General features: G+C 44.6%; 1 protein-coding gene across 4 annotated transcripts; it reads right to left on the bottom strand.

The window, feature by feature from the left end:
• Positions 1-20,616: 20,616 nt before the first annotated feature.
• Positions 20,617-40,218, bottom strand: LOC100383723 (uncharacterized). 4 transcript variants are annotated; one of them, XR_002268640.3, is made up of 16 exons: positions 39,426-40,218; positions 37,886-38,362; positions 37,230-37,440; positions 36,915-37,072; positions 36,768-36,838; positions 36,501-36,603; positions 36,340-36,426; positions 35,334-35,861; positions 35,197-35,260; positions 34,015-34,148; positions 33,880-33,933; positions 33,598-33,694; positions 27,344-27,491; positions 27,102-27,251; positions 21,937-22,010; positions 20,617-21,384 (listed from the first exon to the last, which is right to left on the bottom strand). XR_002268640.3 is itself a non-coding variant. In XM_020551689.2 (16 exons), the coding sequence occupies exons 1-16, from the start codon at positions 39,702-39,704 to the stop codon at positions 21,279-21,281; spliced, it is 2,715 nt and encodes a 904-aa protein (XP_020407278.1). In that variant the 5' UTR covers positions 39,705-40,218; the 3' UTR covers positions 20,617-21,278. The 4 variants fall into 4 exon arrangements, 2 of the variants coding, with proteins under 2 accessions (XP_020407278.1, NP_001308561.1); XM_020551689.2 differs by having other exon boundaries at positions 27,102-27,167; positions 27,344-27,549; NM_001321632.1 differs by having other exon boundaries at positions 20,735-21,384; positions 27,344-27,549; positions 39,426-40,206.
• Positions 40,219-72,089: the final 31,871 nt, after the last annotated feature.

Raw genomic sequence — 72,089 nt, 5'->3', positions numbered from 1 at the left:
GAATGCATTATGCAAGTCAACAACATGAGTTCTTCCCAAACAGAATGTGCTAGACATATACTTGCACTTATTCCACATAATAAACCACATGGGTAACATGATCAAACCACATACTCAACATATGTGATCAGTAAAACATGAATATCTTCCAACGATGGTACTCAATTAAAAGTATGAATATGAACACAGCAGCACAACATAATCAAGTGTAAGACTCTTCATTCGACAGATAGAATAATCCTCGCTGTTTTACTTGCCTTTACCGGAAGTTTGGGCAAATCCCTAAGTACGGTCCGGAAGTCCACCACCTGTTTTTGACACCCAACTTAGTGCATCAATATCACATAATAAGCCCAAAAACAACGCCGCACCTACGCGCAATCTCAAACCCCGCCGCGGGTAATAATTCTCCCCACACCCACCAAACTGCAGCAGCGCTGCTTAACGATTCCATAACTTTAAAATTAAGGCAGCAGTGGTGACAAACAAAAACTCCAGAGACAACTACATAAAATTCCCCACAAGTTTTCTATACAATTTATGATTAAATTCTAACATCTAATTACCCCTAAACGGTCCACAAGATAAACCCAGCAATCTGTTTTTTCCTCTTTTGGGCAGCGACATACCCGGATTCAATCAGCGATAACTTTTAAAATATAATTCCGAATCGAGCGCATAAATACTTGTTGGAAAGGTAAGACAAAGCCCTACATGATTATCATAATGATTAACACTAATTACTCACGAAACATCCCCAGAAACTGCTAACACTGCTGTTGTTCGTCCGCCTGAAAAATCTGTTTTTTTTTTTGGACAGCTACATACCCGGATTCAAATGGCGATATCTTTTAATTTATAACTCCGAATTGAGCGCATAAATGCTCGTTGGAAAGGTATGCCAAAGTTCTACATGATTCCCAAACTGATTCCCATTAACTCCCCACCAAAAAAACCCAAAAACTGCTAGAATTACTGTTGTTCATCCGCCACCTAAAATTCTGGACAGCCCCTCTACCCAATCGCATACGCCACATCTAATCAATTGGATTACAGCACAAATGAACAAGAGATAAACACAAAAATCACCTTGGGTTCTCCCCCTTTCCTTCCTCCCTTCTTCCCTCCACCGAAAACAATCGAAGATTTGTACCACGCGACGTAGATCCGAGCGGCAACGAAAAGCACCTTGGGAGGAGGAGATGGGGGGCGGCTAGGGTTTGGTGTGTGGCTGCAAGAGTTTGGAAAGGAGGAGATGAGAGGGGGGCGGCGGCCAAAGGTGTGGAGAATGAGGGGGGGCGGCTGCACAAGGGGGGGTTAGGGGAAAAGGGGCGGCTAGGGTTTGGGAAGGTTAGTGGGCCGAAACACGAATCGCGGCCCAACTCGCCCACGCGACAGCTCCCGACCCCGTCGCAAGCGCCCAACCAAACAAATTCTACTGCCCTACTGGTGAATGATTTTCCCCAAATTCCAAATTCCCAAAACGCATCAACCGAATGAGAAAAAAACAAAAAGAATAACCTCCAACTTCCCTTCTTTGCAAACCGGGTATCACATAAAATGACCGTTCATGGATCATTAAGAAACCAGGGTTGTCAAGATCATGTAAGTTGAAATGTCTTAAACAAATATTGGGGTATGAAGATAAGCATACATAAAAATACGATAGTATGCAAGACTCTAATGACACGAGTATACTAAAACCAATGGAGTAGAAATTGTTGAAAGATAATGTCCTAACAACGGAATAGGAAAGGGTCTCAGAAGACAGGAAGGTCATGGTCATATAAACTGAAATGTTTAAGTAGGTAGTAAAAATTTAGAGGCAAGTATTTGAAACAAGAGAATTGAAGAATTCAGGGATATGAGTATGTCAATACCGAAAGACTAGAGTTTGCCAAATGGTACAATTTAATGACGAAAGAGGAAAGAATCCCAAAAGACAAGAAGGTTATGGTCAGAGGGCATCTACAAAGATGTCGTAAGCACAAGAGTGAGATCAGTTCTAATAGATTTAGAGAAGTATAGACCATACTAGAATAAAATACTTTTGGCAAGGGGGCATATAGGAGCACAACATAGAATTAGTCGAGGTGACTAATATTTTGAAGCAGAATCAAGGATGGGGTGAAGTAACAGTCAATAAGTCCTTAGAACGGCATATGCTACTCTAGGATAGCGGTCCTACAGTTAGCAAGGCTTTGATACCACTTATGTCACACCCGGTTTTTGAAGGTAAACCGAATGCGAACCATGTACGTGTCAGGATCAGAAATTCACGTACACAGCAATTACATAAATGACTCATCGTAGCACAATGCTTCGAATTACAATAAAGAGTAAGTAACGATATTAAAGACTAGAGTCATTTACAGAATATAAATCAAAGTACACAGAATCGAAACGTAGCCAACATAAATAAACCCACCATAGGCAGCTGACTGGAGGAGGTCGCTAGCCTAATCCTCGAACTCGTCGAAGTCCTGAAACTCCTGGAGATCCGCCTCAATGCCTTCTTCTATTTTACCTGAGCATCGATTGCACCAAAGGCAACCTGGTGTTTTGTGAAAGCAAGGGTGAGTACACATCAACGTACTCAGCAAATGTCCCGTTTGGCTGTAGTGGACTAGCTTTATGTGGGGTTAAGGTCAAGCAGTTGCTTTTAGTTGGTTAGATAATTATTACTAGTAGAGAGCCAGGTTTTAACAATAACCCAAGTTGTTAACCCAAAAGTACTCTTTCCAAACGGAAAGAATACTAGAAACCATAATCATAATCATAATAGAAACCAGCATTATCCTCATCATCATCTGTAAACAAAATAGCCCTGATTCAATGTGTCTCTAATCAATGGAGCTCCCTTGGCCGCTCATAACCGCGAGCACGGGTGATATATCAGTTTCATAACACTCTGCAGAGGTTGCGCACTTTATCCACAAGTCATGATTCCCTCTCTAGCCCGGGCTAGCATGACTGAAAGTCGCCTAGAGGGGGTGGATAGGCGGAAACTGAAATTTATAAACTTAAAGCACAACTACAAGTCGGGGTTAGCGTTAGAAATAAATCCGAGTTCAAAAGAGAGGGCGAAAACAAATCAACCAAGGAAATAGAGCGGATGACACAGTGATTTGTTTTACCGAGGTTCGGTTCCAATGAACCTAGTCCCCGTTGAGGTGGTCACAAAGACCGGGTCTCTTTCAACCCTTTTCCTCTCTCAAACGATCACTTAGACAGAGTGAGCTTTCTCCTTAATCAACGGGTCACTTAGACCCCTCACAAGGACCACCACAACTTGGTGTCTCTTGCTTTGATTACAAGTGTTTGTAGAACAAGAATGAGGAAGAAGAAAGCGATCTAAGAACAAGAGCTCAAAGAACACGAACAAAACTCTCTCTAGTCACTATTTGTTTGGAGTGGTTTTTGGACTTGGAGAGGCTTTGATTCTGTTGAATTGTGTCTTGTATTGATTGCACTAGCTCTTGTATTGAATGAGATGTCTGTCGATGGGCGCACCGGACAGTCCGGTGCGCCACCGGACACTGTCCGGTGCGCCAGCCACGTCACCCATCCGTTAGGGTTCTGACGATTTCGACCGTTGGAGCTCTGACAACTTGGGGCAATGGACAGGCACTGTTCACTGTCCGGTGCGCCTTCTGGCGCTGCTCTGACTCTGCACGAACTGTCTGCACACTGTTCACGGTGCAGGCGACCGTTGGAGTCGACCGTTGCGCTTCTTAGTCGTTGCTCCGCTGGCACACCGGACAGTCCGGTGGTAGCAGAGCGGCTCTCCAGAAACCCAAAGGTGAAGAGTTTGAGTCGATCGCCCTTGGTGCACCGGACACTGTCCGATGCGCCAGACTAGGGTTCTCTTCGGTTTCTTTTGCTCCTTTCTTTTGAACCCTAACTTAGATCTATTTATTGGTTTGTATTGAACCTTTGACACCTGTAGAACATATAATCTAGAGCAAACTAGTCAGTCCAATTATTTGTGTTGGGCATTTCAACCACCAAAATCATTTAGGAAAAGGTTTGACCCTATTTCCTTTTCAATCTCCCCCTTTTTGGTGATTGATGCCAACACAAATCAAAGCAAATATATAAGTGCAGAATTGAACTAGTTTGCATAAGGTAAGTGCAAAGGTTGCTTGGAATTAAACCATTTTATACTTTCACTAGATATGCATGGATTGCTTTCTTTCTTTTAACATTTTGGACCACATTTGCACCACTAGTTTTGTTTTTGCAAATTCTTTTGGAAAATCTTTTCAAAGTCCTTTTGCAAATAGTCAAAGGTATATGAATAAAATTTCGAGAAGCATTTTCAAGATTTGAAATTTTTTCCCCCTGTTTCAAATGCTTTTCCTTTGCCTAAAACAAAACTCCCCCTGGATGAAATTCTCCTCTTAATGTTCAAGATGGTTTTACCAATATGAAGGAGATTTAGATACCAATTGAACACTTCTTTTAAAAACTTTGAAATTGGTGGTGGTGCGGTCCTTTTGCTTTGGGCTTAACATTTCTCACCCTTTGGCATTAATCGCCAAAAATGGAGTCTTTTTAGAGCCCTTTTTACTTTCTCCCCATTGGTACTAGTAATAAGAGTGAATATTATACCAAGGTGGAGAGTGGTACGGAGTGACGATGAAGGGTAAATAATACCGATAGAGTGGAGTGGAAGCCTTGTTTTCGCCGAAGACTCCATTTCCCTTTCAATCTATGACTTAGCATAGGAATATACTTGAAAACACATTAGTCGTAGACATAAAAGAGAGATGATCAAAGGTATATAAATAAGTTATATGTGCAAAGTATCAATCAAAGTTCCAAGAATCAAGAATGTTTAGCTCATTCCTAAGTTTGGTAAAGGTTTTCTCATCTAGTGGTTTGGTAAAGATATCGGCTAATTGTTCTTTGGTGCTAACATAAGCAATCTCGATATCCCCCCTTTGTTGGTGATCCCTCAAGAAGTGATACCGAATGGCTATGTGTTTAGTGCGGCTGTGTTCAACGGGATTATCCGCCATGCGGATTGCACTCTCATTATCACATAGGAGAGGGACTTTGCTCAATTTGTAGCCATAGTCCTTGAGGGTTTGCCTCATCCAAAGCAATTGCACGCAACAATGGTCTGCGACAATATACTCGGCTTCGGCGGTAGAAAGAGCTACTAAATTTTGTTTCTTTGAAGCCCAAGACACCAGGGATCTCCCCAGAAACTGACAAGTCCCCGATGTGCTCTTTCTATCAATTTTACACCCTGCCCAATCGGCATCGGAATAGCCTATTAAATCAAAAGTGGATCCCTTGGGGTACCAAAGACCAAACTTAGGTGTATAAACTAAATATCTCATGATTCTTTTCACGACCCTAAGGTGAACTTCCTTAGGATCGGCTTGGAACCTTGCACACATGCATATGGAAAGCATAATATCCGGTCGAGATGCACATAAATAGAGTAAACAACCTATCATCGACCGGTATACCTTTTGATCTATGGATTTACCTACCGTGTCAAGGTCGAGATGCCCATTAGTTCCCATGGGTGTCTTGATGGGCTTGGCATCCTTCATTCCAAACTTGGTAAGTATGTCTTGTATATACTTGGTTTGGCTGATGAAGGTGCCCTCTTGGAGTTGCTTCACTTGAAATCCTAGGAAATACTTCAACTCCCCCATCATAGACATCTCGAATTTTTGTATCATTATCCTACTAAACTCTTCACAAGTAGATTTGTTAGTAGACCTAAATATGATATCATCAACGTAAATTTGGCATACAAACAAATCATTTGCAATTGTTTTAGTAAAGAGTGTAGGATCGGCTTTGCCGACTTTGAAGCCATTAGTGACAAGGAAATCTCTTAGGCATTCAAACCATGCTCTTGGGGCTTGTTTGAGCCCATAAAGCGCCTTTGAGAGTTTATATACATGGTTAGGGTACTCACTATCTTCAAAGCCGGGAGGTTGCTCAATATAGACCTCTTCCTTGATTGGTCCATTGAGGAAGGCACTTTTCGCGTCCCTTTGGTAAAGCTTAAAGCCATGGTAAGTAGCATAGGCAAGTAATATACAAATTGACTCAAGCCTATCTATGGGTGCATAGGTTTCACTGAAATTCAAACCTTCGACTTGTGAATATCCCTTGGCCATAAGCCGTGCTTTGTTTCTTGTCACCACACCATGCTCGTCTTGCTTGTTGCAGAATACCCACTTGGTTCCTACAACATTTTGGTTAGGACGTGGAACAAGATGCCATACCTCATTTCTAGTGAAGTTGTTGAGCTCCTCTTGCATTGCCAACACCCAATCCGAATCTCTTAATGCGTCTTCCACCCTGTATGGCTCAATAGAAGACACAAAAGAGTAATGTTCACAAAAGTGAGCGACACGAGATCGAGTGGTTACCCCCTTATGAATATCGCCGAGGATGGAGTTCACGGGGTGATCTCTTTGTATCGCTTGGTGGACTCTTGGGTGAGGCGGTCTTTGACCCTGTACTTCTTGATCATCTTCCTTGTCTTGATCATTGTTATCTCCCCCTTGATCATAGTCCTCCTCTTGAGGTGGCTCATCCTCTTGATCTTCTTCTTCATTGTCTTGAGCCTGGTCCTCATTTTGAGTTGGTGGAGATGCTTGATTTGAAGATGATGGTTAATCTTGTGCTTGTGGAGGCTCTTCGGATTCCTTAGGACATACGTCCCCAATGGACATGTTCCTTAGTGCGACGCACGGAGCCTCTTCATCATCTAGTTCATCAAGATCAACTTGCTCTACTTGAGAGCCGTTAGTCTCATCAAACACAATGTCACAAGAAACTTCAACTAATCCAGTGGATTTGTTGAAGACTCTATATGCCCTTGTGTTTGAGTCATAACCAAGTAAAAAGCCTTCTACAGCCTTAGGAGCAAATTTAGATTTTCTACCTCTTTTAACAAGAATAAAGCATTTGCTACTAAAGACTCTAAAATATGAAACATTGGGCTTTTTACCGGTTAGGAGTTCATATGATGTCTTCTTGAGGATTCGGTGAAGGTAGAGCCGGTTGATGGAGTAGCAGGCGGTGTTAATCACCTCAGCCTAAAACCGGTCTGGAGTCTTGTACTCATCAAGCATGGTCCTTGCCATGTCCAGTAGAGTTCTATTCTTCCTCTCCACTACACCATTTTGTTGATGTGTGTAGGGAGAAGAGAATTCATGCTTGATGCCCTCCTCCTCAAGAAAGCCTTCACTTTGAGAGTTCTTGAACTCTGTACCATTGTCGCTTCTTATCTTCTTGATTCTTAATCCGAACTCATTTTGAGCCCGTCTCAAGAATCCCTTTAAGGTCTCTTGGGTTTGTGATTTTTCCTGCAAAAAGAACACCCAAGTGAAGCGAGAATAATCATCCACTATTACAAGACAATACTTACTCCTGCCGATGCTTATGTAAGCGATCGGGCCGAATAAATCCATGTGGAGCAGCTCAAGCGGCCTGTCGGTCATCATGATGTTCTTGTGTGGATGATGGGTACCAACTTGCTTCCCTGCTTGACATGTGCTACAAACTCTATCTTTCTCAAAATGAACATTTGTTAGTCCTAAAATGTGTTCTCCCTTTAGAAGCTTGTGAAGATTCTTCATCCCAACATGGGCTAGTCGGCGATGCCAGAGCCAACCCATATTAGTCTTAGCAATTAAGCAAGTATCGAGTTCAGCTCTATTAAAATCAACTAAGTATAGCTGACCCTCCAATACTCCCTTAAATGCTACTGAATCATCACTTCTTCTAAAGACAGTAACACATGTATCCGTAAAAAGATAGTTGTAGCCCATTTTGCATAACTGAGAAACTGAAAGCAAGTTATAATCTAAAGAATCTACAAGAAAAACATTGGAAATGGAATGGTCAGGAGATATAGCAATTTTACCAAGTCCTTTGACCAAACCTTGATTTCCATCCCCGAATGTGATAGCTCTTTGGGGATCATCATTTTTCTCGTAGGAGGAGAACATCCTTTTCTCCCCTGTCATGTGGTTTGTGCACCCGCTATCAATGATCCAACTTGAGCCCCCAGATGCATAAACCTACAAAACAAGTTTAGGCCTTGTTCTTAGGTACCCAAACGGTCTTGGGTCCTTTCACATTAGAAACAAGCACCTTGGGTACCCAAACACAAGTCTTGGAGCCCTTGTGTTTGCCCCCAACATATTTGGCAACTACTTTGCCTGATTTGTTAGTTAAAATATAAGAAGCATCAAAGGTCTTAAATGAAACATTAAGATCATTTGATGCAACAGGAGATTTCTTTTTAGGCATTTTAACATGGGTAGAATGCCTAGAACTAGATGTCTCATTCTTATACATAAAAGCATGATGAGAACCAGAATGAGACTTCCTAAAATGAATTCTCCTAATTTTATACTCAGGATAACCAACAGGATATAAAATGTAACCCTCGTTATCTTGTGTCATGGGAGCCTTACCCTTAACAAAATTGGACAATCTCTTATGGTCATTAAGCTTGACATTGTCTCCCTGTTGGAAGCCAATGCCATCCTTAATGCCAGGGCGTCTCCCATTATAGAGCATGCTTCTAGCAAATTTAAATTTTTCATTCTCTATCTCATGCTCATTAATTTTAGCAGTTAGTTGAGCTATGTGATCATTTTGTTGTTTAATTAAAGCTAGGTGATCATGGATAGCATCAACATTAATGTCTCTACATCTCATGCAAATCGAAACATGATCAACAGTGGATGTAGAGGGTTTGCAACATTTTAATTCATCTACCTTAGATTTTAGCATGGCATTTTCATCTCTAAGACAAGAAATAGAAACATTGCAAACATTTAAATCCTTAGCCTTAGAAATTAATTTATCATTCTCAATCTTAAGGCTAGAAATTGATTCATTCAATTTGCCAATCTTGGTAATTAAACTAGCATTATCATTTTTAAGATTGGCAATTGAATCATCAAAAACATTTCTCTTTTCAACCTTAGCGATCAAATTAGCATTTTCAATTCTAAGGTTGGAGATAGTGTCATGGCAAATGCTAAGCTCACTAGTTAATTTTTCATATTTCTCTATTTCCTGAGCATAAGCATTTTTCACCTTAACATATTTTTTGTTCTCCTTAATAAGGAATTCCTCTTGGCTATCCAAGAGTTCATCCTTCTCATGAATAGCACCTGTTAGTTCATTTAATTTTTCCTTTTGTTGCATGTTGAGGTTAGCAAAAAGACTAAGCAAGTTATCCTCATCATCACTAGAACTACCCTCATCACTAGATGTAGTATACTTGTGGGTGGTTCTAGTTTGTACCTTCTTTTTCTTGCTGTCCTTTGCCATGAGACACTTGTGGCCGACGTTGGGGAAGAGGAGGCCCTTGTTGATGGCGATGTTGGCGGCGTCCTCGTCGGAGGAGGAGTCGGTGGAGCTCTCATCGGAGTCCCATTCCCGGCATACATGGGCATCGCCGCCCTTCTTCATGTAGTATCTTTTCTTTTCCTTCCTCTTTCCCTTCTTGTCATCGCCCCTGTCACTATCACTAGATAATAGACATTTAGCTATAAAATGACCGGGCTTACCACATTTGTAGCACACTTTCTTGGAGCAGGGTTTGTAATCCTTCCCCCTCCTTTGCTTGAGGGTTTGGCAGAAACTCTTGATGATGAGTGCCATTTCCTCATTGTCGAGCTTGGAGGCGTCGATGGGGAGCCTACTTTATGTAGACTCTTCTTTCTTTTCTTCCGTCGCTTTGAATGCGACGGGTTGCACCTCGGGTGTGGAGGTGCTGCCTTGCTCGACGATTTGTTTGGAGCCTTTGATCATCAACCCAAAGCTCACAAACTTTCCTATAACTTCTTCGGGAGACATTAGCTTATATCTAGGATCACCACGTATTAATTGAACTTGAGTAGGATTACAAAATACGAGTGATCTAAGAATAACCTTAACCATTTCATGGTCATCCCATTTGGTGCTCTCGAGGTTGCGCACTTGGTTGACCAAGGTCTTGAGCCGGTTGTACATTGCTTGTGGCTCCTCTCCTTGGTTGAGGATGAATCGACCGAGCTCCCCCTCGATCGTTTCCCGCTTGGTGATCTTGGTCACCTCATCCCCTTCATGTGTGGTCTTTAGTACGTCCCAAATCTCTTTGGCAATCTTAAGCCCTTGCACCTTATTATACTCCTCTTGACATAGAGAGGCGATGAGTATAGTGGTGGCTTGGGAGTCAAAATGCCGGATTTGGGCGACCTCATCCGAATCATATCCTTCATCCCCCACAGAAGGTACCTGCGCTCCAAACTCAACAATGTCCCAAATGCTAGAGTGGAGTGAGGTTAGATGATGCCTCATTTTATCACTCCACATAAAATAATCTTCACCGTCAAAAACTGGTGGTTTGCCTAATGGGACGGAAAGTAAAGGAGTGTGTTTAGAAATGCGGGGATAGTGTAGGGGAATCTTACTAAACTTCTTGCGCTCATGGCACTTAGAAGTGATGGATGGAGTGTCGGAGCCGGAGGTGGAGGGCGACGAAGAATCGGTCTTGTAGTAGACCACTTTCTTCATCTTCTTCTTGTCGCCACTCAAATGCGACTTGATACGGGGAGGTGATTCCTCCCTTCCTTTGGCGCCGGACTCCCTTGATGGAGCCTTCCCGTGGCTTGTGGCCGTTTCCATCTCCCTCTTGGCGGATCCTCCCGACATCACTTCGAGTTGTTAGACTCTAATGAAGTACCAGGCTCTGATACCAATTGAAAGTCGCCTAGAGGGGGGTGGATAGGCGAAAACTGAAATTTATAAACTTAAAGCACAACTACAAGCCGGGGTTAGCGTTAGAAATAAATCCGAGTTCTAAAGAGAGGGTGAAAACAAATCAACCAAGGAAATAGAGCGGATGACACGGTGATTTGTTTTACCGAGGTTTGGTTCCAATGAACCTAGTCCTCGTTGAGGTGGTCACAAAGACCGGGTCTCTTTCAACCCTTTCCCTCTCTCAAACGGTCACTTAGACCGAGTGAGCTTTCTCCTTAATCAACGGGTCACTTAGACCCCTCACAAGGACCACCACAACTTGGTGTCTCTTGCTTTGATTACAAGTGTTTGAAGAACAAGAATGAGGAAGAAGAAAGCGATCCAAGAACAAGAGCTCAAAGAACACAAGCAAAACTCTCTCTCTCTCTAGTCACTATTTGTTTGGAGTGGATTTTGGACTTGGAGAGGCTTTGATTCTATTGAATTGTGTCTTGTATTGATTGCACTAGCTCTTCTATTGAATGAGATGTCTGAAAAACTTGGATGCTTGGAGTGGTGGTGGTTGGGGGATATTTATAGCCCCAACCACCAAACCAACCGTTGGGGAGACTGTCTGTCGATGGGCGCACCGGACAGTCCGGTGCGCCACTGGACACTGTCCAATGCGCCAGCCATGTCACCCAACCGTTAGGGTTCTGACGGTTTCGACCGTTTGAGCTCTGACAACTTGGGGCACCGGACAGTCCGGTGCCGCACCAGACAGGCACTGTTTACTGTCCGGTGCGCCTTCTGGCGCTGCTCTAACTCTGCGCGAACTGTTCGCGCACTGTTCATGGTGCAGGCGACCGTTCGAGTCGACTGTTGCGCTTCTTAGTCGTTGCTCCGCTGGCACACCGGACAGTCGGGTGGCCCACCGGACAGTCCGATGAATTATAGCGGAGCGGCTCTCCAGAAACCCAAAGGTGAAGAGTTTGAGTCGATCGCCCCTGGTGCACCGGACACTGTCCGGTGCGCCAGACCAGGGTTCTCTTCGATTTATTTTGCTCCTTTCTTTTGAACCCTAACTTAGATCTATTTATTAGTTTGTATTGAACCTTTGGCACCTGTAGAACATATAATCTAGAGCAAACTAGTCAGTCCAATTATTTGTGTTGGGCATTTCAACCACCAAAATCATTTAGGAAAAGGTTTGACCCTATTTTCTTTTCAAAGACCCTTATTCACTCCCAAGGTGAATGGCTAGGGATTTACTACGAAGCCTTTACAAAGATTCCCTGAGGCTGTAACCGCCCGTTAGGTTTCCTAAATGCACCGCACTCCTCGCCAAGGGGCGAACCAACCTTGACAGAGCGAGCCGCATACACCGAGCCCCATTAACGGCACGACGGCGAAGCGAACTACACCCTAGTTCCTCTAATTATTCAGCTAAGGGCGTCCCATTCCACCCTCATGGTTGCACTGTTTTCCCGGACGGTCATCCAACGAACCAGTCCTTACGGAGAGACACTCGAGAAACATCTCGAGTACCCTTAAATGCCACAAGTATATCATCATATCCAGAATAAAACCATAGTACCATCATTGTATCTCATCATGTTCATTGATTAAAGTAAAGCGCTAGCATGAAGCTAACCATAGTAACCTAAAAGGTAATCAAGGTCAAGGTAAATAGAAAGCTAGTCAATCCATATGTTGTTCACAGTATGCGGGACAGTGAATTATACAGTAAATGGGACATAATGGGTCAGAGGACACTTGCCATCACCAAACAGATGCTCAGGGTCTTCGATCTCGTAGAACTCGAAGAGTTCGATCACTTGGTCGCCATGCTTGATCGTCGATTCCTCGAAGCTCAGAAACGAATCGCGATCTAATCGCAACGTGAAGCGAAGACGAACATGCACAAGCAAACAAACATATACATATGCATAAGAACATTACACCATACAATATAAAATGTTATAAAAGCGAGCAATATAAAATAGAGAGCGCATCTACGATTACGCGAGGAAAAGAACCACGATAGTCGAAGCTACGGTCGAGGGGTTAGCGTGTTTACACTAAGCAAATATTAATTAGAATATTTAATCCGACATTTCTATATTAATTGATATTAATCAAATGTAAATTAATACTACTAATTAGTTTTGACTAACTTACTATTTTAATAGTGTATGATTAAATAAATAACTAATTAATTCACATGAGTAATTATAAGCGAACGGTTTAATCTCGCGTACGGACAACGCGCTATACGCGCGAACGACACGCGGCAAGGTACGAGACACACGCGAATGGCGCGTGGCAACGCGAACGGCGCGCGATAACGTGTGCGAACAACACGCGCAACACTCGCGAACGACTCACGACGATGCGCGTGAAACAGCACCGCGGCACGCGCACGGTATGCGCGGACCGACAATGGGAAACTAATAAATAAATGACAACATGATTACACTAAACAATTATTAATAACTAACATTTCAGTTAAGGTTAATCATATTGGTGACTAATTATAAATGCACAAATCGAATTCCAAAATTAGATTTTAAAATTGAATTGTCGCTCTAGTAGCCATTGGTTAAACAAACGTTTAAATAAATTAAATAAAATGTGCAACAGTGGGGATAAATATTTCTAAATTAAGATAATTTTAATACGAATCTAACGCAACTTGAATGGATCGAATCGGGTTTAAAACACAAAAGTTATGAATGTTTTAAATCATACTGCAATTCTACTAAATTTACAGAACTGCCATCTTCTTCTTCCTCTCCTCATCTTCTTCCTCTCATCCATAGAAGAGAGAGGGGAAGGGGAGGGGCTGCGCATAGGAGGCCGAGCCGGGCGCGGCCGCATAGGGCGTGCGGGGCGTGGCCGCCACCACCGGGGAGGGGGGAGGGGGGCGCGCGAGCGCGGAAGCGCGGGCGCCACCGCCGGCCACCGCCGCCGCCACTAGGGAGGGGAAACGGAGGGGGGAGGGCACCGCCGCCGGGGAAGGTGAGGGGAGAGTGAGGGAGGCCCTGCATGGACGGGAACACGAAGAACACAAAGAAACCCTAGGTACAACAATGGAGGTTCTCACCGGGGAAGAAGACCCTCGCTGGAGCCGAGGACAAATCCTTCGATTGCCGGAGATTCGGGGGGTCCAATCGACGAACCGAACGCGCCCCGACGAAGCTCTCGACGAGACGAACGCAGCGGTACCCTCAGATTCGGCAGACGATGCACGGATTGGGAGTAATTGCTCGCCGGATTTGTCGCCGGAGTTGGAACCGCCCCGAACTTCGGCGAGCAATACCGGGAGCTAGGGATCGGATTTGGAGAAAACGTTTCGTGTTCTAGAAAGGGCTCGACGAGATGAAGTCGGACATGTATATATATCTAGGGTTCGGAAGAGATGAAAATTCGGTTAAAATTCGGATTTTACCATTTTTTAAATTCGGAAAAGCCTAGAAATCCATATTTTGTGCTCAAAATATTACATATGCTTTCAAAAATTTCAGAAAATTTCCTATAGATGTTTTGGCACCTAATGAACTCAAAAACATAATTAGAATTTCTAAAAACATTTTTAAGTTCCTCAAATAAATAGATTTTGGTTTCCGGAAAATAGAAAAATATTCCGAAAAATATGAAAATTTACCGAACGCTTCTATAAGATATGTTAACATGTTTCAAACATATTTTGCACTTAGAAACACCATGCAACAGCATGAATGCAACAACCAAAGCGCCTCTAGGGCTCATTCCACTAGGTTTACGCTAATATAAAACAAAGTAATTCTCCATTTTTAGGAAAAAGAGAAAGGAAAGCGAAGAACCGAGAGAGTAACACCTGAATTTGGTGGATATTAGAAAAAAAAATTTATACCCCAAATCCAGGGTGTTACAAGTTGGAACGCGTGAGCGCGGAGGGAGAGGCGGGCGCGAGGGACTGGGCCGAGCTGAGCCGGCTGGGCTGAAATAGGTTTTTCCTTTTTCTTTTGAATTTCTAATTTCTTTTTCTTTTTATTTTCTCTATGGAATTCAAATCAAATCAAACCACAATTCAAATTCAAATATTTCAAACATGTGCATCAACCAAAAATAAGGTTTAAGCTCAGCATGATGCAAACATTCATATCCCCCTAGTTTTAATATTCTAAAGTAAATAATATATCTCGCACATAATTAACCCAAAATTCTATTAAAGAGAATGGAAAAGGAAATCTATAGAGGTGAGAGAAAGAGTAACACCTGAATTTGGTAGATATTAGAGAAGAAATTTTATACCCCTAAATTCAGGGTGTTACGGTGGTGCAGGGCGCCCCTCTGGTCCACAATGCAGGAAATGGATTCGAAGTGGAAAACCTCCCCAGCGGTGAAGCTAAAGAAGGTGTTCAAAACAACGGCCATGGAGCTATCGTAGATCGACATCGTGGTCCCTACCTGGCGTCCCAGCTATTAGAGTTTGGTACCGACGGCACACTACGGGGTATACAACGTAGTGCTTTTGGGTGGATGATAAGGTCGATCGTAGCTCGATGGTTCGTATGGGGCACGATGGAACACAGTGGATTATACAGGTTCAGGCCACTCGAGTGCGTAATACCCTACGTCCTGTGAGTTTTTGGCCATGAATTGCTATATGATCGGAGGTTACAAAGGGTTCGAGAGGTAGAAGATGACTATGCTTCTGATGTATCCTCTGTTTTTCGTCTAAAGCCTTATTCCAACCCAGAAGGAGTTACAATGCACAGCGCAGTACATGATCTCGACCCACCCGCTTCTACTAGACTCGTGCCGAGTTTTTCGGTGGTCGGCGAGTCCTCGGGAGATTCCACGTCCTTTGCATGCGTGGAACGCGGCCTGAAAGTCTTCATGCCCACGCAACCGACTTCCTTGCTCGCTCCTAGTTGCGCCTGACTGAAGTCTTCTAGGAGGGCCATGCGTTCGGCCCGGTAGGGGCCTTTCAGACGGTCCACAGAGCATAACCAGGTCATGGTGATTCGGATGATATCTATCCCCCATAAAAAAGAACCAAACAAATAGAACAAATAAATAATAGATCAGAATCAGACGTAAAAAGCGGAAACATTATCACATAGAGTATAAAAGCGGAATAAGTTTTTTGCAGTGTGGCATTGGCATATAATTTGTTTATTATATTATCTAAAACTGGATATTATATGCAGATAAAAACAGGATATTCTGAATAAAACGGGAAAAACAAAAACGGCCGTAACAACACTGTCACACCCGGTTTTGGAAGGTAAATCGAATGCGAACCATGTACGTGCCAGGATCAAAACTCACGTACACAGCGATTACATAATTGGACATCATCACACGATGCTTGAATTAAATAGCGGAAAGGTACTTAGTTACATCAAGATGTCTAAGACATCCACATAGTCTGTTACATAAACATAGTGTTTAACAATAACATCAAAGTGCGGAGTAACGAAACGTAAAAGATAAGCCTACACAGGCAGTTGACTGGGGGTTTGCCACTAAAGTAAACTAGAACTCGTCGTAGTCCTAGAACTCCTCAAAGTCCTCCCTGTTACCAGCTTCACCTCCTGAGCACTGAGAACAGTGGGGACAATCTGGGGTGGGGTGGTTTGTAAAGCAAGGGTGAGTACACATCAACGTACTGAGCAAATGTCCTGTTTGGCTAAAGTGGACTAGCTGTATGTGGAGTTAAGGTTAAGCAGTTGCTTTTAGTTGGTCAAGTTTTATTGCTATAAGTAGAGCCAAGTTTTAGTAATAACCCAATCATTACCCAGAGGCACTCCCTCCAAGAGGAAATACCAGAGATCATATTTATAACCATCATTGCTAATCATCATCATAAAAGTAACCAATGTTCTTCTAATCGAAGAGGATCCCAAGGCTGCTCTTAACCATGAGCACGACTGATATACCAATTTCTAACACTCTGCAGAGGTTGCACACTTTACCCACAAGCCGTGATTCCCATTCTGCCCGGGGTTCTAGCCTCCCCATTGATCACTACCAAGGTGACCTAGCAGGGTCTCACTACGTAGCCTTTACAAAGATTTCCCAGAGGTCATAGTCACCTGTTAGGTTTCTCCAGTTTGATAAACACAGTACATCTCCCCAGAGGAAGGGTGACTAACAAAATCAAATCAAATCAAAGAACCTCTACAACCAGCCTCGGCAGAGCAAGTACTGTGCTCGGACCCCATTGACGGCCCTACGGCGAAGCCAACTACTCCTCTGGTTCCTCTAATTAATCAGCTAAGGGCGTCCCATTCCACCCTCATGGTTGCACTATTATCCTGGGTTGTCACTCCCCAAACAGGTCCTTACGGAGAGGTACTCAGGAAACAGCCTAAGCCCCCCTAAAGAAACATAAGAACCTCATCAGGATAACATCATCATATTATAAAATATCACATCATGTTCATTGATTAAGTTAAAACAATAGCATAAGCTAACCATGATTAACCCAAAAAGGTGAACAAGGGTAAGGTAAATACAGACAGTCAATCCTTAAGTTTCAGTAATGTAATGCGGGACAGTGAATTATAAAGTAAAGTAGGACATGATAGGTCTGAGGACACTTGCCTTCACCAGGTTGTTGCTCAGAGGGATCTTCGGCAACACACTCAGGAACCACGAGCTGCTCGTCGTCTAAGTAAAGCGAGCATACATTCAATACATTTGGAAGGTAAAAATGAACATCACATCAAACATGTACAAACATTGGCACACAACTCAAAAAGGTATAGTATTAAATATAGAGGAATGAGGTTAAATTATAAAATGGACTAATCCTAATTGGGGAATTGATTACTCTCTAAATGTTTGGAACATAGCTCAAAAAGGTTAAGTAGTGATTAAAACAAAGGGAAGCTAAAATTATAAGATAAACTATTCTCATTTAGGAATTTGATTATCTTTTAAGTATTATCCATAATTACATTCCTAATTCTATTTATGTCATTAAGGCCTAAAGGTTAAGCCAAAAATAAATCCAAGTAATGCATAACACTAATCTCACAAGATTGAATATACTTTATTCCTAGGGTTCTCCTTTTATTTATTTCATTAAATAAATAAATCAACATATACTTTAATTCTATATTCTAAGTGTAAAAATTAAAGTATACAGATTACTATTGGTCATATTTTATTTGAACAGGGAATAATTTTGTGCACATTTTGCAATTTGAACCACTAGATTTGGAGTTCATATGAAAAGATATGAAATAAACAAGTTTTGAAGTTTGAAATGTGAAATTAGGGCTAAATCTGTGATTAAATAAAAGTACAGGGGTCTAATTAAAACAAACATAGGACTTATGCGCTAAAACAGAGGACGGCGGGTTGATTTCCAAAAACCAGGGGGGTTCTTAAGCAAAACAACCACGCGAAGGGGTATCGGGCTCCCTCAACCGTTGGATCAGAAACCGACGGTAAAGATTAGATCGCGCGGGCGTGCGCTCGGGTGCGGGCGCGCAGGCGCGATTAACAAGCGGGGCCAGGACACCAGTGAGTCAGGGCGGGCTGACCGGCCGGGCCCAGGGGCAGAGACACGGGTGAGGGGGAGAGGGGAGAACGGCCGGATCCAGATCGAAGGGCTGCAATCAGATCCGCACAGATGAAACCTAAACCGCCCGATCTCGGACGGACGCCCGAGATCTAACGGCTGGGGGCCGGACCTAAACGTGGTGGTGCCGCTCGGTCCCGCGGCGGGAGTTCGCCGGAGACGAGCAGATCGGCCACGGTAGGGCACTAGAGGCTCGGGGACTAGCCTAGGCGCAATCAGAGGGGTCTGGCGAACTCGGCGATGGCCTTTACGTCGGCGCGGGGGCACCAGAGAACGCAGACCACGGCGGAGCGGGCTAACGGCGGCGCTGGATTGCTCCGGCGAGCAATCGCGCGAGCTACAGAGCGAGGATAACCAAATTAAGGGCACGGGCAGGTTGCTCACCTCGAGCAGAAGCGCTGCCGTCGCGAAGCAATGACGGAGGCGCAGAGGCTTGACGGGGCGACGATGACGGACTCTAGCTGCGCAAGAAAACGCTCCGGTGAGCGTGGACCGGGCGCAGTAGGGAGGGAGAGGGCACACCGAAGGGTGTCCCGAGTAGTTGACGGCAAGGCGAAGCTCACCGTGGCACTGGACGGGACACGAGCGCAACGGCGCCCATGGAACAGACGGTGGACGACAGCGGGCGGTGGCGGAGCTCTCGGTTCGCGCAGGCAGAGCGAGAGAGAGGGCGAGGGAGCTGGGCAGAGGGCACAAATGAGAGAGGGGAGGTGGGCAAGCAGGGCGCGGGGGTTAAAAGGGCCGCGAGGGCTCGGACGTGGCCGGAGAACGTGCAGTCGTGGGCGCGTCCACGGCGGGAGATCGTGGGCGAGAGGTTAGGGACGAGCTGACAGGTGGGGACGTCGGGACAGAGAGAGAGAGGGAGCAGGTGCGCGCGAGGGAAACAGCGCCGACAGGACTGGCCCATGGGACAAAGAGAGAGGGAGAGGGAAGCGCGCTTGGGTTGGCGCCGACAGGCGGGACCCGCCTATCAGACGCAGGGGGCACGCGGGCGCGCGCGTGGGCTGGGCTTAAATGGGTCGGCTTAGGCTGAAATGGCCTTTTCTATTTTCCTGGAATATCTATTGCCTTTTCTATTTATTTTCTCTAGGGTTTTCAATTCAAATCAAATTTCAAATTCAAACCAAACCAACCATGTGCAACAATTCAAAGAATATTTGTGGTTCAATATGATGCAACATTCCATGACTCATATGTTTTGGGCAAAATAAAATAAATAATCCTTCACTAATACAACTAACTCTAATTAAAAGAGAAAGAGAGAGGGGAAACTAGAGAGAGAAACTGAAGTGAGATAGAGAAGAGTAACACCTGAATTTGGATGATTATAAGAAAGAAATTTTATACCCCCAAATTCAGGGTGTTACAGACACCTATAATGTTTTCGTCCCATTTTCATCAATAACAAAACAACAAAAAATTATCAAAATGTCCATAATTACAAATTTAAACGGACCAGAGCTAAAAAGAGACCTAGGTAAGAGACATATGGGCCTATTTAGTTCAGCTTTTTTCTGACCAGCTTTTCCGAGAATCAGATATGGGGAGAATCTGGCTGTGTAGAGAATCTGAGTATCATTAGAATTACGTGCGGAAGAAGATAAAGTTGTCCATGGGGCTCAGGATCTATAAAGTGACGGATTACTACTATTGCGACGACTCAACCGATTATATATTTATGTTGATTTTGAATGGTTTTTACCCAAACAAATTTTATAGAAGCTGGTTGAAAAGCTAAATGTTTGATAATCCGCAGCAGCTTTTGGTGGCCAGAAAACTGCGAAAAGCCGAAAGAATCAGGGACATAGCATAGGCCCAGCTCGATCGGGCCAGGACCGGCCTGGACCGTGCCAGGTCAGACAGCCCAAATAACCACGTAGGCATAGAAAGGTCGATACAATTGTTTTTGCACGAAATATATTGGACTGAAAAACAACCGCTTAGTTTGAGCCTACATGCTCGCTGGAAACTTGAGCTCTCCAATGTTAGTTGATGTAAGCACTCAATTCACTGATTAAGCTACATGTGACTAGTCGGTGCACAATGAGATTGAGGGGAAGAAAGAATTACGGATAATTTGGAAACCACAGGATTTTTATTTTTCGAAGAGAAATTACTTTATTTTTTTCTTAGAAAAATAGGAATCCTTTGGAAGAATAGAGTTTCCAAACTAGCCACAGTTTAGAAGTCCAAAAATCGGAGGAGATTGGAGAAGCTAATACCCTTGAATAAAAAAAGTGGGTTTTAACCCCTCCAGTTCCCTCCGGTTTTTGGACTCTTAAACTGGCCCTTAGAGAGGCAAATTTCCAGCCTTGCAAAGAAATGGGCCATATATTACAAGATGACTACAGCATACAAATGAATGATGTAAGCCACTGGATTCGTGTTGCTTGCCTAGAGTACAGCTACAAAGATGACTACATGTCTACATCAATGCAATGTTAATACTATCAAGTGATCGATTTTGTGCTACAACTTACAACTTGCCTAAAAACTTATCAGAAATAAAAACTGGCTACCTGCTAAGACTCCGAGCTACAGAGGTCCAACTTTCACCTAAACCAAAGGAAGGGTAAAAATGCCCAACCACGGCGCTGCTCTTTGATCCATGGACACACACCAAAAAAGAAATGGAGCTGCATGCCGGTCCCTGGTTCAACCGTTAAACTTCCAGGTCAACGATTATGCCAAGTTGACAACATGGGGTAACACTTGTGACTGGTAAGATCATGGCAATGAAATTCTGCATAAAGTTATGGCCACCATTAATCCTTCAATCTCTTGGCGCTTACTTAAATGAAGTACGTATTTTATATTCGTCGGTACTCTCAGCCAGTGGCAGCTTGTGAGAGCCTTGGAAGCCAACTATAAGCCAGGAATCTACGGCTTGCATTCAATGTGTGAAGACCTGACAGTTCAAAGCTTCATCCAGTTTTGAAGTTTAGCGCCCAGGCACATCATTTATGCAGACCTCTTAAGGAACATGACCTTCGATCCTAGAATATGTTCCGTAAGGAACTCTTTGTACGGTCCTTGGAAAATCTGGCTTGAACCGCTTGTTAAAATTTGGTGCCAATGACCTGGAGTAAACAAGAATTAGTCATTCAAATAATATGAAATATAAGCTATAAACATAAAATACTTTGATGGGAATCTAGTCCACACATGGATAGACATACCAAAAGCTGCAAAAAAATTCTGAATGGTGTCTGGAACATGAAATGTCTTGTTCGGTTACTCCAATTCTATGCGGAATGGATTGAAATGGATTTTGACTTACTATAGATTTAAACCGACTCCATACCACTCAATCCACATGTGTTAAGGGTGAAACGAACAAGCCCTAAGGCATATAACTTTTCCTTGGTCACCTCTTAAAGCGTAACCCACAATAGTACTGAGAAATAGTTTAGTCAAGAGTCAAAACCCTATCAAAAAGCACACGATTCATAGCAACATTATAAAAGTGGACCTACAACTCATACTTTGGGGTGGGGGGGGGGGGGGGGGGGGGGGGAGAAGAACCAGCTTGCGGTTTCATTTAATAGAATTGCTCTTCAGCACGTAAGGTGGTTTTTCATATATACAAAGAAGTTGCAGTAATGCAGCACCAAAGGACAACAAATAATCACCTTGGAGAGCCAGATCGTTTATGACCAAGTTGACCTAGCATGGATCTTAAAGTTCCAAGAGCCTCAGCAGCAGCCTACAAAATACAAAACCATGTGAAAATTGAAGTCGGGAAAATATCGACTAAAGCAAACCCCAATCAAGAAAAGCCCATTGCATTTTAAAAGTTCCATTTATGCACGCTTTGTTTATTAGTCACAGCTCAAAATCTTGAATTAAAATGATTATCTAGGCGAAAGGGCCTCTAGCGTAATGGTTAAGGCTTCCGAGTAGCACCTCTAGGTCCCGGATTCAATCCCCCTCGGGGGCAAATTTCGGGCTTGGTTAAAAAATCCCCTCGTTGTGCCCCACCCTCTCGGGGATCGATATCCTGTGTGCCACCCTCTGGCTAGGCCGTTGCTTGCAGAGTGGGCAGTTGATCGGCCCGTTAGTGATGGGGGGCAAGGGTTCGGGAGTTTTCTCGATCGGAACCATGTTTCGGTCTCTTCTTAATATAATACAGGGAGGGCGGTCTTTCCCTCCCCGACCGAGTTTTAAAATGATTATCTACCGCACTGCAACAAATGCAATGCTTTAGAGTTTAGACATCGGTTTTCTGAAAAATCAAGATGATTTGGTTCAAAAAAAAGGAAATGCATGTGAGGACACCTGGATTCTCCTAAGCCATTTAACTTGAGCACCTGCCACTGGCATCGTGTCATATGCCAACATGATTTCAGATTTGTCATATACTCTTACTGTCATCAGTTTAGCTTTCTCTCAACTACTCCCACGACCATCATCCTCAATCCTTGGTTGCCTCCCTCTACCACCCCCATGGCGCTACACTACCACGGCAGCTGCGGCTGTGTCATAAATCCATGTTAGAGAGTTATTTGTGTGTGCGTAATGGGCCTAGAGCCCAGTCCATGTATAGCCTATTAGGGTTAGGGGGAAAACCCTAGGTTGCATCCACCACCAACCCAGCCTCTCCGACACAGCCACCTACAACCGCGGTTGGTGGCTTCTGTTCAATCTACCCTGGCCTCTGCACTCGTTGCTTCTAAGGCTGCGGTGGCTGCGACGTGCGATCACAAGCGTGCGGTGGCCCTCATCTGGAAGCAGGAGTGAACCTCCACCAACGCTCTCGCTCATGAGTTTGCGGAAGCCGAACGCTACCTGGTTGGTCCTATACTCCTATTGTCCCTGACCCAACTCTAGAGTACCCGGTTGCTGAGCCGGTCGACCCCCACTTTGGCATACAAGGCCGTTGTCGTTGCCAACCTCCACGCCCAGGCGAACAGTGTCTAGAACATCAGGTCTCTGGTTCTCATCGTCCTCAACCCAAATTCCTCCTACGCACGTTGGCGCGACCTTGTCCTCACACTACAATGCTACCCCCTCGATGACCACATCCTCAACAACATGGCATCATCTACTATACCGGTATACCCTCCTGGCATCGGATGGATAACATCGTCCTCTTCTAGATCCTCGACACGGTGACCATTGAGCCCAAGATGTTGTCCGCGAACAGGGTGGTACGACTCACCAGGCCTAGATTGCCATCAAGGAGCGGTTCCCCAACAACCGAGAGGCTCATGCTCTTCACCACGACACTGCCTTCAGCACTTTCGCCCAAGGCGACATCTCTATCATCAAGTACTGCCACCAAATGAATGGCATGGCAGACTCACTTCATGATCTTGAAGAGCTTGTCTCCAATCGTACGCTCATCCTCAACCTCCTCTGAGGCCTCAATGAGAGTTACGGCCACCTTAGAACCTGGATCACTCAACCAGTCATGTTCCCCTCCTTCAATAAGGTCAGCAACGACCTTATCCTCGAGGAGGTCACTAAGGCGGGACACCTGCTACAACGCTCTACAGCTCTAGCTCCGATGGGTAGCCCTCTCGCATGGCTTCCTCCACACCTGCTTCGTGTGGCCCATCACATCCACCTGTCCCTCAAGCATTCGGCACTCTACGCCCTCCTACGTCTTCTTCGGGAGGGGGAGATGCCACCACTGGTGGTGATGGAGGTTCAAGCGATGGTGGGCGTCGCCGATGCAAGGGTGGCCATGGTAGTGGCAAGGGGGACACTCCCTGGCCATCTTCTACAACCCATGGACCAATCGCATCTCTCTGTGGCCAGAACCTTCTATGGGTGGCACACCTCCACTAGCGTCGTGGTCGCCCCAGCCCCTGTACACCATGTGGTTGTTTGTGTGCTCTACACCGCATCCTGCTTCCTCTACTTCACCCTCGTTTGATCTCTCGTCATGTCGCCTTTGACGAGACAGAATTCCCCTTCGGCCCCCTACAACTCCACCACCAGGTTGGACCTTCTCATTTATGGCCCCATGGCTCCCTCTGGTCTGCCACTTCTATCTTCCCCACCTGCAGAGGTTTCCACATGTTGCCTCCGGAGGCGACACCAGCGACGTCAAGGCCTCTTGTAGCCACTAGAACCTCTAGCCCTCCCCAGATTGTTGTGCCACTACCAGCCACAGCGGGTGTAGCCCAATCGTCCCCCGTCGGACCATCGACAGTCTCGGTGTCCCCGCCTACGGCCTTGTCGCTCCCCGCTGACCCGCCGGTGGGACCTGTGTTACCGCCCTCATCACCAACAACGCCTCCGACCATGTCATCGTCATTGGTGCCCTAGGACACACCGGCCCCTCCTCGCTATGCCGACCCTTTATAGGTCTACCAACGACGTGTGCGGGCAGGTGCATCGCCCACTCGCAGACTGAGCCGACGGTGTACCACCCCCTCTTCTTCACCGCGACCCCCGCCACGTCCACTTGATGGTAACATGATGGGTTGTTGGGGTTCTTGGCCACGTCGACCGCCTTGTCCTCTCCGCGATGACCTCTCTGTCGGTCACTCACGTATCATCTTTAGTTCGTAGTGCCCTTCGCCAATCCTCACTTGTGTCACTATGGATGAAGAGTATGAGGCCCTCCTTGCCAACCACACCTAGGACTTGGTGCCACATCCTTCGGGAGGGAACGTTGTGATTGGCAAGTGGATCTGAACACATAAGAGAAAAGAAGATGCTTCTCTAGATCGATACAAAGCTCGCTAGGTTCTCCAAGGCTACACTCAGCGCCCTAGGGTCGACTATGATGAGGCATTCAACCCAGTAGTGAAGCATGCTACCGACCATACTGTTCTCTCACTAGCCTCCTCTCATTCTTGGCCCATCCACCAGCTGGATGTCAAGAATGTGTTCCTCCATGGGACCTTACGGAGACAATCTACTGAGCCAAGCCGAGTTTGTTGACTCTGCTTTACCCTGACATTCTGCAAGCTCAACAAGTCCCTCTATGGTCTAAAGCAGACTCCTGAAGCTTGGTACAGCAAGTTCGCTAGAATTTGTTGAAGCCAAGTCGAACACCTCACTATTCATCTACCTGCGTGGCAATGACATTGTTTACCTCTTGTATGTTGATGACATTGTACTCAAAACCTCCTCTTTGAGCCTTCTGCACAAGACCATCGCAACCCTTCAACATGAGTCTGCAATGAAAGATTTGGGTCCTCTGCACCACTTTTTGGGGATTGATGATGAGCATTGTCCAGATGGCCTGGTCCTCCAACAGCGTTAGTACACCCTAGATATTTTGGAGTGGGCAAGCATGTTAGACTGCAAGCCCTCTGCGACCTCGAAGGACACGTAGGCCAAGGTCTCTGGTGATGGAGACCCGGTCAGTGACCCCACGTCCTACCAGAGTCTTGTGGGTGCTCTTTTGTACCTCACCTTCACCCAACCCGACATTGCCTATGTGGTTCAACAAGTCTACCTCTACATGCATGATCCCCGGGAGCCACACCTGACGTTGTCAAGCAAATCTTCTACTACCTCCAGGGTACTGTCGACTATGGGCTTCTTCGACGCTCCTCCATGCTCGAGCTGGTCGTCTACACCAACGTTGACTGGGTCGAGTGCCCGAACACCCACCGATCTACCCCCAGCTATGTGGTGTTCCATGGGGACAACCTCGTCTCTTGGTCCTCCAAGCGACAACCAGTGGTTTACCGCTCCAGTGCTGAGGCAGAGTATTGGGCTGTCGCTAATGGTGTGGCTAGGGCGAGCTGGTTGTGCCTACTTCTCTAGGAGCTCCACATCTTGCTCACTAGTACCACAGTCGTTTACTGTGACAACGTCAACGTTGTTTACCTCTCCATCAACCTCATCCAGCATCAGCGCACGAAGCATGTTGAGATCGATCTCCGCTTCGTCTGTGACACGTTGTTGTTGAAGACATTCATGTCCTACATGTCCCGACAACCTAGTAGTTCGCCGACATCTTCCCAAGGGCCTTTCATCTTCGGTGTTCTCGAAGTTTCAGTCCAGTCTCAACATCTGGCATGGCTGGAGTTTTGATTACAAGGGGGCAGTGTTAGATAGTTGTTTGTGTGTGCATAATGGGCCTAAAGCCCAACCCATGTATAGTCTAATATGCTATGGTCAGCAGATCGTGCATATGGTTGTGTAAAACACCGTTTTGTACTATGGATTGTACTATTTAGTATTTACAGAGTGAAGTTTGAAATAGGATATGGGGAATTGGGGATGAGTAAGTTGCTGAAGATAGGCTATCTCCATCACTCCAGAAGCTTACGCATTCATATCTCTCATTTCAAACTCTATTCTGTAAACAGAGTAGTCTACAGTGCAAAACAGTGTTTTGCACGGCCATATTCACGATATGTTGGCCATAGCCTTAGGTTAGGGGGAACCCTAGGCTGGGTATATATATGTACATTGTTGCCTCATCAATACTATTTGAGTTCATCTCCCAAACCTCCTCTTCCTGCAATCCAGTTTCTTGCTTCATTTCTAGGTGGAACAAAATTATTATCTACATGACAAATCATCGTGCAGTCAAAGAGACTAACATGAGGGGATAGAAGTTTTTAACAACAAAAAAGAAACAAGGGCTCATTGAGCAAAACATACTCGTTGAAGAAAACAGTACATAAGCCCAGTTTAATCATCAAAATTTAAACTCACACAAGAAAACAAAACAAAGCATGACCATCCTTGATGCTGATTTAAACGCAAACATAGCCACATAGGTATCCTCTGGGTTTACTAAATGAATCCAGATTTTCTTAAGGCAAGGAAACTAAAGTAACAATAGGAAAATAAATTGAGTTAGTATTAGACTGCTTATTACCTGGAGCTTGGCCTCTTCCCATGTTAACCCAACTCCTTTGCCTAGAATTTGTCCACCAACTTGTACCTGAGCATAAGATTCTTTCCCAACTAAACCATCTGCTGAAGATGGACAGGCTTGAAAAACTAAGTTATATCCCTCAACAGTGCACTGCGGTGTGTTTTTACATGTATCATAAGGTCTGTTTCATGAAAGAGTATGAAGTCAAACTACTAATGATCAACACAGCTAGTTAGACTTACAAGTTCTTTGAGAGCAGCAACAGAACTTCCTGTTTTCCGGGAATTATTGTTCTCCATTTTCATAAAGCGAGATTCCTCGGAAGTACTTGAAAGTGGCAACATATCATCCCTCGTATTTCCAGAGTAACCAAAGACATTTCTGTTGCTACTGAAATCATTTTCTTTCATATCAGACAACTTATTTGGATCAGATGACAAGTATTTATCTGCAAGTAAATCTACTATGTCAAAATCAATAAAACAGACTATTGCACGAAATGTTCCAACAATGCACAAATAAAACAAAGCTCTACACCTCAACCAAGAGGTTGTCATCAAAGAAATTAAAGCTCAAACAAATGGGCAAGCATGTTACTAGAACTATCAAGCAGCATGAGGTGACTATTGCTGAACATGCTCAGGATGAAATATTACAAGATGTTTCATGATGCTCTAGGACAAAATTCAATACCAAACATCAGGGCACCATAGTTTTTAAGATGGTAAGGCGAGGTAAGGTGACCGATCCCCTTTTTACTACCAAGTGGTAAAGCGTAAGGCGAGGTCACGCCTTAAATATATTTAAAAATAGAAAATATTGATATTTGAGAAAGTGTTTAGAGCAAAAGTATCAATAAAGAAGAGAAAAAAGACACAGAAAAGGAAAAAAAATGTTACCAGACCAACCAGCACAGCAAGCCCATCAAAATTAGGTTAACACTCCCCACTCCCCAGGTAACACCTTTCATCCGGTTATTCCCTCCCCTAGACGCCAGGCTCCCTTTGCGCCGTCGGCGGCCACCCTGCTTGCCGCTGGCAGCTCCCCTGCCATGGGTGGCGCCAATCCTCCCTCCCCTCTCCTCTTCCCTCCCCCTCTTTCTCATCGCCTGTGACGGTGGACTCTGCTCTAGGCTCACCTTCTAGGCCGTCGACTGCCAGCGCGGCCGCCTTCCCCTCCCTCGCGCGGGCGACACCTTACCCGACACGGCACGGTTTTCTTCCCCTCCCTGGCGCGGGCGGTGCGAGCCCTTTCTCCCACCCGCCTTAGGTGTCAGAGCAAGGCAAGGGCAACACCTTACCTCACTATACCACCTTACCGCCTAGGCGATGCCTTAAAAACTATGCAGGGCACTGCATGCTACCAAAAACAAAATTATGAGCAAAATTTTCTTGGTTGCCAGAACATCACCACCATGAAAACTGAAGTGTGTTAGTCCCACGCAAGTTTTCAAGCCTCATGGCCTCACCAAAAAGGGGAAGGATGTCATAGGTTTGGTTAGCTAACCTAAATAACACAGGCGCTCACATGGAGATAAAAAGAAAATTGGTTCACATGACACTAATGACATATATAGTGTTATACTATAAGGTGTGTTAGACGATGGTAGGAATAATTTATTAATTGATTGAGAGGGAATACATGTACATATATATAGGTGATGTCCGGCCGAGTGAACGTCAGGACCAGAAGAGCACCAGCTATGCTACAGAACTGGGAGGCGTCCTAGATCGGAGGCCCTGAATCGACGGCAAGCTTCACCTGAAGATCGACCGGAGTGGTACACGGCATGCAATCAGCCATGGCGGGCCGCTTGATGACGTCAAGCGTGTAGGTGCGCTGGTGAAGAAATAGGCCATCAAAACGTCGCTCAACAGCGATGCCAAGGAAATGGCGAAGCGGCCCAAGGTCCATTGCAAATTCGCACTGCAGTGGAGCTCGGCAGTAATAGTGCGGTGCCGGAGTTCGGCAGTAGAGGTGGTCAAAATGATGTCATCAACATAAAGCAACAGATATACCGTGTCTGAACTGCAACAGAAGATGAATAGCGAGGTGTCTGACTTGGCTTCAACAAATCATAATGATGTCAGATAGGTGGCGCACCAACTATACCAAGCCCGAGGCGCCTGATTGAGTCCGTACAAGGACTTGTGGAGGCGGCAAATCATGTTTGGATGGACAAGATCAGCGAACCTCGTAGGCCGACTATAGTAGACGGTCTCACTGAGCGTCCCGTGCAGAAAGGCATTCTTCACGTCAAGCCGTTGAATAGGCCAATCACGAGCTATAGCCAGGGCGAGCAATGTGTGTACGATGGCCGGTTTTACAACCGGCCTAAAAGTCTCGTCGTAGTCGACCAAGGGCGTTGGGTGAAGCCTCGGAGAACCCAACAAGCCTTGTAACGATCAAAGGTCACGTCAGAGAGAAACTTATGCGTGAAGATCTATTTGCTAGTGACGATGTTGGAGCCACGGAGCCAAGGAACGAGTTCCTAGGTACCGTTGCTCATCAGGGCTGGATATTCTTCCTCCATGATCACGCGCCAATGTGGATCATCAAGCGCGGACCGGACCGAGGATGGAATCGGAGATGGTGTCGTATGTGGAGCAGCAGTGGTCAAGACAAGGTCAGGAGGCAACCTAAACTCGGCCTTGCCAGGCGTGGCCATAAGATAATCGTTCACCGAGGGTGTCAAACGGATAGCCCCAGGGGGCTGGTGTACTGGTGCTGCAAGAGCAGGGTCCAGTGGTGATCCAATGGTGTTGGATCCATGGTTTTTAAAGCGGGCGGTCCAAGGCGTTGGAGCACCGCCTTGACGCCTAGGCGAGGTAGGCGAGCAAGGCACCTAGGCGTTAGACCACCGCCCGAGCGCCTAGGCGACGCCTTAAGAACAGAGGCTGGATCAGCTGGAGAACGTGGTCGGCACGTGTAGAAGATCGATGATGTTGGCCAGACGTGAGCCGACGGGGGCTATGCGTGCGCGGCAGCCAATGCAGGAGTCGTGCAGGCAGCAGCAGAGAGCGTCACGTTAGGCGCAGAAGATGGCGCACCCGTCATGGCGATCCCGGGAGTCTCATGTGACGCCAGAGATGCCGCGCGTGGCGCGGACAGGTGTGGTGGTGCTACCTGATGCAGAAATCCCGGAGGAATCACCGGCGCAGGCAACGCAACAGTGTGCTCAGACCTAGGGGTGTATCCCGAGCGCAGGCAAGAGAGCCGACATGGTGGTAGTTGTATCATAAAAAATCTAGGTTAGTTAGATTGGATGAGGCAGCAAACGGGAAGTTGTCCTCATCAAAGACCACATGACAGGAGATAATCATGCGGTTGGAAGAGAGATCAAGACACCGGTAGCCTTTGTGATCGGAGTAGCCAAGGAAGACACCTGATGGATTGAGGGGCAAGCTTATGCGGAGCAGTAGCAGCAGTGTTAGGATAACATGTGCAGCCGAAAACATTTAGGTGGTTGTACGAAGGTGTTGTATCATAAAAAATCTAGGTTAGTTAGATTGGATGAGGCAGCAAACGGGAAGTTGTCCTCATCAAAGACCACATGACAGGAGATAATCATGCGGTTGGAAGAGAGATCAAGACACCGGTAGCCTTTGTGGTCGGAGTAGCCAAGGAAGACACCTGATGGATTGAGGGGCAAGCTTATGCGGAGCAGTAGCAGCAGTGTTAGGATAACATGTGCAGCCGAAAACATTCAAATGGTTGTACGAAGGTGCTGAACCAAACAACGCGACATGAGGACAGGCAGTGTTGATCGTCTTTGTGGGAGGCGATTCAACACATAAGTGGCAGTGCGGAGTCCCTTAGCCCAATACTGTCGGGAAGAGATGTCTGGATAAGCAACAAGCGAATGACATTATTGATGGAAATAATAATACGCTCGGCTTTACCATTCTGAGAGGATGTGTAAGGACAGGACATCTACAGATGGGTGCCTTTGTAGAGCAAAAAGGTCCAGGTACATGAATTATCAAATTCACGGCCATTGTCGCATTGGATTGCTTTGACAGTGCAACTGAACTGAGTAGTAACATAAGAAAAGAAATTGGTCAAGGTAGTGAAAGTGTCAAATGTAAGCTTCAAAGGAAAATTCCAAAGATAATGAGTAAAATCATCTAGAAGGACAAGGTAGTACTCATAACTGACACACTCACAATCGGAGAGGTCCAAAGATCCAGATGCAAATAAGTCAAAGGCATGAACAGCACGATTTGACGAAGAATAAAATGGCAATCTGGTATGTTTGCCCAGCTGACAAGCATGACAAAACTCGTGTTTATTGCTAGTATAGGAAATAAAAGATGACCTAGACAAGCTAGATATTGCGTTAAGGCCAGGATGGCCAAGGCGATAATGCCAAGTAGACGAAGCGACAGCAGCCAAAACACGAAGAGCAGCAACAGCAGACATGGCGCAAGGCAGAGGACGACAGCGGGTGAGAGATCCAGGCAGCCGCAACGTGTACAGAGGACCGGTGCTATTCGACTTCGACCTGACGATCATGTTCCTGGTGGAAAGATCCTTTACAAATAAACCAAAAGAGTCAAACTCCATGAAACACAAATTATCAGTGGTAAATCGACGAACAAACAAAAGAGTTTGAACAATATTAGGAACCAACATGATGCTAAGATAAAATGGTCCAGGAATAACTGAGTCACCTACTGAGGTAACCTGGAGGGTGGAACCATTTCCAACAACGATCAAAGAATGATTAGCAGAGTTCAACGGACGGAAGGTGGAGATTTTACCAGCTAATGGAGTGGTGTGGTGTGAAGTACCAGAGTTGGCGACCCAATCATCCACTACGGTATTGGGCGGTTGAAGCGACACGGTGCTGAACAAGTTGGCGAGGGACTGCTAATCCCAGCTAGAGTCGTTTCAGGGCCCCCAGTTTGAGGCAGGCACAGGAGCCGACAGAGGGGCAGCCTGCTGGTACAGGGGCTGTTGTCCAGGAGCAAGCCCGGGAGGGCCGTACGTAGAAGCTGGGCACGGCCATGAAGGCCTGCGGACACTGCTGACCGGGTGGTACCGAGCCAGAGTACATGGCGATGTGCCTCTGGCAGGGGTGGAAGTACGTCGGCCATAGGGTCGATCCCTTGTCGTCGGTGCCTCTGGCACCTGGAAGAGGCATGGCAGGGGTGTTGGTGGAGCCGCCACGATCGCCATAATGGTTGTTCCATCCGTCGTTGTCACAGTTGCGGTGATTATTCCGCTTACTGCGGCCGTTGCCGAAATTGGTGCTACCAGCATTGTTGCTGATGCCAGAAAGTGACGGCATAGAGGATGGTGGCTTCAGGCCCGACGGCGTACTGTTGGAGTAGAGCGTCGCCGGAGGCGTCACTGCACCGAGAGTAACTAGTTGGATTTCCTCCAGCAGAAGGTTGGGAATGGCAAGTAGCAGCGGATGATGGCACAGAGATGCTCAAAGCGTTGATTAAGTCCTCGCAGTATGTTGAAGACGAGAATTCGGTCATCGATGGGGTTCCCAAATCAGCTAGGGTGTCATCCATGTCATTAAACTTGCGACAATACTCGCTCACGGAGAGGTCGCCCTAAACAAAGTTGTGGAAGGCAGCATCCATGTGAAGAGTACGGGTCTCACAATTACCTATAATTTGGTTCTCAAGACCGAGCCATAGGTGTCGTGCGGTGCGGCCACGTTCCCGAACGACCACCTGGAGATCAGGAGAGATCGTGTTGGTGAGCCAGCAGAGGACGATGGCGTCCAACCGAGTCTAGGCTGGGTCGTCGGGGAAGGCGTCATCAGACTCGACGTGGTCGGCGAGGGTGTAAGGACCAGCATCATGAGATCGCACCAGCGAGCGTAGTTGGACGACGAAGCTTCCAGAACGATATTCATCAATTGGCAAAAGTTCGGTATTGTTGCAGCCTGGACGTGGAGACTGGTGATGACAGTCGCCTTGTAGGAGGCGTCTGAGGTCGAGGAAGACGGTAGCAGGCGTTTGGCGATGACGGTCTTCCGTTCTAGGTCGGCGACAGCGGCCTACCCCTCCTCAAGGAGCTAGCAGGCGGAGGTGGCGGCGGCGGCCCGAGGGGCGGGCGGCCCTAGGTGACAGCGGCAGCGACCTAGAGAGGCGGAGGTGACAGCGGCGACCCTAGGGAGGCAGCGGCCAAGGGTGGCGACGGCTGCATAGAGGGCAGACAAGAAGCGAAAGCGAAAAAAGGGATCTAGGCTCTGATTACCATGTTAGATGATGGTAGGAATAATGGATTGATTGATTGAGAGAAAATACATGTACATACAAATAGCCATATAGGGGAGGAGAAGGTGAGACAACAGGAAATTTCCTAAGTGGTAAGGATCATGATTGATCATGACCAGTAATCCTCTCCCCAAATCTTTCTCCATCAATCTATATCTTATCCTGCTATATTGAGACAACTCTATACATGGCAGTGGCCTGGGCGCATGTGCCATGTATAGTAGGTTGTCTAACAAGGTGAAGTAGCACAAACTTACTGGCCAAGTTTCTTAAAGACATTTCTGCAGCTTGGCGTTGTGCTTCTCTCCTTGTCCTACCAATTCCTTCACCGACCTTTTCCCCAACAATCCAAACCTGAAAGAGATGCAATTCAGCAGAAGTTTTCCATCAAATAGTCAACTGAAAATCAGATACTAAAGTAGATTTTTCAGTTCTTGATCAGATTCATTAATCTCCTCTGAAATTCATATGTTTCCACAACTTCCTTATTCTGGACTTCCATGTTTGATGAAATTGCTAATCTGAAGAAATTAGTCTACCTCAATAGAGAATTGTAGTTCTGCAGTATCACATAATGCTGACTTGTACTCCACCTAAACATAAAAGGAAACGTCAACCAAGATTGACTAGAAAAACAAGTCTTCTGGTCCACTAGCATTGAACGTACACAGTACCTTAGAACCACATTTCAGAGCAATCCCCTCTAATATGCCAGCAGAGGTCCCAGCATATTGTGCAAAGTGTCTTCCTGATTCTATCTGGTTGTTTCTCTGGCTTGAGGGAACATGCCAAGATGCTAGTTCCTCACCTTTATGACATAAACAAAGTTAAGCATAACCGTCCTATAAAACACCATATGTACACCAAGCTGCACTTCACAAAAGCAAAATCTTGACTATCAAATTGCACGATTTCATAATTGTGCCACCATTTGTAAAAGCACATGTGAAATAATTATTTATTCACCAGCAACACATTATCTCATCACAAACTCATGTGGATATGTCTGGTCACATACAGCTGCAAGATCATTAAAACAATTAAAGGGCGTACCCAGTGCCGTAGGCTTCCCGCACTGTGCGGGGTCTGGGGAAGGGTATCTTTAAGCGCCAAGCCTTACCCGCATAATATGCAGAGGCTGGGGCTCGAACCCGGGACCTTCCGGTTACAGACAGTAGGCTCTACCGCTGCACCAGGCCCGCCCTTCAAGATCATTAAAACAATTGATAGAAAGAAATTCCTTAAACTATGAATAACAGAACGAGGACCTTATTCACCAATAACGCACAGGTTTGTGCAAAAATATTCTACGAAGCCAGAAGGACCAGTAAGCTGAATCGTGTGTTGCAAAAACATCAGTATGTAGGAGAATTAAAGAAAAAGAGAGCCCCACAATATGAACAGGAGTGAGGAGTGAGGAGTGAGCAAGGGGACCAGAGGAGGGGAAGGGACCTTTATAGTTTTCATAACATATGAAAAGCATGTTGCATTATCACAATTACTAGTTGATGGATAGGCCCAAAACATTCATCTAATGGAACAAACCAAACAACTACTGACCAACTTATACCTAACTTCTCTCTATCTAATTTGGAATAAATTAAATCTTATTTAGCTTGTCTCTAATCATAACCAAAGCATTTGTAATGGGGTTGTGACTGCACCTAGAATATGAGTGGCAACACATGGCAAGGGAACGCATGGAAAGTGGCCCCAAGGTGAACAATAAAACTATAAGTGCTGTGCTGGTTTGGTGACCAGAGAAATGGAGAGGATCCATGGGGGAGGCATGGATCCCCTCCATTTCCTTAGTCACCAAATCAGCCCTAAGGCAGAAATAAAAATGATAAACATACCAGAAAAGGATCTGTATTTTGGAGGTGCATGGTTCTGCATCATGGGGTGATCCTCGTGTGGTAGCTGCACCAAGCATATGCTTGTCAGTTGTCACCTAGTGTCTACATGGCTCTACTTAGCTAATGAAGTCATGTACCTGAGAGGGAAACCTCTGGTTCTGATAGCCAAATCTATCAGACGGCATAGGACTATCCCCACCATGAAAGAATGAAGGATGAGGTGGTTGCTTTTTCTCATAGACAATAGAATCAGATTCTACAGTGAATCCTGCTGAGCCTCTATTCAGGTTACTTTGGTTTATCCCATCCTCTGTGGGAAACCAATTCCCATGGGGTTGCACTGGAGGAACTGGAACTTGGACGGGTGGTATTGCTGGTAGTGGAGATGTAGGATCTCTTGTGTCTTGGCCATGCTGTAATATAAGAAGCCTTCTCCTTGTGTCCGGATCCAACTCAGACTCTGGAACTTCACCCTCTTCTCTAGCTGGAGAACCTTGCAGTGAATCTGAAAAACCTGGTGGAGCAACTGGCTGGCTAAATGGAGATGGCATCATGCCAAGAGGTGGGGCTAATGATGCAACTGAAGTCGAAACGAAATTCTGGGCAGGGGCTACTGGCATGACAAAGTCTCCCGCTGTTTGATGGAATGATTGAGCATTGGCTTCCTGAAAGTAGTTACAACGAATATGAACAACTGGTGCACAAGTCCGAAAAAGTGGGGGCATAAAATGCTTACCAAAATGACAGCCGCTCACACAGAAAAACTAACATACTGTCATAAACTTCAAATAAACAAAATTGTTCATGACAGACATCAAACTCATCAATTCATAGATATTTACACTGTTTAGTTATAGAATAAATACACCGTAATGAAGTTTGTTCGAGTTTTCATGCACTGCAAGAATTCTAGGTCTAACTGAATGTGGAAATTTTCTATAACACGATTTGCTATGGACGTGTGATTTGTGCTGCAACAATATAAGGTGCTGATAAAACTAAAATTTCTGAAACTTTAGTCTCAGTTACCTTAACTGTAGTTTATAACCTCGTTGTTCTTACTAGTATAGTGAAACCTTTTTTCAAGAAACTGTGCTAATAGGACCCATGGAGTGTTACTAGAAGTCATCAAAAAGCACAAACCTTCATTCTCCGCTCAACCTCTGCATCTGCCATACCATCAAAAGGCAATGAATCTCTATTCCCATTCACTAATGCGACATTTTCATCCTGTAAAAATGAAAAGAACTGTTATTACTTAGTGAAAAGTGAGCACAGAAAGCACCAAGTTCTCCAAAATTTACATCTGTTATCAAATAATTGCCAACATCTGGCGCAGATATCTCATTTACTTCATCCTCATAGTGAACATTGCTAATCCTTGGTAAGAGGCCTTCATCAAAGTCTCTGTCAATTGAGCCATGAAATTCTATGTCAACATGTGGGCTAGACTTTACTGAGGTATAAGTTACAGAGAGCAGAGCAGTCTAGACTCTAGAGAAATATGAAGTAGACAGAAAAAATGCAAACAAATGGACACTACAATCAGATTAAAAATAAGATAATCTTACTTGAAGAAACCACCCCTAACATTGCATGCAACGTTTCTGGCTACACACAGAACTGGGATAGAACAATTTGCCTAGGTGGTGGAAAGGAGAAATCCTGTTAGTGACAATATGATATATTTGTATTGGTATACGGGCCATGAACATCACCTCCGCCTGAGGAGCATAATATGGAGTAAATGCAGGAACCACATGAACTCGTAATTGATCCTTCTCATCCCAAACTTTCAGGCGATCATCAATTACTAATGCCATACCAGGATGGCAAGAACCATCATGGAAGACATTTAGCAAGGACTTTTTTAAACCTATAAATAGGAAATTTGGCATTAATTTCAGTAGAATGAAACTAAAAATTTGAATTGTATTTTTCACAGTTTGTCAACTTTTGAGTATGACAACATTTAGGCCACATTAGGCTAATGCTCTTTTTGTACTTGTTCAAAAACAAGATGAATTACATACCAGATTTTACACACACCATCCGATCATGGAGTTGAACAGAATTAATCAATCTTGAATCTGGATCAAGCAATCTCCACATTTCTAAAGCATAGTCTCTTTCAGCCATCGTACACACATAGACCTCAAAACGCTTGCGACCTCTGGCAATTAAGTAGCTGCGAAGATCCTCCCAGGCTGGCCTTAAACATACAAGCACACTGGTATCCCTAATCTGCAGAAAGCAGAACAAAATCAGATAGCTGATTGACAATTTTTGTGCAACAAAATCAGATCCAAACAAGGTTGAAAACTACATGCAACAACAAAGAATCAAAATTCCTGAACCATCATTGCTATTACTAAACAAGGATGGAATATTTGCTCATACATTCATCCATTGGTCTAACAGAAAAAATAATAATTCGAATAATTGCTGTTGGGCATCCTTGAATCTAAGAGTTTTTGCTTTGCTCCAGGACTTCAGGAACTTCTACTTAATGACATTCCCTTAGGATAATGTTTTGAATATAAGAGCTTTTGCTTTGCTTTACCTTATGAAAATCCAAATATAAAGCAACAGCGTACTGTGTAGTTATAACATATAACAAATATGTGTGCCAGTAAAGAAATGCTAACACGGACAGGCCCAAACCAAGTTCAAGCAATTTAGTACATACCAGAGGATTTATTCTTGTCAGGATAATGTTTTTATCTTGTAATCTTATAACTGGACGTGTCATTGGTTGCTGGTTATCAGACAATGGTGGAACAATCTCAGGTTGTGCTTTATACACTTTTCCATCATCATAGACCTGATCACCTTCTATATATTGCTTTAGGATGGACTTATCATCCTGGTACCTCTTGATCTCTGATAGCATACCATTCCTACGTTGTGGATCAGTCTCATTACTCAGCTTTCTTTGAAGTGCGTCAATTCTGTCCTCAAAAGACCGTGATGTATTGGCGACAATCAATGTCTCATCAAGGTCAAATACAATACCCAGGCACCGAAGATTTAACATGGTCAAGCAAGAATTATACAAACCAAATGGCAATTTATAGCCCCAGAAACATGCATGATTTGTCAAGTTTCTTCTGGATGTCATCGCAACTAAATGCAACTCTTCATCTCCAAGTGGAACAACCGCAGTCTGAAAGCACAAGGAATTAAAGCATTCAATGTGATATATACAGTGTAGAACCATAAATGTAGTTTCCAAATAGAATATGAGGGAAATGAAAGAGTAAGTGGAAGGTGAAGATGGATGTTGAAATCTCTAGCTCTAACACTTGATGCCAGAGCTACAGATCTTAAATTCTCGGTGATATTTAAGAAGATATGGGACATCAAGGCATGGAGAACCAGTTGAAGGAAAAAACTTTGGTCAAAAAAATGCAAAATCTGAATTGGCTATCACTTCATCATATCCTGAATTCTAAAATCAGATAAAGTTTAATATTGAATATGGAAATGTCGATACCAAAGCAAAGGGACTTTGACTTACAGGATTGCCATGAAAAAAAACATTTGCACATGTTTGTATATTTAGTCAAACCTAATAGAGAAGCACTTGAGTGGTAGCAACTTCATGTGACAGACCTAGGCATTCCATATTATACGTTTTAATGTTCAGCTCATTATCAGAAATTAGGAATCAAAATTCAAATCATATTAGTGTGATGTACAACGTTATCTCAACTAACACTACATCCAGTGATTCAAAGTCCACAAGTACCACATAAATGTCATATTTTCACAAGCTATTAGATGTGTGTCCCAGTTCCAAAGCACCAATACATGTCATTCAGACATCCAAATTGTGAAACTTAAATCTCTGTTTCTGAAGCCCTTCAAACTAGCCTCAGTGAAGTTAAAAATTCTGTAGTTTGGTTGATTGTGGAGTTAGGAATGAGTTCAAAGATATCAGTGCATTCTTAGCCACCGTTGACATCCTGCCAAAAATCCTTGTCCAGTGACCGTTCAAGCAAGATTAACAGAATTACAGAATTATTCAAATCCTATGTAAGAACTAATTATGTCCTGGTAAGCTTGTCCATGTAATAAGAATTAAAAAATTCCTTCCATCAAAGCGTCCATCATGTAAAATTTCTGACATGTAAAATCTCGTATGTCCTTTCATGTGTTTTGATTATTCTCTCTTTTTTTACGATGGATGTGAACCTCTTTTTATGTCAGGAATAATCTGTATATACCTTGTTCTCCCTGAGGCAAGCGGTGTGCATGACGACGAGAGGCGGCACAACGTCGGCGACAACGGGCGGCCTGGACTCCATGACGAGGCATCGGGCGCCGACGGCCACGGTGTGCATGACGGCCAGCGGAGGGCACCGCTCGCTGGGCGGGGAAATGCGTTCAACGCGGATTTCTCGCGCCCACGCCGCCATGGTCAGGCCCGCGCTCGCCTCGCCCTTGGGCCACACCTCCACCTCTCCGATTGAGGTGTTCACGTAATAAACCATCGACTTGAACATTCTCTCCAGATCCAGCAAAAAAACAAGCAGATCCAAAACGGATCAAGCAGATCCGCAGGGTCAAGGGTTCGTTCTGGACGTCCAAAACAAGGGCCCTGGTTCTCAAGGTAGATCTGCAAGCCTTGCAGGTCGGTTCTTATGAATCGTCCGAAACAGCAAAAAAAAACACACAAAAACAACTGATAGGGGGGAAGCCAGGTAGATGTGTTTGTGTGTGGTCTTAATCAACGATGTTTAAGATCGTGTTCGAATTCTTCACTGTCTCTGACAGACTTTGTGCGTCAGGTGAAGATTCGCAGGGTGGCTCGCTCAAATCTAGGGCAGTTCGTGCGCCACCGCGTCTACGGCGGCCGAGTTGGGGAGGTGGGAAGGGGAGGAGAGGAATGTGAACTGTGAAGTCGGGAGAGGCGTGAAACCCTAGCTTTTGATGGGATTGCAGCACCGAGCTGGAGAGCGCATGGATTTATTTTGGCAGGTGGAGGGGGATGGGGCATGGGGGTTGCGGCAGGCACGGGAGAGGGCGTGGGCGGATAGGGATAGCCGGATATAGGCATGGGCAAAAAGAACCGGAACTGAGGAACCGAACCGAAATAACCGAGAACCGAAACTGAACTAATCGAACCGAAGGAACTGTTATGAAATTCGGTTCTGGTCTTTTGAGAACCAAAATAAATGAGATATTTTCGGTTCTGCACTCCAAAGAACCGAAAAACCAAAAGTATTAGATTCAATTTGTTACATGTGTTTGTAACTTCGGATGTTGTTTTATCGACTTATGTTGAACCTCTAATCATCCATGTATTATCTATGAAATTATGGTCATTGTGCACTTGTGGTTGTTTGTGGGAAGATGTTGCTGAAATTTCTCATAAAAGTTGTCGTTATTCAGAATTTTAGAGTGATTGTACAGTTCGGTTAGAACCGAGGAACCAAACCGAAGAACCGAGAATCGAACTAGTCGGTTCTGGTTTCTTTATCTTTTTATTTCGGTTCTAGTTTTTGAAGAACCGAGAAACCGAACCGAAGTACCAAACGCCTAGTCCTAGCCGGATAGCTTGCTCCGTTTGTATTATCGCCTGGCAACTGCTGTCGCCGTGCTTTTTTTATTTATCGCATTTTAAAATAAATTAACTGAGTGACAAATATTTTAGGACATAGTTAGTATTATAAATTTATGTGTGTTTTTACATTTTTTATTTTGTATTAATAAAAATTGTACTATAATCACTTTTATAATAATCATGTAATTAAATTATTGAAGTTGTAAAAATAATATTTTATAAATTTATTATTTACTCCATTAATATATTAAATTTAAATTTTAATTCGTTTTGTGTTAAAAGGTACAAACAGTCTAATTTTTTATATCTTAGTAAATAAGATAAATTAGAACCTAAATTTTATATATCAGTAAAATAAATAATTAAGTATATCTGAAATACTCTTTGAAATTCGAAATAGTTTAATTATACAATGGCGGTATGAAAAACTTGACAGTTGTAGATTTTTTCTTCTAATTTTTCATTTACGCCTCCTCCATGGCAAAATAGTTTAGTTCTAGGAACGTGTGGTGGGCGGGAGGGTGTTTGACCGCTTTTTTACAAAGCAATGTTACTAGAGAATGAGAGAGATCGATCGTTTTTTCTCCATAATTCTTGCTAAGTGGTTATCCAAAAAATAGATGTTTTAATCACATAATAAAAGATTTTCTAAGACCATTTGCATTAACAGGGTCGTACCTGAGGGGTACAGAGGGTGTGGCCGCACCGGCCCCCAAAAACAGAGGCCTCCTCCCTAGCCACGGGATGCTAGCACTTTTTTTTGTTAAATCTATCTATCCTAGACACATACGTAAAGAGCGATGTGCTATCGACCAGTCTCGTTTAGATTGTTAAACTAATGTCTCAATTACTTATCGAATACTCCATCCGTTCTAAAATAGTATTTGTTTTATCTCTTGATTTTTATGTTTATATTCAACTAGATGATGATGAATCCACTGAAGAAGCAAAACGAATTCTATTTTGATATAGAGAGAGTATTATTTACTATACACATGATGGTTGCATCGGTGGATGGAAGCTTTTTAAAATTAAAATATTTTTGTGAACTATTTAAGGTCAACAATAACTCAAGAGAGGTTAAATGGTTTGGCGATTCTATGTGTCGAAAAGAAATTATTGGATGAGGTTGATCTAATAATATAATCGTTGATTTTGTATCACAAAATATTAGAAGATGTTTTTAATGATATCAAATAATAAGTAAGTGCTTTTGGCTATATTTTACATTTGTCATCTTATAAACTCTAAAACAGCATAATAATTTTATACGTCAAATACTCAATTATATATATACTAGTCGGTTACCCGTACTTTGCGATGGCTCACAGCGATACCCACATAAATTATCCACCAAAAAGATCTCAAGATTTTTTATTGATTGTCTCCGCTCTTCGCATAATATTTTTTTTATGAACGCACGGGTACCATATGCAGCAAATCAGAGACCCTCATCTCTCGTTTCTCCCACTTTCAAGGTTTCATAGAGCAGGAGGGGAAGGGAAGAGGCGGACATGTATGTTCGTTGCCGGAGAAGGACACAACGAATACCTAGGTATCTGGAGGCGACATAGGTAGTGTACCGCTAGATATATAGGGAGAGAGCATGAAAGCGGAGAAAGGAGCCCAGCCGGAGCAGCTCCAAACCGAGAGGCACCCGCACCAGACGTCAATCCGAGAAGGGCAAGAGAATGTGAGTGTCTTCCCAGCCTTGGACCCACCGGAGCGACACAACAACACCACCAACTCTATTGCATATGCCGACTGCTGCCATGTTATGGGCCTTGGTTGTCCAATATCTCAGACCTAAACTCCTTATCGCCAAGATAACCTAAGCATGGTAGACGCCACCATGTCCTCCTCTCTGGCACGCACGGAGAAAGGCCAAGAGCATTGAAAGTCGTCTAGAGGGGGGTGAATAGGTGAAACCTGAAATTTATAAACTTAAACACACACTAGAGGCCAGGGTTAGCGTTAGAATTAAATTCAAGTCCGAAAGATTGTTTTCCTTGCTAGGAGTTGCTCAAAGAGTGCGGATGACGTATAGGATCAAACTCAAATTAATACTAGCAAGGAAATGTTAGAGAGAGGAAAGAGGGCAAAACAAATCAAGCAAGAATCAAAGCGAGTAGACACGGTGATTTGTTTTATCGAGGTTCGGTTCCAAAGAACCTAGTCCCCATTGGCAAAGGCTGCTGGCGATGAGCGCACCGGACAGTCACTGTGCACTGTCCGGTGCACGCCACGTCAGCGCAACTATTAGGGTTCGGAGCAGTTGACCGTTGGAGACGTTTGTCTTCTAGGTGCATCAGACAGTCCGGTGCCCTCTGACTTCTGCCGCGGCACTGTAGTGCACTGTAGCTCTGCACAGTCGACCATTGGCACGCAGAGAGCCGTTGCTCCGCTGGCTCACCAGACAGTCCGGTGGCACACCGGACAGTCCGGTGAATTATAGCGGAGCGCGCCTCCAAATTCTCGAGAGTGGCTGGTTGGAGACTGTATGGGCCGGGTGCACCAGATAGTGTCCGGTGCGCCAAATTTCAGCACACTCAAGTCCTTTTGCTCCAATCTTTTAATTGTGTCTCTAACTGAAATTCTTTCTTGGTTTGTGTTGAACCTTATGCACCTAAGATAAATCATATCTAGCCAAACTAGTTAGTCCATATGGTTTGTGTTGGTCGTCAACCACCAAAATCTATTTATAGGAAATGGTTATCCCTATTTCCCTTTCAATCTCCCCATTTTTGGTAATTGATGCCAACACTAACCAAAGCAAATATGAAGAGTAGAAATGTAACTAGTTTGCAATTTTGAGATAGATGTGCATAGGTTACTTGGAATTAAACCAATTGAAAGACTTTAAACATATGACTAAGAATGGATGGATTGCTTTTCTTTATTCAACATTTTGGACCACATTTGCACCACATGTTTATTTTTGCATTTTTTTGAAAATCTTTTCAATTTTTTTTGCAAATAGTCAAAGGTATAGGAATATGATTGCGAGAAGCATTTCTAAGATTTGAAATTCCTCCCCCTATTTCAAATGTTTTTCCTTTGAATAAATAAAAACTCCCCCAAATGAATTCTCCTCTTAGCTTTCAAGAGGGTTTTGAAATAGATATGAAGTGAAATTATACCAATTGAAATTCTTTCATACTTAATGTGAAGTTTTGAAATATCAAATGAGATACCAATTGAGAAATTCACTTCACATACCAATTGAAAATTTATTTTGATCAAGTACCAATTGAAATACTTATTTGTGAAATTTTTGAAATGGTGGTGGTGCGGTCCTTTTGCTTTGGGCTTAATTCTTTCTCCCCTTTGGCATTAAGCGCCAAAAACGGAGAACTTGAGAGCCCTTTTTTATTTTTCTCCATTAGGGGCCTAATACCTTCTCCCAAATGGTAATATAAATACGAGTGAAGTGTCATACCATTGTGAGTGACATGAGTAACGACAAAGGGTAAGTGATACCGTCAGAGTTGGAGTGGAAGCCTTTTCTTTGCCGAAAACTCCATTTCCCTTTCAATCTAAGACTAATCATAAATATATACTTGAAGGCACATTAGTCTTAGCCTTGGCACAAGAAGAATAAGAAATATGCATTTGCACCAAATGAAAGAGATATGATCAAAGGTATATACTTGAGCTATGTGTGCAATGTTTCAATCAAAATTCCGAGAATCAAGTATATTTAGCTCATTCCTAAGCTTGCTAAAGGTTTTCTCATCTAGTGGCTTGGTAAAGATATCGGTTAATTGGTTGTGGGTGCTCACATAAGCAATTTCGATATCTCCCTTTTGTTGGTGGTCTCTCAGAAAGTGATACCGGATTTCTATGTGCTTAGTGCGGCTGTGTTCAATAGGATTATCCGCCATGTGGATTGCACTCTCATTATCACATAGGAGAGGGACTTTGCTCAACTTGTAGCCATAGTCCCTAAGGGTTCATCTAGAGTAATTGCGCACAACAATGGTCTGCGACAATGTACTCAGCTTTGGTGGTGGAAAGAGCTACGGAGTTTTGTTTCTTTGAAGCCCATGACATCAGGGATCTTCCCAGAAACTGACAAGTCCCTGATGTCTCTTTCTATCTATTTTACATCTGGCATAATCGGCATCGGAATACCCAATTAGATCAAAGGTAGATCCCTTGGGGTACCAAAGCCCAAACTTAAGAGTGTAAACTAAATATCTCATGATTCTCTTCATGGCTCTAAGGTGAACTTCCTTAGGATTTACCTGGAACCTTGCACACATGCATACGGAAATCATAATATCCGGTCGAGATGCACATAAGTAGAGTAAAGAACCTATCATCGACCGGTATACCTTTTGATCTAAGGATTTACCTCTCGTATCGAGGTCGAGATGCCCATTGGTTCCCATGGGTGTTTTGATGGGTTTGTCATTCTTCATCCCAAACTTCTTAATTATGTCTTTAATGTATTTAGTTTGGCTGATGAAGGTTCCCTCTTGGAGTTGCTTGATTTAAAATCCAAGAAAATACTTCAACTCCCCCATCATAGACATCTCGACTTTTTGTATCATGATCCTACTAAACTCTTCACAAGTTGACTTGCTAGTAGACCCAAATATAATATCATCAACATAAATTTGGCATATAAATAAGTCTTTTGCAACAGTTTTAGTGAAGAGAGTAGGATCAGCCTTTCCGACTTTGAAGCCATTAGTGATAAGAAAGTCTCGCAGGCATTCATACCATGCTCTTGGGGCTTGCTTGAGCCCATAAAGCGCCTTTGAGAGCTTATACACATGATTAGGGTACTGAAAGGGAAATGTGCCCTTGGGCCATTTCTAAGTATTTTGGTGATTAAGTGCCCAACACAAATGGTTTAAGTACTAAATTGTGCCAAATGGTGGATGAAGTGTAAATCAACACAAAGGTATGATTCTAAACTTAGTACATTGGTTTTTGTGTACTAACATATTTGTCTAAGTGTTAGAATCAGAGAAAACGCAAAAGGAAAAAGACTTGGCTGGAACAGCCAAGACTCTGCGCAGTCTGGGTGCACCGGACAGTGTCCAGTGCGCCAGGCTGGAGTCTGGTCAACTGGCCGCTCTCGGGAATTCGTCGGCGGCGTATGGCTAAAAATCACCGGACTGTCCGGTGGTGCACCGGACTGTCCGGTGAGCCAACGGTCGGCCGCGCCAACGGTCGGTCGCGCAATCCGCGTGTGACGCGTGGCCGGGCCAACGGTCTGATGGGGACACCAGACAGTGTCCGATGCGCCAACGGCTCCAAATCTTCAACGGTCGGTTGCGCCAATTTAGGAAAGCAATCTGCACCGGACACTGAACAGTGCTTGTCCGGTGGCACACCGGACTGTCCGGTGCGCCACCCGACAGAAGGCAAGAATTGCCTTCCTGGATTGCTGTCAACGGCTCCTAGCTGCCTTGGGGCTATAAAAGGGACTCCTAGGCGCATGGAGGAGTACACCAAGCATACTCTGAACATTCTAAGACTCTCGTACTCCATCCTCGCACACTCGATTGACATTCTTAGTGATTTGAGCTCCGTTCTAGTGGTGAACTTGTTGTGTTTCATTTGAGCTCAAGTTTTGGCTTGTGTGTGTATTGCTGGGATTTGTGTGTGTTGCTTTCCTCCCTTACATCCGTGTTTCTTTGTGATCATCATTTGTAAGGGCGAGAGGCTCCAAGTTGTGGAGATTCCTCGCAACTGGGATATAGTGAAAGAAAAAAAACACCGTGGTATTCAAGTGGATCTTTGGATCACTTGAAAGGGGTTGAGTGCAACCCTCGTCCATTGGGACGCCACAATGTGGAGTAGGCAAGTGTTGTACTTGGCCGAACCACGGGATAAACCATCGTGTCTCTTGTGCTTGTTCTCACTATGACTATTGTGTTTCGCAAGAGCTCGATCCTTAGCCACGTGATTTCATTGTGCTAACACTTAATCAAGTTTTGTGGCTTTAAACTTTAAGTTTTTACAGGATCACCTATTCACCCCCCTCTAGGTGCTCTCAATTGGTATCAGAGTCGTTCTCTTCACGAAAGGGACTAATCGCCCGAAGGGATGGATCCTAAGGGAAAGGGGATGGTGATCAACGACAAGGAGAATGAGTCCTTCATCAATGATCCAAAAGACGACAAGCCCACTGACTCGGGCTCAAGTCACAAAAATAAGGATGGGAAGAAGAAGAGGCGCATCAAGAAGATAGTCTACTACGACAGCGACGAGTCCTCTTCTTCCCAAAGAGACGACGACGACGAGAAAAAGAAAACGGTCAACTCAAACTTTTATTTTGATTATTCTTGTATTCCGCAAAATTCCAATGCTCATTTGCTTTCCATTCCTCTTGGTAAACCTCCACACTTTGATGGAGAGGACTACGAATTTTGGAGTCACAAAATGCGTAGTCACTTATTCTCTCTTCATCCAAGTATATGGGAGATAGTAGAAAATGGAATGCAATTTGATAGTACGGATAATCCCATGTTTATCAATGAACAAATTCACAAAAATGCACAAGCTACCACTGTTCTTTTAGCATCCTTGTGCAGGGAAGAGTATCATAAGGTGGGCGGCTTGGATAATGCCAAGCAAATTTGGGACACCCTCAAGATCTCACATGAGGGGAACGATGCCACCATGATCACCAAGATGGAGTTGGTGGAAGGCAAACTAGGAAGGTTCGCAATGATCAGGGGGAGGAGCCAACTCAAACGTACAACAGGCTCAAAACCATGGTCAACAAAATAAGGAGCTATGGAAGCACGAGATGGACGGACCACGACGTCGTCCGGCTTATGCTAAGGTCCTTCACTGTCCTTGATCCTGATTTTGTAAACTCTATTCGTGAAAATCCTAGGTACACCAAGATGACGCCCGAGGAAATACTCGGAAAGTTTGTAAGCGGGCGAATGATGATCAAGGAGGCAAGATATGTTGATGAGGCGTTGAATGGCCCAATGCCGATCCACGAGCCTCAAACCGTTGCTCTCAAAGCAACAAGCAACAGGGAGGGGCTACCTAGCAAGGTGGCGCAAGTTGAGGCAGCCGGGCTCAATGAGGATGAAATGGCCCTCATCATCAAGCGCTTCAAGACGGCGCTCAAAGGTCGCAAGGAGCATCCCAACAAAAGCAAGACAAATGGAAAGCGCTCCTGCTTCAAGTGTGGTAAGATTGGTCACTTTATTGCTAACTGTCCCGATAATGATAGTGACCAGGAACAAGGAAAGAATGGGAAGAGAGAGAACAAGAAGGTTTACAAGAAGGCTAAGGGTGAGGCACATCTTGGAAAAGAATGGGACTCGGATTGTTCTTCGACCGACTCCGACGACGAAGGACTCGCTGCCACGGCCTTCAACAAATCGTCTCTCTTCCCCCACGAGCGTCACACCTGCCTCATGGCAAAGGAGAAGAAGGTAAGTACTCGAAGTACTATTACGTATGCTTCTTCAAGTGATGATGAGTCTAGTGATGATGAAGTAGACTACGCAAGCTTATTCAAAGGTTTAGACAGAACTAAAATTGATAAGATCAATGAATTAATTGATGCTTTGAATGAGAAGAATAGATTGTTAGAGAAGCAAGAGGATCTTTTATATGAAGAGCATGATAAATTTGTAAGTGCGCAAAATTCTCTTGCTTTAGAAGTTAAAAGAAATGAAACGCTTTCATGTGAGTTATCTACATGCCATGAATCTATTTCTAGCTTAAAGAGTATTAATGATGACTTGAATACTAAGTTAGAAATAGCTAATCAATCAAGCTCTTGTGTAGAACATGTTGTGATTTGCAATAGGTGTAAGGATTTCAATGTTGATGCTTGTAGTGAACACTTAATTTCCATTTCCAAATTAAATGATGAAGTGGCTAGTCTTAATGCCCAACTTAAGACTAGCAAGAATGACCTTGATAAACTAAAATTTGCAAGGGATGCCTACACTATTGGTAGACACCCCTCAATTAAGGATGGGCTTGGCTTTAAGAGGGAAGCCAAGAACTTAACAAGCCAAAGAGCTCCCATTTTCAACAAGGAAAAGGGAAAGGCTCCTATGGCTAATAGTAGTCAAAAGAATCATGCATTTATTTATGATAGAAAATTTTCTAGAAATGCTTATCATAATAGGAGTTGTAATGCTTATGATTCACATGCCATGATTGCTTCAAGTTCTTCCTTTGTGCATGGTACAGATATGCATAGGAAAAATGTTGTTCATCATATGCCTAGGAGAAATGTTGTTAATGTGACTAGGAAAATGCATAATGAAAATGCTACTGTTATTCATGCCTGCAACACTGATTTTGTACTCACATGCAAAAATAAGAAAGTGGTTGCTAGGAAATTAGGGGTCAAATGCAAGGGAGACAAAACTTGCATTTGGGTCCCTAAGGCTATTGTTACTAACCTTGTAGGACCCAACAAGAGTTGGGTACCTAAAACTCAAGCCTAATTTGCCTTGCAGGTTTATGCATCCGGGGGCTCAAGCTGGATTATCGACAGCGGATGCACAAACCACATGACGGGGGAGAAGAAGATGTTCACTTCCTACGTCAAGAACAAAGACTCCCAAGATTCAATCATATTCGGTGACGGGAATCAAGGCAAGGTTAAAGGACTAGGAAAGATAGCTATTTCATCCGAGCATTCCATATCTAATGTGTTTTTGGTTGAATCGCTCGGGTATAACTTGTTGTCCGTTAGTCAATTATGTAATATGGGTTACAATTGCTTATTTACAAATGTAGATGTATCTGTCTTTAGAAGGAGTGACGGTTCATTAGCTTTTAAGGGTGTACTAGACGGCAAACTCTATTTAGTTGATTTTTCGAAGGAGGAGGTCGATCTAGATGCATGCTTAATCGCTAAGACTAGCATGGGCTGGCTGTGGCATCGCCGTCTAGCACATGTGGGGATGAAGAACCTTCACAAACTTCTAAAGGGAGAACATGTGGTAGGTCTAACAAATGTAACTTTCGAAAAAGATAGACCTTGTCCAGCTTGTCAAGCAGGTAAATAAGTGGGAAGTGCTCATCACAACAAGAATGTGATGACGACATCAAGACCTTTGGAGCTACTTCATATGGATCTCTTCGGACCCGTCACCTACCTCAACATCAGGGGAAGTAAGTATGGTCTTGTTATAGTTGATGATTTTTCCTGCTTCACTTGGGTATTCTTTTTGCAGGATAAATCAGAAACCCAAGGGACCCTCAAGCGCTTTCTAAGACGGGCTCAAAACGAGTTTGAGCTCAAGGTGAAAAAGAGAAGAAGCGACAATGGGTCCGAGTTCAAGAACCTTCAAGTGGAGGAGTACCTTGAGGAGGAAGGAATCAAGCACGAGTTCTCCGCTCCCTACACACCACAACAAAATGGTGTGGTAGAGAGGAAGAACATGACACTCATCGACATGGCGAGGACGATGCTTGGAGAATTCAAGACGCCCAAGTGGTTTTGGTCGGAAGCTGTGAACACGGCTTGCCACGCCATAAACCGGGTCTACCTTCATCGCCTCCTTAAGAAGACGTCATACGAACTCCCAACCGGTAACAAACCCAACGTTTCATATTTTCGTGTATTTGGGAGTAAATGCTACATTCTAGTGAAGAAAGGTAGGAATTCCAAATTTGCTTCCAAAGCTGTAGAAGGGTTTTTGTTAGGTTATGACTCAAATACAAAGGCACATAGATTCTTCAACAAATCATCGAGTTTGGTTGAAGTCTCTAGCGACGTTGTATTTGATGAGACTAATGGCTCTCCAAGAGAGCAAGTTGATCTTGATGATGTAGATGAAGAAGATGTTCCAACGGTCGCAATACGCACCATGGCGATTGGAGATGTGTGACCACGAGAACAAAAGGAGCAAGATCAACCTTCTTCCTCAACAATGGTGCATTCCCCAACTCAAGATGATTAACAGGTTCATCAAGAAGAGGCGTGTGATCAAGGGGGAGCACAAGATGATCATGTTATGGAGGAAGAAGCACCACAGGCCCCTCCAACTCAAGTTCGAGCGACGATTCAAAGGAATCATCACGTCGACCAGATATTGGGTGATATAAGCAAGGGAGTAACTACTCGCTCTAGATTAGCTAATTTTTGTGAGCATTACTCTTTTGTCTCTTCTATTGAGCCTTTCAGGGTAGAAGAGGCCTTGCTAGATCCGGACTGGGTGTTGGCCATGCAGGAAGAGCTCAATAACTTCAAGCGAAATGAAGTTTGGACCCTGGTGCCTCGTCCAAAGCAAAACGTTGTGGGAACCAAGTGGGTGTTCCGCAACAAGCAAGACGAACACGGAGTGGTAACAAGGAACAAGGCTAGACTTGTGGCAAAAGGTTATGCCCAAGTCGCAGGTTTGGACTTTAAGGAGAATTTTGCTCCTGTGGATAGGCTAGAGTCTATTCGCATTTTGTTAGCCTATGCCGCTCACCATTCTTTCAGGTTGTTCCAATTGGATGTGAAGAGCGCTTTCCTCAACGGGCCAATCAAGGAGGAGGTGTATGTAGAGCAACCCCCTGGCTTTGAGGATGAACGGTACCCCGACCACGTGTGTAAGCTCTCTAAGGTGCTCTATGGACTTAAACAAGCCCCAAGAGCATGGTATGAATGCCTTAGAGATTTTCTAATTGCTAATGCTTTCAAGGTTGGGAAAGCCGATCCAACTTTATTCACTAAGACGTGATGGTGACTTATTTGTGTGCCAAATTTATGTCAATGACATAATATTTGGTTCTACTAACCAAAAGTCTTGTGAAGAGTTTAGCAGGGTGATGACTCAAAAATTTGAGATGTCGATGATGGGCGAGTTGAACTACTTCCTTGGGTTCCAAGTGAAGCAACTCAAGGACGGCACCTTCATCTCCCAAACGAAGTACACGCAAGATTTGATCAAGAGGTTTGGGATGAAGGACGCCAAGCCCGCAAAGACTCCAATGGGAACCGACGAACATGTCGACCTCAACAAAGAAGGTAAGTCCGTTGATCAAAAGGCATACCGGTCTATGATAGGTTCTTTGCTTTACTTATGTGCTAGTAGACCAGATATTATGCTAAGCGTATGCATGTGTGCTAGATTTCAATCCGACCCAAGGGAGTGTCACCTTGTGGCCGTTAAACGAATTCTCAGATATTTAGTTGCTACGCCTTGCTTCGGGATCTGGTATCCAAAGGGGTCAACTTTTGACTTGATTGGATACTCAGTCTCAGATTATGCTGGATGCAAGGTTGATAGGAAGAGTACATCAGGGACGTGCCAATTCTTAGGAAGGTCCTTGGTGTCTTGGAGTTCTAAGAAACAAACTTCCGTTGCCCTATCCACCGCTGAGGCCGAGTATGTTGCCACAGGACAGTGTTGCACGCAACTACTTGGATGAGGCAAACCCTCCGGGACTTTGGCTACAATCTGAGCGAAGTCCCACTCCTATGTGATAATGAGAGTGCAATCTGCATGGCGGACAATCCTGTTGAACACAGCCGCACAAAGCACATAGACATCCGGCATCACTTTTTGAGAGACCACCAGCAAAAGGGAGATATCGAAGTGTTTTATGTTAGCACTGAGAACCAGCTAGCCGATATCTTTACCAAGCCTCTAGATGAGTCAACCTTTTGCAGGCTGCGTAGTGAGCTAAATGTCTTAGATTCGCGTAACTTGGATTGATCTATAGCATACATGTGTTTATGCCTTTGATCATGTTCTTTCATGCATATTGTTGCTTATGTATGGTGCTCAAGTTGTACACATGATCCCCAGACCTCACAAGTCCATTTGCAAGTGATGCACTTATTTAGGGGGAGGCATGCTACAACTTGACACTTTGAGACTAATCTTGTGTTTGAGTTTACTTGTTTTAGTCTCAAAAGTGGATTGAAAGGGAAAGGTGGACTTGGACCATGAAAGACTTCCACTGCACTCCGATGAGAGGGTAACTAACTCCAAGTTCATCTCCATGCTCTTATTGCCTTTTTACTCCTAATTGAAGATTTTGGTGAGGCAATGAGGTTAAAAGGCCAAAAATGATCCCGTTTTGGTGCTTAATGCCAAAGGGGGAGAAATTAAGGCCAAAGCAATAAATGGATCAGCTACCACTTGAGAATTTTGAAAATAGTAGAGTTAGAGTCTTTGTTTTGTCAAAATTCTCTTATTGTCTCATTTTGTCAAAAGTTGGTCTCTTGTGGGGAGAATGGTTGATTATGGGAAAAAGGGGGAGTTTTGAATCTTTAATCAATTTCTCTTAGAATATATCTCTTTATGTCTCAACAAGTGTGTTTGACTTAGAGATAGGAAATTGAGTTTGGTTTGCAAAAACAAACCAAGTGGTGGCAAAGAATGATCCAAATATGCCAAATTTGAATCAAAAACAATTCTTGTTCTTATTTGCATTAATGTTGCACTTCTATGAGTTGCTTTGTGTTGTGTTGGCATAAATCACCAAAAAGGGGGAGATTGAAAGGGAAATGTGCCCTTGGGCCATTTCTAAGTATTTTGGTGATTAAATGCCCAACACAAATGGTTTAAGTACTAAATTGTGCCAAATGGTGGATGAAGTGTAAATCAACACAAAGGTATGATTCTAAACTTAGTACATTGGTTTTTGTGTACTAACATATTTGTCTAAGTGCTAGAATAAGAGAAAATGCAAAAGGAAAAAGACTTGGCTGGAACAGCCAAGACTCTGCGCAGTCTGGGTGCACCGGACTGTCCGGTGGTGCACCGGACAGTGTTCGGTGCGCCAAACTGGAGTCTGGTCAACTGGCTGCTCTCGGGAATTCGTCGGTGGCGTACGGCTAAAAATCACCGGACTGTCCGGTGGTGCACCGGACTATCCGGTGAGCCAACGGTCGGCCGCGCAATCCGCGCGTGACGTGTGGCCGGGCCAACGGTCTGATGGGGGCACCGGACTGTCCGATGTGCACCGGACAGTGTCTGGTGCGCCAACGGCTCCAAATGTTCAACGGTCGGCTGCACCAATTTAGGAAAGCAATCTGCACCAGACACTGAACAGTGCCTGTCCGGTGGCACACCGGACTGTCCGGTGCGCCACCCGACAGAAGGCAAGAATTGCCTTCCTGGATTGCTGTCAACGGCTCCTAGCTGCCTTGGGGCTATAAAAGGGACCCCTAGGCGCATGGAGGAGTACACCAAACATACTCTGAACATTCTAAGTCTCTTGTACTCCATCCTCGCACACTCGATTGACATTCTTAGTGATTTGAGCTCCGTTCTAGTGGTGAACTTGTTGTGTTTCATTTGAGCTCAAGTTTTGGCTTGTGTTTGTGTATTGCTGGGATTTGTGTGTGTTGCTTTCCTCCCTTACATCCATGTTTCTTTGTGATCATCATTTGTAAGGGCGAGAGGCTCCAAGTTGTGGAGATTCCTCGCAACTGGGATATAGTGAAAGAAAGAAAAACATCATGGTATTCAAGTGGATCTTTGGATCACTTGAAAGGGGTTGAGTGCAACCCTCGTCCATTGGGACGCCACAACGTGGAGTAGCCAAGTGTTGTACTTGGCCGAACCACGGGATAAACCATCGTGTCTCTTGTGCTTGTTCTCACTGTGACTATTGTGTTTCGCAAGAGCTTGATCCTTAGCCACGTGATTTCATTGTGCTAACACTTAATCAAGTTTTGTGGCTTTAAGTTTTAAGTTTTTACAGGATCACCTATTCACCCCCCTCTAGGTGCTCTCAGGTACTCACTGTCTTCAAAGCCGAGAGGTTGCTCAACATAGACCTCTTCCTTGATAGGTCCATTGAGGAAGGCACTTTTCACGTCCATTTGATAAAGCTTAAAGCCATGGTAAGTAGCATAGGCAAGTAATATGCGAATTGACTCAAGCCTAGCTACGGGTGCATAGGTTTCATCGAAATCCAAACCTTCGACTTGTGAATATCACTTTGCCACAAGTCGGGCTTTGTTCCTTGTCATCACACCATGCTCATCTTGCTTGTTGCAGAATACCCATTTGGTACCTACAACATTTTGATTATGACGTGGAACTAAATGCCATACCTCATTCCATGTGAAGTTGTTGAGCTCCTCTTGCATAGCCACCACCCAATATGGATCTCTTAATGCATCCTCTATCATGTATGGCTCAATAGAAGACACAAAAGAGTAATGTTCATAGAAATGTGCAACTCGAGATCTAGTGGTTACCCCCTTGTGAATATCACCAAGAATGGAGTTGACGGGGTGATCTCTTTGAATTGCTTAATGGACTCTTGGGTGTGGTGGTCTTTGATCCCTTATTTCTTGATCATCTTCCTTATCATCATTGTCTTCATCTCCCCCTTGATCAATATCCTCCTTTTGAGGTGGCTCATCTTTTTGATCTTCATCTTCATCAATTTGAGCTTGATCCTCATCTTGGGTAGGTGGAGATGCTTGTATGGAAGATGATGGTTGATCTTGTGCTTATGTGGGCTCTTCGGATTCCTTAGGACACACATCCCCAATGGACATGTTCCTTAGTGCGACGCATGGAGCCTCTTCATCATCTAATCATCAAGATCAACTTGCTCCACTTGGGAGCCATTAGTCTCATCAAACACAATGTCACAAGAAACTTCAACTAGTCCAGTGGATTTGTTGAAGACTCTATATGCCCTTGTGTTTGAGTCATAACCTAATAAAAAGCCTTCTACTGCTTTAGGAGCAAATTTAGAACGCTCATGTTAAGAATGTCTCTAGTGTTGCTCATCATGATATGTGCTATAACCATGTTGTTTTACCTGTTTGTCATGATGCTACATTTAATTCTCATGGCATGTTTGCATCTAGTTCCTCATATGTCATGGTATGAATAGACCTAGGTGCCATCATGTTGCTTCTCATGTGCCTAGGAAGGCATCAACTGGACCAACTATGCTTTGTCAAACATGTGATGCTTCATTTGTTCTATTATGTAAAAATGATAAAGTAGTTGCTAGAAGTTTGGGACCTAAGTGCAAGAGAGACAAAACTTGCATCTGGGTTCCAAAGTTTGTTGTGACTAACCTTGTAGGACCCAACAAGAGTTGGGTACCTAAAACCCAAGCTTAATTACCTTGCAGGTTTATGCATCCGGGAGCACAAGCTGGATCATTGATAACGGATGCACAAACCACATGACGGGGGAGAAGAAAATGTTCACCTCCTACGTCAAGAACATGAATTCCAAAGACACTATCATCTTTGGAGATGGGAACCAAGGCAAGATCAAGGGCTTGGGCAAAATAGCCATCATTAGCGAGCATTCAATTTCAAATGTGTTTCTAGTAGAATCGCTTGGGTATAATTTATTGTATGTAAGCCAATTATGTCATATGGGTTATAATTGTTTATTTACAAATATTGATGTATCTGTCTTTAAAAGAAGTGATGGTTCATTAGCTTTTAAGGGTGTATTAGACGACAAGCCCTATTTAGTAGATTTCTCAAAAGAGAATGCCTATCTAGATGCATGCTTCATCGCTAACACTAATATGGGTTGGCTCTGGCACCACCGTCTAGCACATGTTGGGATGAAGAACCTTCATAAACTTCTAAAGGGAGAACATGTGTTAGGACTAACTGATGTCTGTTTTGAGAAAGACATACCTTGTGCAGCGTGCCTGACAGGAAAACAGGTGGGAACTACTCCATAAAGCAAGAACGTGATGAAGACATCAAGACCACTGGAACTCCTACATATGGATCTCTTCAGGCATGTTGCTTATCTTAGTATCAAGGGAAGTAAGTATGGTCTTGTAATTGTTGATGATTTTTCCTGCTTCACTTGGGTGTTCTTTTTGCAGGATAAATCTGAAACCCAAGGAACATTAAAGCGCTTCCTAAGGAGATCTCAAAATGAGTTTGAGCTAAAGGTGAAAAAGATAAGAAGCGATAATGGATCTGAGTTCAAGAACCTTCAAGTAGAAGAGTATCTTGAGGAGGAAGTGAGAGCACCTAGAGGGGGGGTGAATAGGTGATCCTGTGAAACTTGAAAACTTAAGCCACAAAACTTGGTTAATCGTTAGCACAATAATTGCCAAGTGGCTAGAGAGGAGTCAAAACACAATAACCACAAGAAATCAATCACAGAGATGACACGGTGGTTATCCCGTGGTTCGGCCAAGACCAACGCTTGCCTACTCCACGTTGTGGCGTCCCAACGGACGAGGGTTGCAATCAACCCCTCTCAAGCGGTCCAAAGACCCACTTGAATACCACAGTGTTTTGCTTGCTTTTTCTCAATCCCGTTTGCGAGGAATCTCCACAACTTGGAGCCTCTCGCCCTTACACTTTAAGATCACAAAGAAACACGGAGCAAGGGAGGGATTAGCAACGCACTCAAGACAAGAAATCACAGCGACACCACGCACACAAGTCGCAACGAGAGCTCACAACACAACTCAATGAGTTCACCACTCGACTAGAGCTCTAATTGCTATCGCAAAGAATCAAAGGCGTGGAATCGATGTCTTGGTGCTTATGAATGTTGTAGGAATGCTTGGTGTGCTCCTCCATGCGCCTAGGGGTCCCTTTTATAGCCCCAAGGCAGCTAGGAGCCGTTGAGAACAATCTTGGAAGGCTGATCTTGCCTTCTGTCGACTGGCGCACCGGACAGTCCGGTGCACACCGGACATGTCCGGTGCCCGATTTCTTTCCATAAATGGTACAGTCGACCGTTGGCAGCCAGAGAGCCGTTGGCGCACCGGACATGTCCGGTGCACACGGGACAGTCCGGTGCACACGGGACAGTCCGGTGCCTCCTTCTAGCCGTTGGCTCGGCCACGTGTCCCGCGCAGATCGCGCGGCCGACCGTTGGCCCGACTGACCGTTGGCTCACCGGACAGTCCGGTGCACACCGGACAGTCCGGTGAATTATAGCCGTACGTCTCCGGTGAATTCCCGAGAGCGGCCAGTTCGCTCGAGCCAGCCTGGCGCACCGGACACTGTCCGGTGCACCACCGGACAGACCGGTGCTCCAGACTGAGCAAAGTCTTGGCTGCTCGAGCCAAGGCATTTTCAATTGGATTTTTCCTGTTTCCAGCACTTAGACACAATACATTAGTCCACAAAACAATGTACTAAGTCTGAGAAACATACCTTTATTCTTGATTTGTACTTTGTCCACCTTTTTACACTTAGGCACCTGTGTTGGGCACTAAATCACCAAAATACTTAGAAATGGCCCAAAGGCACATTTCCCTTTCAATCTCCCCCTTTTTGGTGATTTATGACAACACAACATAAAGCAAGTAGAACAAGTACAAAATCAATTCAACTAAGAACTCAAAATTGTTTTGATTCAAATTTGACATATATGGATCACTCTATGCCACCACTTGGTTTATTTTTGCAAATCAAACTCAAATTTCTATCTCTAAGTCAAACACACATGTTAAGACAAAAAGAGAGTCATTCCAAGAGAAAATGATTCAAGATTTCAAAAACTCCCCCTTTTTCCTATAATCAATACTTCTCCCCACTAGAAGCCAACAAAAGAGACAACAAAAGAGTTTTGACAAACCAAAAGCTCTATTCTACTATTTTCAAAAAAATTCTCAAGTGGTAGCTGATCCATTTATCGCTTTGGCCTTTATTTTCTCCCCCTTTGGCATTAAGCACCAAAACAGGATCAATCTCGGCCCTTTAACCCCATTGCCTCACAAAAATCTTCAAATAAGAACACAAAGGCAATAAGAGTATAAAGATGAACTTGGAAAAGTTACTCTTTTCATCGGAGTGCAGTGGAAGTCTTGCATGGTCCAAGTCCACCTTTTCCCTTTTAATTCTCCTTGGAGACTAAAACAACCAAACTCAAGTACATGGTTAGTCTCAAAGGGTCAAGTTGTAGCACAGCTCCCCCTAAATATGTGCATCACTTGCAAAAAGGACTTGTGAGGTCCAGGGAGTGTTTGTACAACTTGAGCACCACAATAAGCAACAACATGCAGAATGAACATGATCAAAGGCATACACACATGTATGCTACATTTCAATCCAAGTTCCGCGAATCTAAGATATTGAGCTCACTACGCAGCCTGCAAAAGGTCTTCTCAGCTAGAGGCTTGGTAAAGATATCGGCTAGCTGGTTCTCGGTGCTAACATGAAACACTTCGATATCTCCCTTTTGCTGGTGGTCTCTCAAAAAGTGATGCCGGATGTCAATGTGCTTTGTGCGGCTGTGCTCAACAGGATTTTCCGCTATTCGGATAGCACTCTCATTGTCACATAGGAGTGGGACTTTGCTCAGATTGTAGCCAAAGTCCAGGAGGGTTTGCCTCATCCAAAGTAGTTGCGCGCAACACTGTCCTGCGGCAACGTACTCGGCCTCAGCGGTGGATAGGGCAACGGAGGTTTGTTTCTTAGAGTTCCATGACATCAGGGACCTTCCTAAGAATTGGCACGTCCCCGATGTACTCTTTCTATCGACCTTACATCCAGCATAGTTGGAATCCGAGTACCCAATCAAGTCAAAGTTAGACCCCTTTGGATACCAGATCCCGAAGCAAGGCGTAGCGACTAAATATCTAAGAATTCGCTTCACAGCCACTAAGTGACACTCCTTAGGATCAGATTGAAATCTAGCACACATGCATACGCTAAGCATAATATCCGGTCTACTAGCACATAAATAAAGCAAAGAACCTATCATGGACCGGTATGCTTTTTGATCAACGGACTTACCACCTTTGTTGAGGTCGGTGTGTCCGTCGGTTCCCATCGGCGTCTTTGCGGGCTTGGCGTCCTTCATCCCAAACCTCTTTAGCAAATCTTGCGTGTACTTCGTTTGGGAGATAAAGGTGCCGTCCTTGAGTTGCTTCACTTGGAACCCAAGGAAGTAGTTCAACTCGCCCATCATCGACATCTCGAATTTCTGCGTCATCACCCTGCTAAACTCTTCACAAGACTTTTGATTAGTAGAACCAAATATTATGTCATCGACATAAATTTGGCATACAAAAAGATCACCATCGCAAGTCTTAGTAAAAAGAGTTGGATCGGCTTTCCCGACCTTGAAAGCATTAGCAATTAAAAAGTCTCTAAGGCATTCATACCATGCTCTTGGGGCTTGCTTAAGTCCATAGAGCGCCTTAGAGAGCTTACACACGTGGTCGGGGTACCGTTCATCCTCGAAGCCAAGGGGTTGCTCCACGTACACCTCCTCCTTGATTGGCCCGTTGAGGAAAGCGCTCTTCACATCCATTTGGTACAACCTGAAAGAATGGTGAGCGGCATATGCTAGCCTAGCCACAGGAGCAAAAGTCTCCTCAAAGTCCAAGCCTGCGACTTGGGCATAACCTTTTGCCACAAGCCGAGCCTTGTTCCTTGTCACCACCCCATGCTTGTCCGGTTTGTTGCGGAACACCCACTTGGTTCCCACAACATTTTGCTCGGGACGAGGCACCAGTGTCCAAACTTCATTGCGCTTGAAGTTGTGGAGTTCCTCCTGCATGGCCAACACCCAGTCCGGATCTAGCAAGGCCTCTTCTACCCTGAAAGGCTCAATAGAAGAGACAAAAGAGTAATGCTCACAAAAATTAACTAATCTTGAACGAGTAGTTACTCCCTTGCTAATATCACCCAAAATTTGGTTGACGGGATGATCCCTTTGGATCGTCGCTCGAACTTGGGTTGGAGGTGCCTGAGGTGCTTCTTCCTCTTCAACTTGAACATCCTGTGCTCCCCCTTGATCATGCGCCTCCACTTGAGGTACCTGTTCGTCATCTTGGGTTGGGGGATGCACCATAGTTGAGGAAGACGGTTGATCTTGCTCCAATTGTTCCTGAGGCCGTACATCTCCAATCGCCATGGTGCGTATCGCGGCCGTTGGAACATCTTCTTCATCTACATCATCAAGATCAACAACTTGCTCTCTTGGAGAGCCATTAGTCTCATCAAATACAACGTCGCTAGAGACTTCAACCAAACCCGATGATTTGTTGAAGACCCTATATGCCTTTGTATTTGAATCAAAACCTAATAGAAACCCTTCTACAGCTTTGGGAGCAAATTTAGAGGTTCTACCTTTCTTCACAAGAATATAACACTTGCTCCCAAATACACGAAAATAAGACACATTGGGTTTGTTACCAGTTAGCAGCTCATATGAAGTCTTCTTGAGGAGGCGGTGAAGGTAGACCCTGTTGATGGCGTGGCAAGCCGTGTTCACGGCTTCCGACCAAAAGCGCTCGGGGGTCTTGAACTCTCCAAGTATAGTCCTCGCCATATCAATGAGCGTCCTGTTCTTCCTCTCTACCACACCATTTTGCTGAGGTGTGTAGGGAGCGGAGAACTCGTGCTTGATTCCCTCCTCCTCAAGGAACTCCTCCACTTGAAGATTCTTGAATTCGGACCCATTGTCGCTCCTTATCTTCTTCACCTTGAGCTCAAACTCATTTTGAGCTCTCCTGAGGAAGCGCTTGAGGGTCCCTTGGGTTTCAGACTTATCCTGCAAAAAGAACACCCAAGTGAAGCGGGAAAAGTCATCAACAATAACTAAACCATACTTACTTCCTCCTATGCTCAGATAGGCGACGGGTCCGAAGAGGTCCATATGCAGCAGCTCCAGAGGTCTTGAAGTGGTCATCACATTCTTGCTGTGATGTGCTCCTCCCACTTGTTTACCTGCTTGACAAGCTGCACAAGGTCTATCTTTTTCGAATTGCACGTTAGTCAAACCTATCACGTGTTCTCCCTTTAGAAGCTTGTGAAGGTTCTTCATCCCACATGTGCTAAGCGGCGATGCCACAGCCAGCCCATGCTATTCTTAGCCATTAAGCATGCATCTAGACCGGCCTCCTCTTTTGCAAAATCAACTAAATAAAGTTTGCCGTCTAGTACACCCTTAAAAGCTAATGAACCATCACATCTTCTAAAGACAGACACATCTACATTTGTAAATAAACAATTATATCCCATATTACATAATTGACTAACAGATAGTAAATTATATCCAAGACTCTCAACTAAAAACACATTAGAGATAGAATGCTCATTTGATATTGCAATCTTGCCTAAACCTTTCACCTTGCCTTGGTTCCCATCACCGAATATGATTGAATCTTGGGAATCCTTATTCTTGACGTAGGAGGTGAACATTTTCTTCTCCCCCGTCATATGGTTTGTGCATCCGCTGTCGATAATCCAGCTTGAACCCCCGGATGCATAAACCTGCAAGGCAAATTTAGGCTTGGGTCTTAGGTACCCAACTCTTGTTGGGTCCTACAAGGTTAGTCAAAATTGTCTTAGGGACCCAAATGCAAGTTTTATCACCCTTGCATTTTGCCCCTAACTTCCTAGCAACTATCTTCCTATCCTTTCTACAAATAGCAAAGGACGCATTCAAAGCATGATAAATTGTAGAAGGACCATTCATAACTTTCCTAGAAGCATGAACAAAACTTTTTCTAGGCACATGATGAACATTTTTCCTAGGCATATCTCTACCATGCATATAGGAAGAACTAGGAGCAAACATAGCATACGAGTCATGTGAATCAAAAGCATTGCAACTCCTATGAGACTGTCTTCTATCGTTGTACATAAAAGCATCGTTGTACATAAAAGCATGGTTCCTTTTAGTGCTACTTGCCATAGGAGCCTTCCCTTTCTCCTTGGTGGAGATGGGAGCCTTATGGCTTGTTAAGTCCTTGGCTTCCCTCTTGAAGCCAAGTCCATCCTTAATTGAGGGGTGTCTACCAATCGTGTAGGCATCCCTTGCAAATTTTAGCTTATCGAAATCACTTTTGCTAGTCTTAAGTTGGGCATTAAGACTAGCTACTTCATCATTCAATCTCGAAATTGAAACTAGGTGTCCACTACAGGCATCAATATCAAAATCCTTACACCTAGTGCAAATCATAACGTGTTCTACACAAGAATTAGATTTATTTGCTACTTCTAATTTAACATTTAAATCATTGTTAACACCTTGTAAAGTAGAAATGGTTTCATGACAAGTAGATAGTTCATAAGAAAGCATTTCATTTCTTTTAACTTCTAAAGCATAGGATTTTTGTGCCTCTACAAATTTATCATGTTCATCATACAACAAATCCTCTTGCTTTTCTAAAAGCCTATCCTTTTCATTCAAGGCATCAATCAATTCATTGATTTTATCAATTTTATTTCTATCTAGGCCTTTAAATAGACATGAATAATCTATTTCATCCTCATCACTAGATTCGTCCTCACTTGAAGAAGCATAAGTAGAGTCTCGAGTACATACCTTCTTCTCCCTTGCCATAAGGCATGTGTGACGCTCGTTGGGGAAGAGGGATGACTTGTTGAAGGCGGTGGCGGCGAGTCCTTCATTGTCGGAGTCGGACGAAGAGCAGTCCGAATCCCACTCCTTGCCAAGATGAGCCTCGCCCTTTGCCTTCTTATAATTCTTCTTCTTCTCCCTCTTGTTCCCTTGGTCCTAATCACTATCATTGTCGGGACAGTTAGCAATAAAATGACCAAGCTTACCGCATTTGAAGCATGAGCGCTTCCTCTTGGCTTTGGTCTTGCTTGGCTGTCCCTTGCGACCTTTAAGCGTCGTCTTGAATCTTTTGATGATGAGAGCCATCTCTTCATCATTAAGTCCGGCCGCCTCACTTTGTGCCACCTTGCTAGGTAGCGCCTCCTTGCTTCTTGTTGCCTTGAGAGCAAGGGGTTGCGGCTCGTTGATCGCACCATTCAAGGCGTCGTCCACGTACCTCGCCTCCTTGATCATCATTCGCCCGCTAACGAATTTTCCAAGGACTTCTTCGGGCGACATTTTGGTGTACCTAGGATTCTCACGAATATTATTCACCAAATGAGGATCAAGAACGGTAAAGGACCTTAGCATTAGTCGGACGACGTCGTGGTCTGTCCATCGCGTGCTTCCGTAGCTCCTTATTTTGTTGATAAGGGTCTTGAGCCGGTTGTATGTTTGAGTTGGCTCCTCGCCCCTTATCATCGCGAACCGTCCAAGCTCGCCCTCCACCAACTCCATTTTGGTGAGCAAGGTGACGTCGTTCCCCTCATGAGAAATCTTGAGGGTGTCCCAGATCTGCTTGGCGTTATCCAAGCCGGTCACTTTGTGGTATTCATCCCTGCACAATGAAGCTAGAAGAACAGTAGTAGCTTGTGCATTCTTATGAATTTGTTCATTAATGAACATGGGACTATCCGAACTATCAAAGTGCATTCCACTCTCTACAATCTCCCATATACTAGGATGGAGAGAGAACAAGTGACTACGCATTTTGTGACTCCAAAATCCGTAGTCCTCTCCATCAAAATGAGGAGGTTTACCAAGTGGAATAGATAATAAATGAGCATTTGCACTTTGAGGAATACGTGAATAATCGAAAGAAAAGTTCGAGTTAACCGTCTTTCATTTGTCGTAGTCGTTGTGGTCGTCGTCCTTTTGGGAGGAAGTAGACTCATCGCTGTCGTCGTAGTAGACGATCTCCTTGATGCGCCTCGTCTTCTTCTTCTTCCCTTCTTTCTGTCTATGGCCCGAGCCGGAGTCGGTAGGCTTGTCGTCCTTCGGCTCGTTGACAAAGGATTCCTTCTCTTTATCATTGATCACGATACCCTTCCCCTTAGGATCCATCTCTTCGAGCGGTTAGTCCCTTTGTGAAGAGAACGGCTCCGATACCAATTGAGAGCACCTAGAGGGGGGGGGGGGGTGAATAGGTGATCCTATGAAACTTGAAAACTTAAGCCACAAAACTTGGTTAATCGTTAGCACAATAATTGCCAAGTGGCTAGAGAGGAGTCAAAACACAATAACCACAAGAAATCAATCACAGAGATGACACGGTGGTTATCCCGTGGTTCGGCCAAGACCAACGCTTGCCTACTCCACGTTGTGGCGTCCCAACGGACGAGGGTTGCAATCAACCCCTCTCAAGCGGTCCAAAGACCCACTTGAATACCACGGTGTTTTGCTTGCTTTTTCTCAATCCCGTTTGCGAGGAATCTCCACAACTTGGAGCCTCTCGCCCTTACACTTTAAGATCACAAAGAAACACGGAGCAAGGGAGGGATTAGCAACGCACTCAAGACAAGAAATCACAGCGACACCACGCACACAAGTCGCAACGAGAGCTCACAACACAACTCAATGAGTTCACCACTCGACTAGAGCTCTAATTGCTATCGCAAAGAATCAAAGGCGCAGAATCGATGTCTTGGTGCTTATGAATGTTGTAGGAATGCTTGGTGTGCTCCTCCATGCGCCTAGGGGCCCCTTTTATAGCCCCAAGGCAGCTAGGAGCCGTTGAGAACAATCTTGGAAGGCTGATCTTGCCTTCTGTCGACTGGCGCACTGGACAGTCTGGTGCACACCGGACATGTCCGATGCCCGATTTTTTTCCATAAATGGTACAGTCGACCGTTGGCAGCCAGAGAGCCGTTGGCGCACCGGACATGTCCGGTGCACACCGGACAGTCCGGTGCCTCCTTCTAGCCGTTGGCTCGGCCACGTGTCCCGCGCAGATCGCGCGACCGACCGTTGGCCCGACCGACCGTTGGCTCACCGGACAGTCCGGTGCACACCGGACAGTCCGGTGCACACCGGACAGTCCGGTGAATTATAGCCGTGCGTCTCCGGTGAATTCCCGAGAGCGGCCAGTTCGCTCGAGCCAGCCTGGCGCACCGGACACTGTCCGGTGCACCACCGGACAGTCCGGTGCTCCAGACTGAGCAAAGTCTTGGCTGCTCGAGCCAAGGCATTTTCAATTGGATTTTTCCTGTTTCCAGCACTTAGACACAATACATTAGTCCACAAAACAATGTACTAAGTCTGAGAAACATACCTTTATTCTTGATTTGTACTTTGTCCACCTTTTTACACTTAGGCACCTGTGTTGGGCACTAAATCACCAAAATACTTAGAAATGGCCCAAAGGCACATTTCCCTTTCAGGAAGGCATCAAGCATGAATTCTCCGCTCCCTACACACCTCAGCAAAATGGCATAGTAGAGAGGAAGAACATAATGCTAATTGACATGGCGAGGACAATGCTTGGAGAGTACAAGACGCCTGAGCGGTTTTGGTCGGAAGTTGTGAATACAACTTGCCATGCCATACACTGGCTGTAATACCCAAATTATAAAATAGATGATCTTGTGACATGTATTGACCATCTACTCATTGTATCATGAGAATAAACATATTTAAAGTTAGCACATCAATAAGCCATGCATCATCATATTGGAGTTTTGTTTGTGCATTAAATAATAATAACACCAATAAAATATAATAATGAGTTGAATATTAGGATCAAAACCTAAATTGAAATTGGAATTCAAAAAATGGAAAAGAGGAGAGAGATACTATAAAATGCAAAATAAAAATCTATAAAAATTCATACTATGATCAAATTGACCATTTAAGGTGGAAATAAATAGGCCACAAAAACTTGAATTGGAATTGACGCTTTGAATTTGGAATTTAAAAATTAAAAGAGAATAAAATAGAGAAAAAGAAAATAATAAAAGAAAAGCGGGGAAGAACTCGATTGGGCCAGAATGCGGCGCGCGGCCCATCTAGTCTTCTCTGCGCAGCCCAATTCCCCTCTTCCGTGCTGCCCACGCTTGTGTCACCATCACGTGGGTCCATGACATCGGCTCCTCCGCGCGCGCCTATGCTGGCTCAACTCCCTCTTGTTGTGGGCCCTCCTCGTCAGCTACACCGCCGCGCCTAGCTCAACGGAATGGACCGTGTCCTTCGCCGGAATCCGCGCTGGCAATCCAGCGTCGGTGGATTGAAAGGGAAATGTGCCCTTGGGCCATTTCTAAGTATTTTAGTGATTGAGTGCCAACACAAGTGCTTAAATGTGAATCTATGCCCATGGATGAACAAAGTGCAAATCAAGAGCAAAGGTATGTTTCTAAGTCTTAGTACATTGGTTTTGTGTACTAATATACTTGTCTAAGTATCAGAAACAGAAAGAAGAAGGAAAGAGAAGAGTTGGCTGTGTACAGCCAAGAGGCTGTTTCGGTCTGGGGCACCGGACTGTCCGGTGGTGCACCGGACAGTGTCCGGTGCGCCAGACTGGCTCGAGCGAAGTGGCCGCTCTCGGGAATTCGCCGACGACGTACGGCTAAAATTCACCGGACTGTCCGGTGTGCACCGGACTGTCCGGTGAGCCAACGGTCGGCCGAGCCAACGGTCGGCCGCGCGATCTGCGCGGGACACGTGGCCGAGCCAACGGCTAGAAGGGGGCACCGGACTGTCCGGTGTGCACCGGACATGTCCGGTGCGCCAACAGCTCCAGATCTGCAACGGTCGGCTGCGCCATTTTAGGAAGGAGATCGGGCACCGGACAGTGTCCGGTGTGCACCGGACTGTCCGGTGCGCCCGATGACAGAAGGCAAGATCAGCCTTCCAGAATTGCTCTCAACGGCTCCTAGCTGCCTTGGGGCTATAAAAGGGACCCCTAGGCGCATGGAGGAGAATACCAAGCATCCTTTGAGCATCATTGATCACTCACACTTCATTCTTGCGCACTTGTTCGACATTCTAGTGATTTGAGCTCCGTTCTAGTGTGCTAGTTTCTTGAGCTCAAGTCTGGGTTTTGCGTGTGCGTATTCGCTGTGATCTTTGTGTCGTGTGTGAGTTGCTAATCCCTCCCTTGCTCTGTGATTCTTTGTGAACATCTTTTGTAAGGGCGAGAGGCTCCAAGCTGTGGAGATTCCTCGCAAGTGGGATTAAGAAAAGCAAAGCAACACAGTGGTATTCAAGTTGGTCTTTGGACCGCTTGAGAGGGGTTGATTGCAACCCTCGTCCGTTGGGACGCCACAACGTGGAGTAGGCAAGCGTTGGTCTTGGCCAAACCACGGGATAACCACCGTGCCATCTCTGTGATTGATATCTCTTGGTTATTGTGTTGTGTTGAGATCCTTCTCTAGCCACTTGGCAAATTACTGTGCTAACAATTAATCAAGTTTTGTGGCTTAAGATTTTGTAGTATTACAGGATCACCTATTCACCCCCCCTCTAGGTGCTCTCAATTGGTATCGGAGCCGTTCTCTTCAAGAAAGGGACTAACCGCCCGAAGAGATGGATCCTAAAGGCAAGGGGATGGTGATCAACGACAAGGAAAAGGAGTCCTTCGTCAATGAGCCCAATGATGACAAGCACACCGACTCAGGCTCGGGCCACAAAAGAAAAGACGGGAGAAAGAAGAAGGCAAGGCGCATCAAGGAAATTGTCTACTACGACAGCGACGAATCTTCCTCCTCCCAAAAGGACGACGACGACTACGATAGACGAAAGACGGTTAACTCAAACTTTTCTTTCGATTATTCGCGCATCCCGCATAGTTCAAATGCTCAATTGCTTCCCATTCCACTTGGCAAGCCCCCTCACTTTGATGGAGAGGATTACGGATTTTGGAGCCACAAAATGCGTACTCACCTGTTTTCTCTCCATCCAAGCATTTGGGAGATTGTGGAAAGTGGAATGAAATTTGATAGCTCGGATAGCCCTATGTTTATTAATGAACAGATTCATAGAAATGCACAAGCTACTACTGTATTGCTAGCCTCTTTGTGCAGGGACGAGTATCACAAGGTGAGCGGCTTGGACAATGCCAAGCAGATCTGGGACACCCTCAAGATCTCTCATGAGGGAAACGACGTCACCTTGCTCACCAAAATGGAGTTGGTGGAAGGCGAACTTGGACGGTTCGCGATGATAAGGGGGGAGGACCCGACGCAAACATACAACCGGCTCAAGACCCTTATCAACAAAATAAGGAGCTACGGGAGCACGCGATGGACGGACCACGACGTCGTCCGCCTAATGCTAAGGTCATTTACCGTTCTTGATCCTCATTTGATGAACAATATACGTGAAAATCCCAGGTACACCAAGATGTCGCCCGAAGAAGTTCTTGGGAAATTCGTTAGTGGGCGAATGATGATCAAGGAGGCAAGGTACGTGGACGACGCCTTGAATGGTCCGATCAACGAGCCGCAACCCCTTGCTCTCAAAGCAACACAAAGCAAGGAGGCGCTACCTAGCAAGGTGGCACAGATTGAGGCGGCCGGACTTAATGATGAAGAGATGGCTCTCATCATCAAAAGATTCAAGACGGTGCTTAAAGGTCGCAAGGGATAGCCAAGCAAGACCAAAGCCAAGGGGAAGCGCTCATGCTTCAAATGCGGTAAGCTTGGTCATTTTATTGCTAACTGTCCCGACAATGATAGTGATCAGGATCAAGGGAACAAGAGGGAGAAAAAGAAGAACTATAAGAAGGCAAAGGGCGAGGCTCATCTGGGCAAGGAGTGGGATTCGGACTGCTCTTCATCCGACTCCGACAATGAAGGACTCGCCGCCACCGCCTTCAACAAGTCATCCCTCTTCCCCAACGAGCGTCACACTTGCCTCATGGCAAGGGAGAAGAAAGTAAGCACTCATAATACTAGTACTTATGCTTCTTCAAGTGAGGATGAGTCTAGTGATGATGATGAGATAGATTACTCATGCTTATTCAAGGGATTAGATAGAACCAAGGTAGACAAAATTAATGAATTGATTGATGCCTTGAATGATAGGAATATACTTTTAGAAAAGCAAGAGGATTTGTTGTATGAAGAACATGATAAATTTGTAGAAGCTCAGAAATCTCTTGCTCTAGAAATTAAGAGGAATGAAATGCTCTCTAGTGAATTATCTTCTTGTCATGAAACTATTGCCAAGTTAAAGAGTTTTAATGATGATTTAAATGCTAAACTAGAAGTAGCGAGTAAATCTAATTCTTGTGTAGAAATTGTTGAAACTTGTAATAGGTGTAAAGATATTGACATTGATGCTTGTAGTGATCATTTAGTTTCAATTTCCAAATTAAATGATGAATTAGCTAGTCTTAATGCCCAACTTAAGACTAGCAAGAATGAATTTGACAAGCTAAAATTTGCAAGGGATGCCTACACGATTGGTAGACACCCCTCAATTAAGGATGGACTTGGCTACAAAAGGGAAGCCAAGAACTTGACAAGCCATAAGGCTCCCATCTCCGCCAAGGAGAAAGGGAAGGCCCCTATGGCTAGTAGTGTGCAAAAGAACCATGCCTTTATGTACTATGATAGAAGACAACCTAGAAATGCTTATAGGAGTTGTAATGCATATAATGCCTTTGATTCTCATGCCATGTTTGCTTCTAGCTCTTCTTATGTGCATGATAGAAATGTTGGTAGGAGAAATGCTGTTCATAATATGCCTAGGAGAAATGTTGTTAATGTTCCTAGGAAAGTAAATGAACCTTCTACAATATATCATGCTTTAAATGCTTCTTTTGCTATTTGTAGAAAGGATAGGAAGATAGTTGCTAGAAAATTAGGGGCAAGATGCAAGGGAGACAAAACTTGCATTTGGGTCCCTAAGGATATTTGTGCTAACCTTGCAGGACCCAACATGAGTTGGGTACCTAAGACCCAAGCCTAAATTTGCCTTGCAGGTTTATGCATCCGGGGGTTCAAGCTGGATTATTGACAGCGGATGCACAAACCATATGACGGGGGAGAAGAAGATGTTCACCTCCTACGTCAAAAACAAAGATTCCCAAGATTCAATAATATTCGGTGATGGGAATCAAGGCAAGGTAAAAGGGCTAGGAAAAATTGCAATCTCCAATGAGCATTCTATCTCTAATGTGTTTCTAGTGGAGAGTCTTGGATATAATTTGCTATCTGTTAGTCAATTATGTCATATGGGATATAACTGTTTGTTTACAAATGTAGATGTGTCTGTCTTTAGAAGATGTGATGGTTCACTAGCTTTTAAGGGTGTACTAGACGGCAAACTTTACTTAGTTGATTTTGCAAAAGAAGAGGCCGGTCTAGATGCATGCTTAATGGCTAAGACTTGCATGGGCTGGCTGTGGCATCACCGCTTAGCACATGTGGGGATGAAGAACCTCCACAAGCTTCTAAAGGGAGAACACGTGATAGGTCTAACCAATGTTCATTTCGAAAAAGATAGACCTTGTGCAGCTTGTCAAGCTGGGAAACAGGTGGGAGGCTCTCATCACACCAAAAATGTGATGACAACATCAAGACCCCTGGAGCTGCTACATATGGACCTCTTCGGACCCGTCGCCTATCTGAGCATAGGAGGAAGTAAGTATGGTCTAGTTATCGTTGATGACTTTTCCCGCTTCACTTGGGTGTTCTTTTTGCAGGATAAGTCTGAAACCCAAGGGACCCTCAAGCGCTTCCTAAGGAGAGCTCAAAATGAGTTTGAGCTCAAGGTGAAGAAGATAAGGAGCGACAACGGGTCCGAATTCAAGAACCTTCAAGTGGAGGAGTTTCTTGAGGAGGAAGGGATCAAGCACGAGTTCTCTGCTCCCTACACACCACAACAAAATGGTGTGGTAGAGAGGAAGAACAGGACGCTAATCGATATGGCGAGGACGATGCTTGGAGAATTCAAGACCCCCGAGCGTTTTTGGTCGGAAGCCGTGAACACGGCTTGCCACGCCATCAACAGGGTCTACCTTCATCGCCTCCTCAAGAAGACTTCGTATGAGCTACTAACCGGTAACAAACCCAATGTATCTTACTTTCGTGTATTTGGGAGCAGGTGCTACATTCTAGTGAAGAAGGGTAGAAATTCTAAATTTGCTCCCAAAGCTGTAGAAGGGTTTTTGTTAGGTTATGACTCAAATACAAAGGCGTATAGAGTCTTCAACAAATCATCGGGTTTGGTTGAAGTCTCTAGCGACGTTGTATTTGATGAGACTAATGGCTCTCCAAGAGAGCAAGTTGTTGATTGTGATGATGTACATGAAGAAGATGTTCCGACGGCCGCTATACGAACCATGGCAATTGGAGAAGTGCGGCCACAGGAACAAGATGAACGAGATCAACCTTCTTCCTCAACAACGGTGCATCCCCCAACTCAAGACGATGAACAGGTTCATCAAAAGGAGGCGTGTGATCCAGGGGGAGCACAAGATGATCACGTGATGGAGGAAGAAGCGCAACCGGCACCTCCAACCCAAGTTCGAGCGGTGATTCAAAGGGATCATCCCGTCGACCAGATATTGGGTGATATTAGCAAGGGAGTAACTACTCGCTCGAGATTAGTTAATTTTTGTGAGCATTACTCTTTTGTCTCTTCTATTGAGCCTTTCAGGGTAGAAGAGGCCTTGCTAGATCCGGACTGGGTGTTGGCCATGCAGGAGGAACTCAACAACTTCAAGCGCAATGAAGTTTGGACACTGGTGCCTCGTCCCAAGCAAAATGTTGTGGGAACCAAGTGGGTGTTCCGCAACAAACAGGACGAGCACGGGGTGGTGACGAGGAATAAGGCTCGACTTGTGGCAAAAGGTTATGCCCAAGTCGCAGGTTTGGACTTTGAGGAGACTT

This window comes from Zea mays, chromosome 4, assembly GCF_902167145.1.
Source record: "Zea mays cultivar B73 chromosome 4, Zm-B73-REFERENCE-NAM-5.0, whole genome shotgun sequence".
NCBI lineage: Eukaryota > Viridiplantae > Streptophyta > Magnoliopsida > Poales > Poaceae > Zea > Zea mays.
This window is presented reverse-complemented; position numbering and strand designations above follow the sequence as displayed.

Excerpts from the sequence above, each read along its gene's own strand:
- LOC100383723 (NM_001321632.1), bottom strand. The coding sequence starts at position 39,704 with ATGTTCAAGTCGATGGTTTATTACGTGAACACCTCAATCGGAGAGGTG. Across the intron at positions 36,839-36,914 it reads ATTATGCTCCTCAGGCGGAG|GCAAATTGTTCTATCCCAGT; the intron begins GTGATGTTCATG and ends TCCACCACCTAG. Across the intron at positions 21,385-21,936 it reads AAACGATCTGGCTCTCCAAG|GTCATTGGCACCAAATTTTA; the intron begins GTGATTATTTGT and ends TGTTTACTCCAG.